The 72,089-nt window shown below is 43.9% G+C and overlaps 2 long non-coding RNA genes across 2 annotated transcripts; both read left to right on the top strand.

The window, feature by feature from the left end:
* Positions 1-16,985: 16,985 nt before the first annotated feature.
* LOC148148741 (uncharacterized) lies at positions 16,986-36,877 on the top strand. Its single transcript, XR_015758559.1, has 4 exons — positions 16,986-17,029; positions 25,837-25,878; positions 32,168-32,209; positions 36,836-36,877. It is a non-coding gene; the product is annotated as an uncharacterized LOC148148741 (long non-coding RNA).
* Positions 36,878-59,908: 23,031 nt separating this feature from the next.
* On the top strand, positions 59,909-71,807 carry LOC148148740 (uncharacterized). Its single transcript, XR_015758558.1, has 3 exons — positions 59,909-59,952; positions 68,129-68,170; positions 71,769-71,807. It is a non-coding gene; the product is annotated as an uncharacterized LOC148148740 (long non-coding RNA).
* Positions 71,808-72,089: the final 282 nt, after the last annotated feature.

The following is a 72,089-nucleotide window of genomic DNA, read 5'->3' as shown; positions in this document are numbered from 1 at the left end:
TGCAGTGAAATTTGGCACAGGGTGTGGAGATGATGAATGGATTCACGGAAAGTAAGTGGAACGGAGGAAATGTTGTGGAAGAAGTGAGATGTTTGGTGAGTAGAGTAGTGGTGGGGTTAGAACATAGAACGTAGAAGAATACAGCGTAGTACAGGCCCTTTGGCCCTCGATGTTGCGCCGATCCAAGCCCACCTAACCTACACTAGCCCACTATCCTCCATATGCCTATCCAATGCCCGTTTAAATGCCCATAAAGAGGGAGAGTCCACCACTGCCACTGGCAGGGCATTCCATGAACTCACGACTCGCTGAGTAAAGAACCTACCCCTAACATCTGTCCTATACCTACCACCCCTTAATTTAAAGCTATGCCCCCTCGTAATAGCTGACTCCATACATGGAAAAAGGTTCTCACGGTCAACCCTATCTAAACCCCTAATCATCTTGTACACCTCTATCAAGTCACCCCTAAACCTTCTTTTCTCCAATGAAAACAACCCCAAGTGCCTCAGCCTTTCCTCATACGATCTTCCTACCATACCAGGCAACATCCTGGTAAACCTCCTCTGCACCCGTTCCAGTGCCTCCACATCCTTCCTATAGTATGGTGACCAAAACTGCACACAATACTCCAGATGCGGCCGCACCAGAGTCTTATACAACTGCAACATGATCTCAGGACTCCGGAACTCAATTCCTCTACCAATAAAAGCCAGTACGCCATATGCCTTCTTCACCGCACTATTTACCTAGGTGGCAACTTTCAAAGATCTGTGTACATGGACACCAAGATCCCTCTGCTCATCCACACTACCAAGTATCCGACCATTAGCCCAGTACCCCATCTTTTTGTTACTCTTACCAAAGTGAATCACCTCACACTTAGCTACATTGAACTCCATGTGGGGGACCTTTTTATTTCTCTTGTTAGTCTGCATGAAACATTCTCTCATATTGCCAGATCACGTTATCCTGTTAAATATGGAGCTGTGCTGAAGGAAATATTCCTGATTTCAGGCTTGGAATTTCTGCTGAGTGGGGAAAGTGGGGAATATTTGTTCCTGAGGAGGTCAATTGTCCAGTTATGTTGGGAGAATTTAAATGGGGCAGTATGATTGGGGTTGCAGTTTCTGTCTGGACTTCATGTTTGGAATTTTGCGGAGATATTTTTGAGATTCAGCTTTCTTCGGCTGAATGGAGGTAGAGAGGATAGTGAATAAGGCATTTGGTATGCTTTCTTTTATTGGTCAGAGTATTGAGTATTGGAGTTGGGAGGTCATATTGCAGCTGTACAGGACATTGGTTTGGCCACTGTTGGGAAATTGCATGCAATTCTGGTCTCCTTTATCAGAATGATTTTGTGAAACTTGAAAGGGTTCAGAAAAGATTTACAAGGATGCAGCCAGGGTTGGAGAATTTGAGTAAATGTTAGAGGTTGAATAGTCTAGGGCCATTTTTCCTGAAGTGACGGAGGCTGAGGAGTGACCTTATAAAGGGTTATAAAATCATGAGGGGCATGGATCGGATAAATAGACAAAGACTTTTGCCTGTGGTGGTGAAGCCAAGAAATAGAGGGCATAGCTTTAGGGTGAGAGGGGAAAGATATAAAAGACACCTAAGGGGCAACATTTTCATGCAGAGGATGGTACGTGCATGGAATGAGCTGCCAGAGGAAGTGGTGGAGGCTAGTACAATTGCAACATTTAAAAGTCATTTGGATGGGTATATGAATAGGAAAGGTTTGGAGGGATTAGATTAGATTAGATTAGATTAGATTAGATTACTTACAGTGTGGAAACAGGCCCTTCAGCCCAACAAGTCCACACCGACCCGCCAAAGCATATACCACCCAGACCCATACTCCTACATTTACCCCTTCACCTAACACTACGGGCAATTTAGCATGGCCAATTCACCTAACCTGCACATTTTTGGATTGTGGGGAGAATGTGCAAACTCCACACAGAGAGTCGCCTGAGGCGGGAGTTGAACCCGGGTCTCTGGCGCTGTGAGGCAGCAGTGCTAACCAAGCAGTGGGCCAAGTGCTGGCAGGTGGGACTAGATTGCATTGAAATGTCTGGTTGGCATGGATGAGTTGGACCTAAGGGTCTGTTTCCATGCTGTCCATCTCTATGACTCTGTGAAAGGGAGTATTCATCTCTGCTGGGAAATATGCAGTTCATTGTATCAGTAATAGTTAATGGAATTAGATTGGGTCAGTGGCTAAAAACCTGCAAAGAGTAACCCAGCTACTAACTCAACAATGTCTGTCCACACTGGAGAAGGCATGAATTAAAAGCATGATGGAATATAACCCAGTTCCCTGGTTGAGAGCATACCCCAGAAAACTCAAGAATTTTGACGGCTTACAGCACAAAGTAGCCGATTAGACTGGCTCCCCATGTGCTATCTTTATCATTCATTTAAGATTACCTACAGTGTGAAAACAGGCCCTTCGGTCCTACCAGTCTACCCAGACCCATTTCCCTCTGACCAATGCACCTAAAGCTATGGGCAATTTAGCATTACCAATTCACCTGACCTGCACATCTTTGGACTGTGGGAGGAAACCCACTCAGACACAGGAAGAATGTGCAAACTCCACACAGACAGTCGCCTGAGGCTGGAATCAAACCTGGGACTCTGGTGCTGTGAGGCAGTAGTGCTAACCACTGAGCCACCATGCCACCTGTGATGTATAGTAGCAGCGGTACTTTCCAAATCTGTGAAGCCTATCACCTGAAATGACAAAGCAGACAGGATACTTGGGATTGCCATCACCTGCAATTTTCCTCCTGGGTGACACATCATTCTGACTTGGAACTCTAGTTGTCATGCTTTGCTGTCATTGAATTCACATACTGCAGCTCCTTTTAAAGTGGTACGCTGGGTGTATCTATACCCCAAGAATTACAGCAGTTCAAGAAGGTGACTTGCCACCATCTTTTCAGTGTCAATTAAGAAGGGGCCATAATTGCTGAGCTGAAAATGTGTTGCTGAAAAAGCGCAGCAGGTCAGGCAGCATCCAAGGAGCAGGAGAATCGATATTTTGGGCATGAGCCCTTTTTCACGAAGGCAGCACTGGCTGAGTCAGCCATAATTGCTGACTCAGCCAGTGCTGCCCAAACCCCAAAACAAATTTTAAAACGTTTCTGTGAGAAAATGCTACTGAACATTGTACAACATCAGAGAACATCCTTGCCTGTGACATTCTGTTTGAAATTCATTGTGGATGCAGCTGTGAGGCGTGTTTGCTGGTAAGACTTGAGCCCACTAATCCCCACCACACACACACACACACACACACACACACAGATATATGCAAAGATTAGCCAAAAGGTATGAAGGTATGACCTCTTTATCATATAGGACTTCTCTCTCTCTCTCCACCACCCCACTCTGTCCTACACACATAATGTCACTCATAAAAGTGTGATGGTGGAAAGGAAACCATAATTTTCCACCCCACAATTCCCTCGCCATGTTGCAGCATATTTTCTACATTCTCCTATCCCCAATAGTTCCTCACTTCTGGAAACATCTAACCCAGTATTTCTGATTTGCAAAAGACTATTATAACAGCTGACGTTTTTGGTAACTGAGATATTTTTGTTTTGCCTATGTAGAATTCTTTGCAGTAAAAACCTCAACAGACGAATCAGTACCAGGTAAATATACAGCATGACATTGTTGGTTTTGGCGATAGTCTGTCTCGGAATGTGTAATGACTTATTGATTTGTTTGTTTCTTATTTTTAATGTTTAACTGAAATTGAGTTGATGCGTAGTTGAAAGTGAGTTGCAGAGTGACTATAAAGTCTCCAGGATCAGAAGATGAAGACGTCATTGGATCCAGATGAAAACTTAAGTGGCAAGGGGGAAATGTTGTGGAGTGAGTGGGCATGTTTCATGGTTTGGGGTTTCTGAAGGACGTTTTGATTCTCTTATTTTTCTGCATGAAATAGACTTCATACTCCAATTTCCTCTATATTAGGGAGGTGGGGATCAGGGAAATACTCTTGATTTCAGGGCTTGGAATTTCTAAAGTGTGAGGAGAGTGGGGAATCTTTGATTCCAAGGAGTCAATTGTCTGGTTGTGTTGGAGGAATTGGAATTAGATTAGATTAGATTACTTAGATTAGATTAGATTTTTAAATTAGATTAGATTAAATTAGATTACTTACAGTGTGGAAACAGGCCCTTCGGCCCAACAAGTCCACACTGACCCGCCGAAGCACAACCCACCCATCCCCTACGTTTACCTCTTTACCTAACACTACAGGCAATTTAGCATGGCCAATTCACCTATCTGCACATCTTTGGACTGTGGGAGGAAATCGGAGCACCCGGAAGAAACCCACGCAGACATGGGGAGAACATGCAAACTCCACACAGTCAGTCGCCTGAGTCAGGAAATGAACCCCGGTCTCATGAATGGAAAGAGTATGATTGGAAATTCAGTTTACGGACTTTTGAGGGGATGATTTTGGGATCAGTTATCTTTGGCTGGATGAAGAGGGAGTATTCCTCTATGCTGGGAAATACATGGTTTAATGTATCAGAAGTAGTATACGGAATTTGGAGCTTGGTCAGAGGCTAGGAATCCTGCAATGGGTAACCCAGCTCCTAATTCAACAATGTCTACCCACACATTATAACACACAAACTAAAAGTGCGATACAAACGATTTGCCTGGATAAGTACTATCCCAAAATACTCAAGAATTTTGACTGCATGCAGCACAAAGTAGCCAACTAGACTGGCATCCACTCTTTTATCTTTCACTCAATCCACACACAATATAGAGTGGATGCAGTATGTTCCAAACCTGTGAAACCTACCACCTGAAATATCAAAGCGGGCATCACCTGCAATTTTCCTCCTAGGTCACACATCATTCTGTCTTGGAAGTATCATTGTTACCCTTCACTATAATGGATGAAAATTCTGGAGCTCCTTTTAAAGCAGTGCTTTGGGACTATCTATACCTCAAGAACTACAGCGGTTCAGGAAGCTTACTCGCCCCCACCTTTTCAATGTCAATTAAGAATGGGCCATAATTGCTGGGGATCCTGCCATTGCCGCCTGTATCAGACAATTTTAAACAGTGTTTGCGAGCAAATGCTACTGAACATTGCACAGCATCAGTGAACATCTACACCTCTGATACTCTGTCAGAAATTAATTGAGAAAGCAGCTGTAAGATGTGTCTCTCAGGCTTGAGGATGTACAACATTTCACTATCTCACCTGCAAGGATAACCACCAGGATTCGCCAAAAGGCATCATCTCTTTATGAATCAGGACACCTCACTCCTCCCCCTCCCCCACCTCCCCACTCCTGCCCCGACATTGTGGCTCATAAAACACAATGATGGAAAGAAATCCATTTTTCTCCATTTGTAATCCCTTTGTCATTTTGCAGCACACTCTCTTCAGTTCTCTTGTCCCCATCTGTTCCTGAATTCTGGAAACATTTGGTCCAATATTTGTGATTTCTAATAGACTATTATAAGAGTTAACTGTTTTGTTAACAAAGCTATTTTCCTTCTGCCCATGTAGAAGTTTTTGCAATAAAAGAGACACCAGACAAAGCAATACCAGGTAAATATCCAGCAGAATGTTGCTGGTTTTGATGATCTTCAGTTTCAGAGTGTATATTGACTTATTTTGATTTGGTGGTTTCTTATCATTAATATTTAACTGGTGTTGAGTTCATGCATAGTGAAAAGAAAGTTACAGAGCAGGAGTGACTGTGCAAACTCTCGGTGAGGCAGGATGAGGAGATGAAGGAATAAGTCAGCCAGGTGAGAAGGGAGAAAGGGATTCAGGCACAGAATGGAATAAATGCAAGGAGAATAATGAGAAGGGAGAAGATGAAGGAATAGAAAGATAAAGGTCAAAGAGAGGGACCACAAACATTGGAATACTGATTGGTTCAGTTCAGCAGTCCAAGTCCCCTTGAAATCTGTGGCATCCTCTTCATCACTTATGCAGTTTTGTGTCATCAGCTGATTGAGAAAAATTGCCATGTTTATGGAGTTGATCACCTAAGATCAAGAATGCCACTGGGGTAGTGTTTTAAGCCCAGCCATCTTCAGCTGCTCCATTATTGATATTCACCTCAGCATAATATCAGTCATGTGGATGTGCGCTGATGTCTACACTATTTTCAGCAGCATTCAAAACTCCATTTCCAAATATAGCAAGACCGGGTCAATATCCAGCCATAGGCTGGAACTCTAAAATAAAATAACCTAATCTCTGCACCCCTCAATTTACTGCTGTCATGAGCATGTCCAGCAGTCGCTTAAATGTCCCTGATGACTTTGCTTCTACCAACACCGCCAGCAAAGCACTCAATGCGTTCACAACTCTCTGCCTACAGAACCTAACTCTGATGTCTCCTCTATACCTTCCTCCTCACACCTTAAAATTATGACCCCTGGGGTCATAATCTTGCCCTGGGGAAAAGCCTCTGGCTATCAACTCTATCCATGCCTCTCATTACCTTATATACTTCGATCACGTCACCTCTCTTCTCTCTGGAAAGAAGCTTAGTGCCGCTCTTCGTAAAACAAGCCCTCCAGTCCAGGCAGCATCCTGGTAAACCTTCTTTGCAACCTCTCCAAAGCCTTCACATCTTTCCTATAATAAGGCAACCAGAACTGGACACAATTCGAGATTAGATTACTTACAGTATGGAAACAGGCCCTTCGGCCCAACAAGTCCACACCGACCCGCCGAAGCGCAACCCACCCAGACCCATTCCCCTACATTTACCCCTTCATCTAACACTACAGGCAATTTAACTTGGCCAATTCACCTAACCTGCACATTTTTGGACTGTGGGAGGAAACTGGAGCACCCGGAGGAAACCCAAGCAGACACAGGGAGAACGTGCAAACTCCACACAGAGAGTCGTCTGAGGCGGGAATTGAACCCGGGTCTCTGGTGCTGTGAGGCAGCAGTGCTAACCACTGTGCCACCGTGCCGCCCAAAATTGCAAGTGTGGTCTCACCAGGGTCTTGTAGAACTGCAGCAAAACCTTGAGGCTCTTAAACTCGATCCCCCTGTTAATGAAAGTCAAAACTCCAGATACTTTCTTAACAACCCTATCCACTTGGGTGGCACCTTTGAGGGATCTATGCACTTGAACACCAAGATCCCGCTGTTCCTCCACACTGCCAAGAATCCTGTCTTTAATCCTATATTCAGCATTCAGGTTTGACCTTCCAAAATGCATCACTTTGCATTTATCCAAGTTGAATTCCATCTGCCATTTCGCAGCCCAGTTCTGCATCCTATCAATGTTGCACTGCAGTCTGCAACAGCCCTCAATACTATTAACAGCACCCCCAACCTTTGTATAATTGGCAAATTTACTAACACACTCATCAACCTCCTCAACCAAATCATTTATAAAAACTACAAAGAGCAGAGGCCCAAGAACAGAGCCCTGTGGGACATCACTCACCACTGACCTCCAGGCAGAATACTTTCCATTTACAACCACTCCCTGTCTTCTCTCAGTCAACCAATTCTGAATCCAGATAGCCAAATCTCCCTGTATCCCATACCTCCTGACTTTACGAATGAGCCTACCATGGGGAACCTTATCAAATGCCTTGCTGAAGACCATATACACCACATCGACTGCTCAACCCTCGTCGACCTGTCTCATCACCACCTCAAAGAACTCAATACAATTTGTGAGGCATGACCTGCCCCGCACAAAGCCATGGTGACTGCCTTTAATCAAGCCATGCTTTTGCAAATAGTCATAAATCCTATCCCTCAGAATTCTTTCCAAAACCTTGCTGACCACAGACATAAGACTGACTGGTCTGTAATTGCCAGGGATTTCCCTATTACTCTTCTAGAAAAGAGGAACAACATTTGTCTTTCTCCAGTCCTCTGGTATGTCTCCCGTGGAGAGTGAGGAAGCAAAGATCTTCGCCAGCAGCTTAGCAACCTCCTCTCTCACTTCCTAGAGCAACCTAGGATAAATCAGGTCTGGCCCTGGGGACTTATCAACTTAATGTTTGCCAAAATTACCATCACATCAACTCCCTCAATCTCGATCTGTTTCCCAGCTCCTCAAAGTTCTCATTCACAACAAGGTCCCTTTCCTGAGTGAAAACCGAAGCAAAAAACTCATTTAGGGCTTCCCCAATCTACTCGGATTCTACGCTCTAGTTCCCTACACTATCCCTGACCAGCCCTACCTTCTCCGTGATTATTCTCTTATTCCTCACATATGAGTAAAATATATTTGGGTTCTCCCTATTACTTCCAGCCAAACCTTTCTCGTGCCCCCTCCTGGCTCTCCTCAGTCCATTTCTGAGCTCCTTTCTAGTAAGCTTGTTATCCACTAAAGCTGTGCTAGATCCTTGCTTCCTCCACCTTACGTAAGATGCCTTCTTCCTTTTGACGAATAGCTCCTCTGTCCTTGTCATCCAAGACTCCTTAATCTTACCCCTTCTTGCCTGTCTCAGATGTACAAATTTATGCATCACTCGCAACAACTGCTCCTTAAATAGTCTCCACATGTCTGTTGTGCCTTTTCTGCGGAACAATTGCTCCCAATCTGTATTTCCCAACTCCTGTCTGTTAGTGTCATAATTTCCTTTTCCCCAATTAAATATCTTCCCTTGGTACCTGTTCCTTTCCCTCTCCAAGGCTACAGTTAATGTGAGTCAGTTGTGGTCACTGTCACCAAAGTGTTCTCCCACTGCGAGATCTGACACCTGTCCTGGCTAATTCCGAGCACTAAATCCAAAATGGCCTCTCCCCTCGTAGGACTGTCCACATACTGAGTAAGGAAATCCTCCTGAACACAGCTGACAAAAACAGTTCCATCCAAACCATCTGCACTAAGAAGGTTCCAGTCAATATTGGGAAAGTTAAAATCACCCACAACAACAACCCTGCTCCATCTGCATTTTTACAAAATCTGCCTGTGAGTTCTTCGATCTCCCTACTGCTATTAGGGGGTGTGTAGAAAACCCCCAATAAGGTGGCTGTTCCCTTGCTGTTCCTAACTCCCACCCCATACTGACTCAGTAGACAAACCTTCCTCGACAACCTTTATTTCTGCAGCTGTGACGCATTCTCTTATTAGCAATGCTACACCCCCTCCTCTTTTAACCCCCACCTCCCCATTCTTTTTCAATGTTCTAAGCCCTGGAACATCTAGCAACCATTTCTACCACTGTGAAACCCACATCTCCGTTATGGCCACAACATCATAGTCTCAAGTACTGATCCATGCTCTAAGTTCATCACTCTTATTTCTGACACTCCATGCATTAAAGCAGACGCACTTTAACCAATCCCGTTGTTTCATCACATGAAAAACGTCCTTGATAGATTCACTACATCCTGTCACTGCCCCATCTATAACTATCCCCCTCTCAGATATGTAGCTCTAGTTCCCATCCCTCTGCCAAACTAGTTTAAATCCTCTCAAACCACACGAGCAAATCACTGACCCAGGACGTTTGTGCCCCTCTAGTTCAGATGCAACCCATCCTTCATGTACAGGTCCCACTTTCCCCAGAAGGCATCCCAATGGTCTAAGTATCTGAAGCCCTCCCTCCTGCACCAGCCTCGCAGCCACGTGTTAAGCTGCAGTCGCTGTCTGTTCCTCACCTCACTGTCTCGTGGCACCGGTAGCAAATCTGAGAACACTACTCTACTCGTCCTGCTCTTCAGCTTCCAACCTAGCTTTCCATTGTGACTTTTCAGATCCTCAATCCCTTTCCTGGCTATATCATTGGTGCCAATATGTACTGCGATTTCTGGATGCGCACTCTCCCCCTTCAGAATCTTGTAAACCCGATCGGCCACATCCTGGACTCTGGCACCAGGGAGGCAACATACCTTCCGGGAGTCCTGTTCCTGACCACATAATCTCCAGTCAATTCATCTAGCTATTGAGTCCCCTACCACTAGTGCTTTTCTATTCTCCCCCCTTCCCTTCTGAGCCACAGTGCCAGGCTCAGTGCCAGAGACCTGACAAATATGGCTTCCCCCTGGTAGGCCATCCCCACCAGCAGTATCCAAAACAGTATATGTATTGCTGAGGGGAACGGCCACGGGGGATCCCTGCTCTGTCTGTTGGTTCCCTTTCCTCCCCCTGACTGTAATCCAGCTGTTCTTATCCTGTGCCTGAGGAATGACCACCTCCCTGTACATTTTCTCAATTTCTCCCTCAGCCTCCCAGATGATCTGCAGTTCATCCAGCTCCAGCTCCAGTTCCCTAACTCGGTTTTCGAGGAGCTGGAGTTTGGTGCACTTCCTACCGATATGGCCAGCGGAGACTTGTGTCGTGTCTCTCAGCTGCCACATTCTGCAGGAGGAATATGCAATTGCCCTATCAGCCATACCCTGCTAATGTGAAAGCTCACACTGAACGAAACAAGGAAGATAAAAGAAAGAAAACCTGAAGAACTTACTGAGTTTACAGACTCTTATTAAGGTAGGAAGGAGGCCTGAGGTGTAGAACAATCACTTACATTCCCAGCAGCCCTCACTTCTCTCCGTCCTCTCTGCTTGCCACTCTGTAAAAAATTAAGGCCCCACTCCCAAGATAACTCCCTTTTCAAGTGGAAAAACTTGCCTTCACGTCCACACTCTCTTGTCACCGCTCTGTAAGAAATGAAGGCCTGACTCCCGAGGTAAGTCTCTTTTTAAGTGGGGAAACTTATCCACCTGGCAGACCTCGCTTCTCTCCACCCTCACCTTGCCGCTCTGTAAAAACAATTTGTGTCACATAAGTGCCAGCCAATGATCACCTTCATTGAGGAAAAAATCTAACCATCAGGCCTTGATGTTCAGAGGCATTGCTAAATCCCATACTCTCAAAATCTCAGAAACTACACTGGAGCACCTTTACTGTTTCTAAACAAATCAGCTAGAGGCTAGGAATTTAGTAATAAGTAACTCACTTCCCAATCTCCTGTGCTTGTTTTTCAATCAGTGGACACAATACAGGTGTGGTGAAATGCTCTCCACTTACCTGATATGGACAACTCAACAACATTGAAGAAGCTCAACAGCATCCAGGACAAAGCAACTTGCTTGGTTAGCGGTTCCTCCACAGTCTTTAACATTCACTTTCATCACCACCAATACTCAGTAGCAACAGAGTGTACCATCTACAAGCTGTACTGCAGTAACTCTCAATGTTTCCTTGAACAGCACCTTCCAAAACCCACAAACTCTAACATCCTGAAGAACAATGGCACAGATGCCTGCAAATTCCCTTTCAAGTCACACACCAGCCTGACTGAGAATTATATAATCATTCCTTCACTGTTGGTGGGTCAAAATCACAAAACTCTGATTTCAGGTCTTGAAATTCCTTTTGAGTGGGGAATGTTTGATTCCAAGGAGGTCAATTGTCTGGTTATGTTTGAGGATTTTTAATGGGACAGTATCATTGGGAATGCAATTTCTGTGCAGGTTTAAAGTTTAAAATTTTGATGAGATTACATTTGGTATCAGTTTTCTTCACCTAGATGGAGAGGGAGTATTCCTGTCTGCTGGGAAATACAACATTCAGTGTATCAGGAATGATGGATGGAATTTAGAGTTGGGTCAGACAGTAGGAATCTTGCAATGAGTAATTCAGCTCCTAAATCAACAAAGTCTACCCACACTGTACAAGACACAAATTGAAAGTGTGGTGGAATACTATTCATTTGCCTGGATGAATGCAGATCCCACAATAGTCAATAATTTTGACTGCACACAGAACAAAGTTGGCAACTAGTCTGGCATCCCATCTGATACTTTTATCATTCACTCAATCCACCCCCAACATATAGAGGGAGCAGTACTTACCAAATCTGTGACCCCTACCAACAGAAATGACAAAGGCTTGGGACAGACAGCACCAGCAAGTTTGCTTCTGAGTCACCCATCATTTTGATTTGGAACTATAATTCTCATCCTTGACTGTAATTGCATCAACAATCGGCAGCTCCTTTTAACACAGCACTCTGTGTTTATCTATACTCCCAAATGACAGCAGTTCAAGACATTGACTTGCCATCAGCTTCTCAAAGTCAAATAAGAAAGGCTATAATTGCTGACTCAGCCAGTCTGCCCAAATCTTACAAAGAGATTTTAAAAGATCTGCTAGCAAACACTTCTGAACATTGCACAGCATCAGAAAACATCCACACCTCTGAAATTCTGTTAGGAATTTATTGAGGAAACAGCTGTAAGGGGTGTCAGTAAGGCTTGAGAAAGAGCAGGAGACTATTCCAACCCACAAGAATACCTTTCAATAGACAATAGACAATAGGTGCAGGAGTAGACCATTCAGCCCTTCGAGCCTTCACTGCCATTCAACATGATCATGGCTGATCATTCCTAATCAGTATCCTGTTCCTGCCTTATCTCCATAACCCTTGATTCCACTATCTTTGAGAGCTCTATCCAACTCTTTCTTAAATGAATCCAGAGACTGGGCCTCCACTGCCCTCTGGGGCAGAGCATTCCGCACAGCCACCACTCTCTGGGTAAAGAAGTTTCTCCTCATCTCTGTCCTAAATGGTCTACCCCGTATTTTAAGCTGTGTCCTCTGGTTCGGCACTCACCCATCAGCGGAAACATGTTTCCAGCTGCCAGAGTGTCCAATCCTTTCATAATCTTATATGTCTCAATCAGATCCCCTCTCAGTCTTCTAAACTCAAGGGTATACAAGCCCAGTCGCTTCAGTCTTTCTGTGTAAGGTAGTCCCGCCATTCCAGGAATTGACCTCATGAACCTACACTGCACTCCCTCAATAGCCAGAATGTCTTTCCTCAAATTTGGAGACCAGAACTGCACACAGTGTGGTCTCACCAGGGCCCTGTACAGCTGCAGAAGCACCTCTTTGCTTCTATACTCAATTCCTCTTGTTATGAAGGCCAGCATGCTATTAGCCTTCTTCACTACCTGCTGTACCTGCATGCTTGCCTTCATTGACTGGTGTACAAGAAAACCCAGATCTCTCTGTACTGCCCCTTTACCTAAACTGATTCCATTGAGGTAGTAATCTGCCTTCCTGTTCTTGCCACCAAAGTGGATAACCATACATTTATCCACATTAAACTGCATCTGCCATGCATCTGCCCACTCACCTAACTTGTCCAGGTCACCCTGTAATCTCCGAACATCCTCATCACATTTCACCCTGCCACCCAGCTTTGTATCATCAGCAAATTTGCTAATGTTATTGCTGATACCATCTTCTATATCATTAACATATATTGTAAAAAGCTGCGGTCCCAGCATGGATCCCTGCGGTACCCACTGGTCACTGCCTGCCATTCCGAAATGGAGCCGTTTATCACTACCCTTTGTTTCCTATCAGCCAACCAATTTTCAATCCAATCTAGTACTTTGCCCCCAATACCATGCACCCTAATTTTACTCACTTAACCTCCTGTGTGGGGCTTTATCAAAATATATCACCTCTTTATGACCCAGAACACAACTCTTGCGGTCTCTCTCAACCCCCTCCCCTTACTCGTGCACACAAACACACATCATTTGTCATGAAATATAATGGTTGAAACAAAACTGTAAATTACCACCACTCTTCCCTTGTCATTTTCCAGTACACTATTTTCAGATCCTTATGTCCAACTGTTCTCGAATTCTGAAACATACAGCCCCATATTTGTGATTTCTAATAGACTGTTATAACAGCTGATGTTTTTGTGAACTAAGCTTTTTTATGGCCATGTAGAAGTTATTGCAGTAAAAAAGTCAACAGACAACCAGGTAAATATCCAACACAATGTTGTTGGCTTTCTGATCTTCTGTTTCAGAATGATTTGTTTGTTTTTTCTTCTTCATGTTTAACTGCAGTTATGTTAAAACATAGTGAAAAGTAAGCAGCAGTGACTGCACAGTCTCTATGTGAGGCAGGAGAAAAGGTGAAGAGATCACTGGGCCCAGATGAAAGGTTCGGGGGACACGAGGTTGTGCAGTGAGATTTGGCACAGGGTGTGGAGGTGGTGATTGGATTCACGGAAAGTAAGTGTAAAGGAGGAAATGTTGTGGAGGGAGTGAGATGTTTGGAGGGTGGAATGGGTGACGGGGTTGTGGGGGACTTTTTTTTCTCATGTTAGTCTGCATGAAATATGATCTTATATTGCCACATTTTTATTTTTCTTGCTAGTCTGCATGGAATATGATCTTGTATTGCCAGATCCCATTATCCTGTTTAATATGGAGAAGGGCTGAGGGAAATGTTCCAGATTTCAGGCTTGGAAGTTCTGCTGAGTGGGGAAAGTGGGGAATATTTGTTCCTGAGGAGCTCAATTGTCCAGTTATGTTGGGAGAATTTAAATAGGGCAGTATGACTGGAGTTGTATTTTCTGTCTGGATATCATATTTGGAATTTTGAGGAGATATTTTTGAGACTCCGCTTTCTTTGACTGGATGGAGAGGGAGTGTTCCATTCTGCTGGGAAATATGAGGTTCAGTGTGTCACGAATAGTTAGTGGAATTTAGAGTTGGGTCAGTGGCTAGAATTCTGCAAAGAATAACCCAGCTCCTAACTCAACAAAATCTGTCCACACTGGAGAAGACATGAATTAGACACATGATGGAACGTAGCCCAGTTTCGTGGTTGAGAGCATATCCCACAAAACTCAAGAGTTTTGACTGCATGCAGCACAAAGTAGCTGGCTAGACTGGCACCCGATCTGCTATCTTCGTCATTCATTCAATCCACCTGTGATACATAGTAGCAGCAGTACCTTCCAAATCTGTAAAGCCTGGATGTAAGTTTGCTCACTGAGGTGGAAGGTTCATTTCCAGAAGTTTTGTCACCATATTAGGTGACATCTTCAGTGGGCCTCAGGCGAAGCACTGCTGAAAATTCCTCTCTCTATTCATATTCTTGAGTTTCTTTGAGTTGGTGATGTCAATTCCTGTGGTGATGTTATTTCCCGTGGTGAAGTCACTTCCTATTCGTTTTCTCAGGAGGTGGTAGATGGGGTCTAACTTGATAAAGTGAAGCCTATCACCTGAAATGACAAAGCAGACAGGATACTTAGAATTCCTGTCATCTGAAATTTTCCTCCTGGGTCACACATCATTCTGACTTGGAACTATAGTTGTCATGTTTCAATGTCATAGCGTTCACATACTGCAGCTCCTTTTAAAGTGGTACGCTGGGTGTATCTATACCCCAAGAATTACAGCAGTTCAAGAAGGTGACTTGCCACAACCTTCTCAATGTCAATTAAAAGTGTGGCCATAATTGCTGACTCAGCCAGTGCTGCCCAAACCCCAAAACAAATTTTAAAAAAGTATCTGTGAGCAAATGCTACTTAACATTGCACAGCATCAGAGAACATCCTTTCCTGCGACATTTTGTTTGAAATTCATTGAGGATGCAGCTGTGAGGTGTGCTTGCTGATAAGACTTGGAAAAGAACCGGAACCCACTACCTCACCCAAAAGAATGTCTGCAAAGAATCGCCAAAAGGTATGACCTCTTTATCACATAGGATATCTCTCTTGCACTCTCTCTCTCTCTCTGTCACCATCCCCTCTGCCCCCAAACACACACGCTCATAGAGGTGTGATAGTGGAAAGGAAACCATAATTCTCCACTCCACAATTCCCTCGTCATGTTGCAGCATATTTTCTGCAACTCTCCTATCCCCAATAGTTCCGCACTTCTGGAAATGTCTAACCCAGTATTTCTGATTTGCAAAAGACTATTATAACAGCTGATGTTTTTGGTAACAGATATTTTTGTTTTGCCTATGTAGAATTCTTTGCAGTAAAAACCTCAACAGACAAATCAGTACCAGGTAAATATACAGCACAACATTGTTGGTTTTGGCGATAGTCTGTCTTGGAATGTGTAATGACTTATTGATTTGTTCGTTTCTTATTTTTCATGTTTAACTGAAATTGAGTTAATGTATAGTTAAAAGTGAGTTTCAGAGCGGCAGTGATTGTATAGTCTCCAGGATCAGAAGATGAAGAGATCATTGGATTCAGATGAAAACTGATGTGGGCAGAAAGACATGCAGGGAAATGGGTCAACATACTCAAGAATTTTGATTGCATGCAGCACAAAGTAGTCAACTAGACTGGCACCCACTCCTTTATCTTTCACTCAATCCATACATGACATAGAGTGGATACAGTATGTTCCAACCTGTGAAACCTACCACCTGAAATAACAAAGCGGGCATCACCTGCAATTTTCCTCCTAGGTCACACATCGTTTTGTCTTGGAAGTATCATTGTTACCCTTCACTATCAATGGATGAAAATTCTGGAGCTCCTTTTAAAGCAGTGCTTTAGGAGTATCTATACCTCAAGAACAACAGCAGTTCAGGGAGCTTACTTGCCCCCACCTTTTCAATGTCAATTAAGAATGGGCCATAATTGCTGGGGACACCACCAGTGTTGCTTGTATCCCATAAACATATTTTAAAAAGTGCCTGCTTTGGTTCAACTCATCCATGCTGACCAGATGTTCCAAACTAAGCTTGTCCAGTTGCTAGCCCTTAGCCCATATCCCTCCAAAGTCTTCCTATTCATATACCCATCCAGATGCCTTTTGCACAGCATCAGTGAACATCCACATCTCTGATATTCTGTCAGAAATTAATTGAGAAAGCAGCTGTAAGACGTGGCTGTAAGGCTTGAGGATGTACAAGCTCACCCGCAGGGATGTCCACCAGGATTTGGCAAAAGGTATCATCTCTATGACTTAGGACACCTCACTCCTCCTCCCCACGCCCTGACATTGTGGTTCATGAAATACGATGGTGGAAAGAAAACCATAATTCTTCATTCATAATCCCTTTGTGATTTTGCAGCACACTGTCTTCAGTTCTCTTGTTCCCACCTGTTCCTGAATTCTGGAAACATTTGGTCCAATATTAGTGATTTCTAAAAGACTATTATAAGAGTTAACGTTTATGTTAACAAAGCTACTTTCCTTCTGCCCATGTAGAATTTTTTGAAGTAAAAGAGCCACCAGATAAAGCAATACCAGGTAAATATCCAGCAGAATGTTGTTGGTTTTGCTGATCATCTGTTTTGGAATGTGTAATGACTTATTTTGATTTGGTAGTTTCTTAAATTTAATGTTTAACTGCTGCTGAGTCCATCCAAAGTGAAAAGTAAATTGCAGAGCAGGAGTGACTGTGCAGACTCTAGGTGAGGCAGGATCAGGAGATGTAGGAATAATTCACCCAGGTGAGAACGGAGAAAGGCATTCGGGTGCGGAATGGATTGAACACAAGGAGAATATTGAGAAGGGAGAGTGTGAAGGAACGTAAAGATAGAGGGGCCACAAAGTTTGAAATAGTGATTAGTTCAGTTCAGCAGTCCAAACCACCTTGAAACCTTATTACAACCTCCTCATCACTTAGACAGTTTTGTGTCATCATCAGATTTAGAAATATTACATTTGATTGCCACATCCAAATCCATCTAATCCCTCGACTATCACTAAGCCCAGCCATCTTCAGCTGCTTCATCAATGATATTGTTCCTCTGATGAGATCAGGCAATGAGATTCTGCAGTCATCAGCGAGCAATGTTTTGCACCACTCACTGCTACTAAATACTGAAACAATCAATTTCCAAATGTAGCAAGAGTGGGTCAGTATGCAGGCATGGGCTGATAAGTGACAAGTGACATGTCTGCTCCTTGAGTGGCAGGCAATAACCATCTTCATCAAGTGAAAATCTAACTTTCAGCTCATGATGTTCAGAGGCATAGCATTGCTAAATGGCACACTTCCAACATCTCGGGGGTCACGATTGATCAGAAACTGTACTGAACCAGTATTACTGTGGCTAGAAGAGTAAGTTAGATGCTACGAATTTGATAATAAGTAACACAACTTTGATTATCCAATACCTGTTTCCCAACTATTGGACCCAAGACATTCGTGACAGAATGCTCTCCATTTGCCTGGATCAGGGCAGCTGCAACAACAGTCAAAAAGCTCAATACTATCCAGGACAAAGCAATTCACTTGACTGGTAGGCCAGTGACAACCTTTAACATTCACCTCTTCACCACCAATGCTCAGATGCAGCAGAGTCCATCATCGAAAAGATACACTGCAGTAACGGGCAAACTCACTCTCATTCAACAGCACTTTCCAAACCTGTATTATCTGGGAAAACAAGGGCACAGATGCTTGTGTCATCATTGCTTGCAAAGTCCCTTTGAAGTCACATATCATCCTGACTCAGAATTAGATTATCATTCCTTCACTGTTGCTGGGTCAAAATCATGGAACTCTGTTCCCAACATCGTTGTGCATATCCGACATCCCAAAAATTATAGTTGTTCATAAAATTAATCAAAGTAACTCTCCACCAGCTTCTCCTGAGCAATTAAGAATAGACAATAAATGCTGTCTGAGCCCATATTCCATGATTTCTTTCCCCAAAAGTTGTGAACAGTTGTGATTGTAGCACTGATCACTTTGGAACCCCACTAATGACAACCTGTCATCATGAGATAATAATCCTTTATTTTCCTTTGATTTCTGTCAACCAATTTTAATTCCAAATTAGTATAGCTCCCCCAATATGATGTGCTTGATTTTTATTTACTAATTTAAGTGTGACCTTTACAAAAGCCTTCGGAATATCCATATATTTCAGTCCAAAGATGTGCAAGTTAGGTGGATTGGCCATGCTAAATTGTCTGGATTAGTGGTGCTGGAAGAGCACAGCAGTTCAGGCAGCGGATGCTGCCTGAACTGCTGTGCTCTTCCAGCACCACTAATCCAGAATCTGGTTTCCAGCATCTGCAGGCATTGTTTTTACCATGCTAAATTGTCTGTTGTGTCCAGGGATCTGTAAGCTTTGTGGGTTAACCATGGGAAATGTAGGGTTACAGTGACAGGATAGGGGGGTGGGTTTGGATGGAATGCTTTCTGAGGGTTGGTGTGGACTCAATGGATGAATGGCTTGCTTCCACACTGTAGGAATTCTTAGTTCTAATTTGAATTTAATAATCCTGCAAATAAAATCCTCAAAACAGGTTGTCAAACATGGTTTCCCTGTCAGAAATCCATGGTGACACTTCCAATCAAAGCATTTCTCTGCAAGTGTTTAGTTATGACATAGTTTCTAATAGGTTCCAACATTTTCCCTACTATTGACATGAAACAACTATGATTTAATGATTTCCATTTTCTCTCACACTTCTCTTTTTAACAGTGAAATTATGAGTGGTATTTTCACTAAACTATTAATCCAGAAGCTCATAGAATCCCTACAGTATAGAAACAGACCTATGGCCCAACAAGTCCACATCGACCCCCCCCAAAGAGTAACACACCCAGACCCATTCCCCTACCCTATAATGTTACATTTTCCTGACTAATGCACCTAACCCACACATCCCTGAACACTAAGGGCAATTTGGCACAGCCAATTGACTTTACCTGCACATCTTTGGATTGTGGAAGGAAACCGGAGCAAACCCACGCAGACACAGGGAGAATATGCAAACTCCACACAGACAGTCACTCAAGGCTGGAATCGGACCTGGATCCCTGATGCCACAAGGCAGCAGTGCTAACCACTGAGCCACTGTACCGCTACTCAGCTAATAGTCAGGTCCAATTGCTGCTATGGCAGACAGTGAAATTTCAATTTGATTATCAACCTGGAATTAAGAGTCTAATAATGACAATCAAGCCATCATCAATTGTCAGGAAAAAAAACAACTGTTTCAATAATGCCATTCAGGGAAGGAAACTGTCATCCTTACCTGGTCTGGCCTACATGTGATTCCAGACCTACAGTATTGTGGTTGACTCTTAACTGCCCTTTGGGCAATTAGGCATGGGAAATAAATGCTGGACTAGCCAGAGATGCCCATATTCTGAGAGTGAATGAAAAAAAACCTACGCTACTTTCCAGTCTGCAGGAATCTTTATAGAATCCATGGAACTTTCAAAATAGCCACTAATTCCAAAGCCAAATTCTTTGACACTCTGGAAACGAATCAGTGAGCCTTGTTGAATCCAGTTAATTTTTCAAGTTCCATCTCACGGATTAGTATCAATCCATTTCATAAGTGAATTTGTGCATTAATGTTTTGAAATTGTGACCATTTATGGATTTACCACATTTTTTCTGGAAACCCTCTGATCAACTTGCTTTGATTAATCTTGTCTTTAACTTCATGGCCAGAAACAGACATTGCTGGAGAATCTCAGCTTGTCTGGCAACAGGTCTAGAAAGAAAGCAGAGTTAACATTTCAAGTCCAGTGACGCTTCATCAGACTCAAAACACTAACTCTGCTTTTTATCCACAGATGCTGCTTGACCCGCTGAGTTTCTCCAGCAATTTCTGTTCTTGTTTCAGATCGCCAGGCATCCGCATTTCTTCATTTTACCTTAACTTCTTTCGTTAGCCATGGTCAATTCAGCTTTCCTGCTGTATTTGTGTGTAAGACCATAAGACCATAAGACATAGGAACAGAAATTAAGCCATTCAGCCCATTGAGTCTGCTCCACCATTCAATCATGACTGATATGGTCTCAACCCCATTCTTCCACTTTCTCCCCGTATCCTTTGATGCCCTTGACACTCAAGAACCTATCTATCTCTGTCATAAATATACTCAATGACCTGGCCTCCACAGCCTTCTGTGGCACTGAATTCCATATATTCACCAATCTCTCACTGAAGACATTTCTACTTATTTCCATTCTAAATAGTCTTCCCTTTACTCTAAGGGTCCTAGCCTCTTCTATTGATGGAAACATCATCCCAATGTCCACTCTATCCAGGCCATTCAGTATTCTGTAGGTTTCAATTAAATCCCCCCATCCTTCTAAATTCCACTGTGAATTGACCCAGAGTCCTTAAACGTTCCTCACATGTTAAGTCTTTCATTCCAGGGATCATTCTCGTGAACCTCCTCTGGACCCACTCCAGGGCTAGTACATTTTTCCTGACGTATTGGGCCCAAAATTGCTCAAAATACTCAATGTAATCTGACCAGTACTTTATAAAGCCTTAAATGTACATCCCTGCATTCATATTCTAGTCCTCTCGAATTAAGATTTCCTGAAGAAGGGCTTATGCCCAAAACATCGATTCTCCTGCTCCTCGGATGCTGCCTGGCCTGCTGTGTTTTTCCAGCACCACACTTTTCAACTCTCGAAATAAGTTTCAACATTGTCTTTTCCTTCTTAACTACTGGCTCAACCTGCAAGTTTATCTTAAGAGAATCCTGAACTAAAACTCCCAAGTTCCTTTGCACTTCAGGTTTCTAAATTTTCTCCCCATTTTGAAAATAGTTCGTGCCTCTATTCTACTTACCAAAGTGCATGACCTCGCACTTTCCCATATTGTATTCAATCTGCCAGTTCTTTGCCCACTCTCCTAACCTGTCAAAGTCCTTCTGCAGCCTCTCTGCCTCCTCAACGCTATCTACCCCCCACCTACTTTTGTATCATCTGCTCACTTAGTCAGAATGCCCTCAGTTACTTCATCCAGATCTGTGAAGTGAAAAGTTATGGTCCCAACACTCAGCCTTATGAACACCATTTATCACTGGCTGCCATTTTGAGAAGGACCCTTTTATCCCCACGTTCTGCTTTCTGCCAGACAGCCAAACTTCTAGCCATGTTTGGACCTTGCTCAGCAACCTCCTTGTCAAAGGCCTACTTGAAGTCCAGGTAGATAATATCCATTGGCATTCCTTGGTCTAACCTGCTTGTTACCCCATCAAAGAATTCTAACATATTTGTTCGGCATGACCTCTCTTTGATGAAACCATGCTGACTTTGCCCTATTTTACCATGCACTTGCAAGTATTTAGAAATGTCATCCTTTGCAAAGAACTCCACAATCATATCAAAGATTGAGGTCAGGCTAATCATCCTATAGTTTCCTGTCTTTTGCCTTACTCCTTTTTCTTAGGGAGGTTATGTTAGCGATTTTCCAGTCCTCAGGGACTGTCCCTGACTCCAGTGATTCTGGAAAGGTCACCAGCAACACCTCCACTCTCTCTTCAGCTATCTCCTTAAGAACACTGGGATGTTGTCCATCTGGTCCAGGTGACTTATCCACCTTTCTAGCACCTTCTCCTTGGTGATATTCATCTCTGCCACAGACTCTCTTGAAGTTTTGGGATATTACTTATTTCTTCTCCCGTGAAGACTGACACACAGTATTTATTCAGTTCCTAGGCCATTTCTTTGCTCCCCACTATTACTTCTCCAGTATCATTTTCCAGTAGTTCAATGTTCACTCCTCTTTTGCCCTTCATATATATAAAGAAACTCTTGCAGTCTTCTTTTATATTACTGGCTAGTTTATCCTCAAATTTCATCTTCTCCCTCTTTATTTTTTTTCTCATTGTCCTGTGCTAGTCTTTGTAAGCTTCCCAATCCTCTGACTTCCCATTGCCCTTCTCCACATTATAATTCTCCACATTACTTTTAAGCTTCCCTGAATTCCTTTGTTTACCATGGTTGCATCATTCTTTCTTTAGTATGCTTCTTTTCCTTTGGGATAAATCTCTGCTAGGTCTCCCGAATTACTCCCAGAAGCTCCTGTCATTGTTGTTCCATTGCCTATCCTGTGAGGTTCCTCTCCCATCAATTCTGGCCAGCTCCTCCCTCATGCCTCTGTAGTTGTATTTATTCAAATATAAGACACTTCCATCTGATTCCACCTTGTTCCTCTTAAATTGCAGAGTAAATTCAATCATATTATGGTCACTGCCTCCTAAGGGTTCCTTCACCTTTTTCTCCCTTATCAGTTCTGCCTCATTGCACAACACTAAATCCAGAATTGTCTGTTCCCCAGTGGTCTCCACCACAAATTGGTCCAAAAAGCCAATAGACATTCCACAAATTCCTTTTCTTGCAATCCATTACCAACCTGATTTTTCCAGTACACCTGCATGTTGAAATTCTCCATGATCACCGTAACCTTATCTTTCTTACATACCTTTTCTATCTTCTGGTGTATCTTGTGCCCCAAATCCTGACTAATGTTAGGACGCCTGTACATAACTCCCACTATGTTTTTTTTTCACCTTTATGGTTTCTCAATTCAGATTCTACACCATCTGACCCTACTTCATTTCTTACTATTGATTTAGTTTCATTTCTTACTAACAAGGCAACCGCACCTCCTCTGCCCACCTGCCTGTCTTTTCAATAGGGTGGCTATCCTTGGGATGTTTAGCTTCCAGTCCTCATCCACTTGCGGCCACATCTCTGTGATGTCCACCACATTATACCTGCCAATGTAAATCTATGCCACAAGCTCATTTACCTTATTCTGTATACTGTGTGCATTCAGAAATAACATCATTTTGACTTGGGGCTATAAGTGTTGAGAGTATGGTGCTGGAAATGCACAGCTGGTCTGGCAACATCCGAGGAGTAGAAGAATCGATGTTTTAAGCATACGCCCTGCATCAGGAATGAGGCTTGTGTCCCAAGGGGTTTGAGAGATAAATGGGAAGGGGTTGGAGCTGGGGGGGAACTAGCTGAGAATGTGATAGGTAAATGAAGGTGGGGGTGAAGGTGATAGGTGATCAGAAAGGAATGTGGAGCAGATAGATGGGAAGGAAGGTGGACAGGTAGGACAAGTCAAGAGGTTGGTGCCAAGTTGGAAGGTTAAATCTGGGATAAGGTGGCGGGAGGGAAATGAGTAAACTGGTGAAATCCACATTGATCCCATGTGGTCGGAGGGTCCCAAGGTGGAAGATGAGGTGTTCTTCCTCCAGGCATCGAGTGATAAGGGTTTGATGATGGAAGAGGCCTAGGACCTGCATGTCCTTGGGGGAGTAGTAGGGGGAGTTAAAGTGTTCGGCTACGGGGTGGTGGGGTGGTTTCGTGTGTGTGTGTCCCAGATGTTCGGGCATCATCAACCATGTGGGAGGGGAAATTGTGATCTTTGAAGAAGGAGGCCATCTGGTATGATCTGGGTGGTATTGGTCCTCCTGGGAGCAGATGCAGCAGAGGCAGAGAAATTGGGAATAAGGGATAGTGTTGGAGCTTTTGGAGCCTTGGACAGAGTAAGGGGGAAGGTGTGGGCACATGTTTTGCAATTCTTGCTGTGGTAGGGATGGGTGCCGGGAGGAGAGGGGACGGTGGTCAATTATGCCCTCCAGCACATCTCATCCACTTTCCACACTACTGCCCTCGAACCCCACCAGGGCAACTACAACCATGACAGAACTCCCCCGGTCCTCATCTTTCTGCCCACCTACCTCCAGATACATTGCATCATCCTCTGCCATTTCCACCACCTACAAACAGATCCCACCACCAAGGATATATATTTCACTCCCCACACCTATCCACATTCTGTAAAGACCATTCCCTCCGCAATTCTCTTGTCAGGTCCACGACCCCCACCAACCCACCCTCTCATTCCGGCACCTTCCACTGCCACCACAAAAATTGCAAAACTTGCACCCACTGCTCCCCCATGAACTCCATCGAAGGCCCCAAAGAAGCCTTCTACATCTGACAGAGTTTTACCTGCACTTCTACTCACATCATTTACTGTATCCATTGCTCCCAATGTGATCTCCTCTACATTTGGGAAACAGGATGCCTACTTGTGGAACGCTTTAGAGAACATCTCTAGGACACACGCACGAGTAAACCCCAATACCCGGTGGCTGAACACTTTAACTCCCCCTCCCACTCCTCCATGGATATGCAGGTCCTGGGTTTCCTCCATTGCCACACCCTTATGCTCGATGTCTGGAGGAAGAACGCCTCATCTTCCACCTTAGGATCCAACTACATGGGATCAATGTGGATTTCACCAGCTTCCTCATTTCCCCTCCAGCCACCTTATCCCAGATCCAACCTTCCAACGCAGCCCCGCCCTCATGACCTGTCCTACCTGTCCATCTTCATTTCCACCTATCCGCTCCACCCTCTTCTCTGACCCATCACCTTCATCCCCATCTTCATCTACCTATCACATTCTCAGCTACCTTCCTCCTAGCCCCATCCCACCTCCCATTTATCTGTCAGCCTCCTTTTAGCCACAAGCCTCATTCCTGATGAAGAGCTTATGCTTGAAATGTTGATTCTCCTGCTCTTCGGATGCTGCATGACTGCCTGTGCTTTTCCATCACCCCACACTCGACTCTGATCTCCAGCAGCTGCAGTCCTCACCTTCTCCCAGTTGGAAGTCTAAGTGTTATCCTTCACTATCGTTGGGTCAACATTCTGCAGTTCCTTTCAAAACAATACTCTGCGTGTAGCTACACACCAACAACCACAGCAATTCAACAAGGCTACTCACCACCACATTCTCAAGGTAAATTAAATATTGGCCATAATTGCTGAACCTATATCCTACAAACAAATTTTAAAAAGTAATTCAAACAAATGCTACTGAAGAGTGCACAGCATTGGAGAACATCCTCACCTCTGATATTCTGACAGAAATTCATTGAGAAAGCATTGTGTGGTGTGTTGTAAGGCTTGAGGCTGCACAGGATCCCACTACCCCACCTGCAAAGATGCTCACCAAGATTTGTGAAAAGGTATCACCTCTTTATGACTAATGACATCTCCTTGTCTACCCCCTCCTCCTTCCCACCACCCCCCCACCTCCAACAAACACCACACCATGCTTGTAAAATGTAATGGTGGAATGAAAATTATAATTCTCCATTCCCCTTGTCATTTTGCAGCACACTGTCTTCAACTTTCTAGTCCCTGCCTGTTCTTGAATTTTGCAAACATAGAGCAAATATTTATGATTTCTAATAAACTACTATAACATTTGATGTTTTTGGTACCTAAGATATTTTCCTTCTGCCCATTTAGAATTTTTTGAAGTAAAAGAGACACCAGACCAAGGAGTACCAGGTAAATATCCAGCAGAATGTTGTTGATTTTGCTGATCATCTGTTTTGGAATGTGTAATGACTTATTTTGATTTGTTTGTTTCTTATTTTTAATGTTTAACTGCATCTGAGCTCATACATAATGAAAATTAGGTTGCCAAGCTGCACTGACTCTGCAGTATCAAGGTGAGGCAGTTGAGAAGGTGAAGGTGTAATTGGGCCGAGGGGGGAAAGGGTAAGGGAGCAGAATCAATTAACAACAAGCAGGATAGGAGAGAAAGGGTGGGAACAAGGAGTAGAAAGACGATAGCCAAAGAGAGAGCATCAAGTTCAGAATTGCGATTAATTTGGTCCAGCAGTCCAAGCCCCCTTTGAAGCCTTGTTGCATCCTCCTCTTTATCAAATTCACAAATATTGTATTTGGGTGCCAACATCCAAATCACATTTATGGATTTGATCACCTAAGCCCTAGAATATCACTGGGTAGTATCTTAAGCCCAGCCATCTTCAGCTGCTTGATCACAAGATCAGACAATGAGATTGTGTAGTCAGCAGTGAGCACTGTTCAGCATTGCCCCTCCTAAATACTGAAACAATCCATTTCTAAATGTAGCAAGGCCGGATCAGTAAGCAGGCATGTGCTGATAATTGACAAGTGACATTTGTGCTACATGAATCACAGAGTTATAGAAACGGACCCTTCAATCCAACTTGTCCATGCCGACCAGATATCCTTAACTAATCTAGTCCTATTTGCCAGCACTTGATGCATATCCCTTCAAACTCTTCCTATTCATATAATCAATCAGATACCTTTATAACTGTACCAGCCTTCACCACCTTCTGGCAGCTCATTCCATACACGCACCACCCTCTGTGTGAAAAAGTTGCCCCTGAGGTCCCTTTTAAATTTTTCACATCCATCCCAAAACTATGTCCTCCAGTTGTGGACTCCCCCACCCCAGGGAAAAGATTTTCTCTATTTATCCTGTCCATGCCCCTTATGAATTTATAAACCTCTATAAGATCCCCCCTCAGCCTCCGATGCTTCAGGGAAAACAGCCCCAGCCTATTCAGCCTCTCCCTATCGCTCAAACCCTCAAACCCTAGTAGCACCTTTATAAATCTTTCTGAACCCTTTCAAATTTCAAAACATTCTTCCAATAAGAGGGAGACTAGAATTGAACACAGTATTCCAAAAGTGGCCTAACCAATGTCCTGTACAGCAACAACATGATCGCCCAACTCCTAACCCCGAAACTCAACCTCTGATCAATTAAAGGAAAGCATATCAAAGACCTTCTTCACTACCCCTATCTACCGTGACTCCACTTTCAAGGTCTTTGTTTAGCAACACTCCCCAGGACCTTACCATTAAGTGTATAAGTCCTGTCCTGATTTGCCTTTCCAAAACGCAGCAACTCACATTCATCTAAATTAAACTCCATCTGCCACTGCTCGGCCCACTGGCCCATTTGATCAAGATCCCATTGTACTCTGAGGTCACCTTCTTCACTGTCCACTACACTTCGAATTTTGGTGTCATCTGTAAACTTACTAACTATACTGCCTTTGTTCACATCTAAGTCATTTATATAACTGACAAAAAGCAGTGGATCCAGCATCAATCCTTGTGGCATTCCACTGGTCACAGGCCTCCTGCCTGAAAAGCAAACCACCACCCTCTGTCTTCTACCTTGAGCCAGTTTTGTATCCAAATGGCCAGTTCTCCCTGTATTCCATGAGACCTAACGTTGCTAGCCAGTCTATCATGAGAAACGTTGTCAAGCATCTTACTGAAGTTCTTATAGATCAGGTCCACTGCACTGCCTTCATCAATCCTCTTCCTTACTACTTCAAAAAGCTCAATCGAGTTAGTGAGACATGATTTCCCACGCACAAAGCCAAGTTGACTATCCCTAATCAGTCCTTGCCTTTCTAAATATATGTAAGTCCTGTCCCTTAAATCTTAAATGAGGAATCAAGTGGGCTAAAAGGGGTCATGAAATAGCTTTAGCGAGCAGAATTAAGGAAAATCCCAAAGCATTTTATTCTTATATGAGGAGCAAGCAGGTAACTAGAGAAAGGATTGGTCCACTAAAGAATAACGAAGGAAGGCTGTGTGTCGAACCTGAGAGAATGGGTGAGATTCTGAATGATTACTTTGCATCAGTGATTCCTGATGAAGGGCTTTTGCCCAAAACATCGATTTTCCTGCTCCTTGAATGCTGCCTGACCTCCTGTGCTTTTCCAGCACCACTCTAATCCCTACTTTGCATCAGTGTTCACTGAGGAGAGGAACATGATGAATGTTGAGATTAGAGATAGAAGTTTGATTAGTCTGGATCACATTGACATAAGTAGGGAAGATGTGTTGGGTAGGCTAGAGGTTATTAAGGTGGACAAATCCCCAGGACTGGATGGGATCTATCCCAGGTTGCTGAGGGAGGCGAGAGAGAAAATAGCTGGGGCCCTAACAGATATCTTTGTGGCATCCTTAAATACAGGTGAAGTACCAGAGGACTGGAGGGTTGCTCATGTTGTCCCCCTGTACAAAAAGGGCAGTAGGGATATTCCGGGTAACTACAGACCAGTGAGCCTGACGTCTGTGGTGGGAAAGTTGCTGGAAAAGGTACTGAGGGATAGGATCTATTAATATTTAGAAAATAATGGGCTTATCAGTGATAGGTAACATGGTTTTGTGCGGAGGAGATCGTGCCTTACCAACTTAATAGAGTTATTCGAGGAAGTGATCAAGTTGATAGATGAAGGAAGGGCTGTTGATGTCATATATGTGAACTTTAGTAAGGCATGCAATAAGGTTCCCCATGGTAGACTAATGGAGAAAGTGAAGTTATATGGTGTGCAGGGTGTTCTAGCTAGGTGGATAAAGAACTGGTTGAGCAGCAGGAGACAGAGAGTAGTAGTTGAAGGGAGTTTCTCGAAATGGAGAAAGGTGACCAGTGGTGTTCCACAGAGGTCAGGGTTGGGGCCACTGTTGTTTGTAATATACATAAATGGAAGAGGGCACTGTTGGTATGATCAGCAAGTTTGCAGATGACACGAAGATTGGTGGAGTAGCAGAAAGCATAAGGGACTGTCAGAGAATGCAGGAGGATATAGATAGACTGGAGAGTTAGGCGGAAAAGTGGCAGATGGATTTCAATCCAGATAAATATGAGGTGATGCATTTAGGCAAGACTAATTCTAGAGCGAATTATACAATGAATGGAAGAGCCTTGGGAAAAGTTGATGGGCGGAGAGATCTGGGAGTGCAGGTCCATTGTATCCCAAAATTTGCTGAACATGTGGATAGAGTGGTCAAGAAGGCATATACTATGCTTGCCTTCATTGGACGGGGTATTGAGTATAAGAGCTGGCAAGTCATGTTAATATTGTACAAGACATTGGTTCGACAGCATTTAGAATACTGTGTACAGTTCTGGTCGCCACATTACCAAAAGGATGTGGATGCTTTGGAGAGGGTGCAGAGAAGGCTTACAAGGATGTTGCCTGGTATGGTAGGTGCTAGCTATGAAGAAATGTTGAGTAGGTTAGGTTTATTTTCATTAGAAAAAAGGAGATTGTGGGGGGGCCTGATTGAGGTTTATAAAATCATGAAGGGTATACACAGGGTGGATACAGACAAGCTTTTTCCCAGATTCAATAACGAGATATTGCACTTTCAAGGTGGGAGGTGGAAAGTTTAAGGGGGATACACGCGGCAAGTACTTCACACAGAAGGTGGTGGGCGTTTGCTACGCGTTGCCAGCAGAGGTGGTAGAGGCAGGCACAGTAGATTCATTTAAGATGCGTCTGGATAAATGCATGAGTAGGTGGGGAATAGAGGGATACAGATGCTTAGGAATTGGGCGACAGGTTTAAACAGTAGATTTGGATCAGCTTATGCTTGGAGGGCCGAAGGACCTGTTTCTGGGCTGTAAATTTTCTTTGTTCTTTGTATTCCCTCTAATAACTTGCCCACCATTGATGTCAGGCTCACAGGTCTATAGTTCCCTGGCTTTTCCTTTTTTACTTTTCTTAAATAGTAGCACTATGTTAGCCAGCCTCAAGTCTTCTGGCACCTCACCTGTGACTATTGATCATACAAACATGTCAGTAAGGCATCCAGCAAGCACTTCCCTATCTTCCCACCGAATTCTATGGTACATCTAATCAGGTCCTGGGGCTTTATTCACCCTTATCTGTTTTAAGACATTCAACACCTCCTTCTCTGTAATATGGACATTTTTCAAGATGTCACCATCTATTTCCCCACATTCTATATCTTCCATGTCCTTCTCCTCAGTAAAAACTGATGCAAAATACTTGTTTAGTATCTCCCCATCTCCTGCAGTTCCACACATAGGCTGCCTTGCTGACTTTTGAGGGGCCCCAAAGTGCTCCTCCACTGACACCTTAGTCACTTTCCCTGCCTTACTTTGCAAGAGTAGATCAGGTTTTGAACCTTGGGGTCAAAACGTGTGGTGTTGGAAAAGCACAGCCAGTCAGGCAGCATCTGAGAAGCAGGAGAGTTGACATTTCGAGCATAAGTTCTTCATCAGATTTTGCACCTTCTCTAGTAGGTACATCCACATACTGAATCAGAAATTTTTCTTGTACCCACCCAACAACTCCTCTCCATCTAAACCTGTAACACTATGGCAGTCCCAGTCTATGTTTGGAAAGTTGAATCTCTTACCATAACCACCCTATTATTCTTACAGTTAACTGAGATCTCCTCACAAATTTGTTTCTTAATTTCCCACTGACCTTTGGAGGGTGGACCTATAGTACAATCCCAATAAGGTAATCATCCCTTTCTTATTTCTCAGTTCCAGCCAAATAACTTCCCTCGATGTATTCCTGTGGATATCCTCCTTTAGTACAGCTGTAAAGCTATCCCGAATCAAAAACATCACTTTCCCTCCTCTCTCACAACCCTTTCAATCTTTCCTACAGAACTTGTACCCAAAAATTAAGCGGCCAGTTCTGTCCATCCCGGTCCCTTTCCTAACCATATCCTGAGTTCATCTGCCCTCCCTGTTGGGCCTCTTGCATTGAAATAAATGCAGTTTAATTTATCAGTCTGACCTCGTTCTCTGCTTTGTTCCTACCTGATTTGACTGTTTGACTTATTGCTCCTTTTCCAAATTGTAGTCTCAGATGGATCTCTTTCCTCACTAACTCCCTGGGTCCCACCCCAACCCTGCCTACTCTGGTGCCCCAAACTTTATTAGTTTAATTCCTCCCGAGCAGCTCTAGCAAATCTCCCTGCCGGTATATTAGTCCCTTTCCAAGTCAAGTGTAATCTATCCTCCTAATATAGGTCACTTGCACTCCAGAAGCGATACCAATGATCCAAATAATTTGAACCCCTTTCCCCTGCATCATCTCCTCAACCATGTATTCGTCTGCTCAAGTGGCAGGCAATGACCATCTTCATCAAGTGAAAACCTAACCATCAACCCTTGATGATCAGTTATTAGCCTTCCTGAATCCAACACTGTCAACATCTCAGGAGATACTATTGACATGATACTGCACTGGGTGAACCTTACAGTGGTAAAAGAATAAGTTAGATGCTAGGAATTTAGGAATAAGTAACTCACATCCCATTCCCCAATGCCTGTTCCCCACCATTGGACACAAAACATGTGTGATAGAATGCTCTGCACTTGTCTAATAAAGGCAGCTCCAACAACATTCAAAAAGCTCAACACCATTCAGGACAAAGCAATCCACTTGATTAGCAGTCCATCTACAACCTTTAACATTCACTGCCTTCACCACCTGCAAAGGAGCAGCAGAGTGCACCATTTACAAGGTGCCTGCACTAACTCACAAATTCACTTTTCTTCAACCGTGCCTTCCAAACCCATAAACTCTGCCAACTTGGAGAACACAGACACAGACACTTGGCATTATCACTGCCTGAAAATTCCCTTTCAAGTCACACATCATCTTGCACTCAGAATTACATGATTGTTCCTTCATTGCTGGTGGGTCAAAATCCTGAAACTCTGCTGTATTTGTATATGGTCGAAGAATGTATATTTGTTCAGGAATATGTTATCCTTCATTAAGTATAACCCATTGCCTGACTACTTTCAAATCTTTAAAGGTATTTCCTAATCCACCCAAGCCAACTATTTTGCAACACCAACCCCATCTTCCAGTAAAGCACCACTCACCACCTGTGTCTATCTCCAATCACTGGTAACTTCATTCACAAAGTTTGCATTTTGTCATAGATTATCATGACCACAGATGACACTGTTCACCAAGATGTTTTTCTTATGCCCATACAGAATTGATAAAGATACAAAAGCCAACAGAAAATTCAGGACCAGGTAAACACCCAGTATAAAGTTAATAATTTTATTCACCTGATATTTAGGTATGTCTACTGACTTCTTTTGATTCTTTATTAAAACTTTTTAATGCTTGACGACAACTACATTAAGACAGAATGAAAAATAAGTTGCAGAGAGGCAGTGACAGCACAGTCCCGAGGTAAGGCAGGATAAAAATGTAAAGAGATCATTGGGTCCAGGTGAAAAGTTAAATGTGCAAGAGGATGTGCAGTGAGCTGGGTCCTTGGGCAAGCAGGTGGTGATTCAGACTGGGAAGTGTAAGTGATAAGGGGAACATGTTCTGGAGACTGTGGGAATTAGACATGGTTCGGCAGGATGTTTGTGTTTCCCTTGTGTCTCTGCATGAAATCGTTTCTCGTATCCTGATTTCCTGTGTAATAGGGAAGTGCTGATGAGGGAAATATTCCTGATTTCACGGTTTGGAATTTCTGCAGCCTGGGAATCATTTGATTCCAACAAGGTCCAGCAAGTAGGTTAGCTGTTTGTCAGGATGTCCAAGAATGTAGGGAGGCTGTGGAGAAGGTAGCACTGACAGGGAATACTTGCGGACACAGAGATGGGTTCAAGTGTATATACTTTAACGCAAGGAGTATCAGAAATAAGGTGGGTGAACTTAAGGCGTGTGTCAGTACCTGGGACTACGATGTTGTGGCCATCACGGTAACGTGGATAGAAGAGGGACAGGAATGGTTGTTGGAGGTTCCTGGTTACAGATGTTTCAGTAAGATTAGGGAGGGTGGTAAAAAAGGAGGGGGGGGGGCGGCGTTGCTAATTAGAAATGGTATAACAGCTGCAGAAAGGCAGTTCGAGGGGGATCTGCCTTTGGAGGTAGTATGGGCTGAAGTCAGAAATAGGAAAGGTGCAGTCACCTTGTTGGGTGTTTACTATAGGCCCCCCAATAACAGCAGAGATGTGGAGAAACAGATTGGGAAACAGATTTTGGAAAGGTGCAGAAGCCACAGGGTAGTAGTCATGGGCGATTTCAACTTCCCAAATATTGATTGGAAGCTCTTTAGATTAAGTAGATTGGATGGGGCGGTGTTTGTGCAGTGTGTCCAGGAAGCTTTTCTAACTCAGTATGTAGATTGCCCAACCAGAGGGGAGGCCATATTGGATTTGGTACTTGGTAATGAACCGGGACAAGTGATGGGCTTGTTAGTGGGTGAACATTTTGGTGATGGTGACCACAATTCTGTGACTTTCACCTTGGTTATGGAGAGAGATAGGTGCGTGCAACAGGGTAGGTTTTACAATTGGGGGAAGGGTAAATACGATGCTGTAAGACAGGATCTGAGGAGCATAAGTTGGGAGCATAGGCTGTCAGGGAAGGATGTCGTGGAAATGTGGAACTTTTTCAAGGAACAGATACGACGTGTCCTTGATATGTATGCACCTGTCAGGCAGGAAAGAGATGGTCGTGTGAGGGAACCTTGGTTGACGAGGGAGGTTGAATGTCTTGTAAAGAGGAAGAAGGAGGCTTACATAAGGTTGAGGAAACAAGGTTCAGACAGAGCATTGGAGGGATACAGGATAGCCAGAAGGGAGCTGAAGAAAGGGATTAGGAGAGCTAAGAGAGGGCATGAAAAATCTTTGGCGGATAGGATCAAGGATAACCCCAAGGCCTTTTACAAGAGGGACTGTATTGTTGAAGAGGAGAGTGTGAAACGGACTGGTAAGCTAGAGGAGATACTTGTTAGGAAGGAAGATGTGTTGGACATTTTGAATAACTTGAAGATAGACAAGTCCGCCGGGCCTGACGGAATATATCCTAGGATTATGTGGGAAGCAAGAGAGGAAATTGCAGAACTGTTGGCAATGATCTTTTCGTCTTCACTGTCAACGGGGGTGGTACCAGGGGACTGGAGAGTGGCGAATGTTGTGCCCCTGTTCAAAAAAGGGAATAGGGATAACCCTGGGAATTACAGGCCAGTTAGTCTTACTTCGGTGGTAGGCAAAGTAATGGAAAGGGTACTGAGGGATAGGATTTATGAGTATCTGGAAAGACACTGCTTGATTAGGGACAGCCAGCACGGATTTGTGAGGGGTAGGTCTTGCCTTACAAGTTTTATTGAATTCTTTGAGGAGGTGACCAAGCATGTGGATGAGGGTAAAGCAGTGGATGTAGTATACATGGATTTTAGTAAGGCATTTGATAAGTTCCCCATGGTAGGCTTATGCGGAAAGTCAGGAGGCATGGGATAAAGGGAAATTTGGCCAGTTGGATAGAAAACTGGCTAACCGGTCGAAGTCAGAGAGTGGTGGTAGATGGTAAATATTCAGCCTGGAGCCCAGTTGCAAGTGGAGTTCCGCAGGGATCAGTTCTGGGTCCTCTGCTGTTTGTAATTTTTATTAATGACTTGGAAGAGGGAGTCGAAGGGTGGGTCAGTAAATTTGCAGATGATACGAAGATTGGTGGAGTTGTGGATAGTGAGGAGGGCTGTTGTCGGCTGCAAAGGGACTTAGATATGATGCAGAGCTGGGCTGAGGAATGGCAGATGGAGTTCAACCCTGTCAAGTGTGAGGTTGTCCATTTTGGAAGGACAAATAAGAATGCGGAATACAGGGTTAACGGTAGGGTTCTTAGTAAGGTGGAGGAGCAGAGGGATCTTGGGGTCTATGTTCATAGATCTTTGAAAGTTGCCACTCAGGTGGATAGAGCTTGTAAGAAGGCCTATGGTGTATTAGCGTTCATTAGCAGAGGGGATTGAATTCAAGAGTCGTGAGGTGATGTTGCAGCTGTACAGGACTTTGGTTAAGCCACATTTGGAAGACTGTGTACAGTTCTGGTCACCTCACTTTAGGAAAGATGTGGAAGCTTTGGAGAGGGTGCAGAGGAGATTTACCAGGATGTTGCCTGGAATGGAGAATAGGTTGTACAAGGATAGATTGAGAGTGCTAGGCCTTTTCTCATTGGAACGGCGAAGGATGAGGGGTGACTTGATAGAGGTTTATAAGATGATCAGAGGAATAGATAGAGTAGACAGTCAGAAACTTTATCCCCAGGTACAACAGAGTGTTACAAGGGGACATAAATTTAAGGTGAAGGGTGGAAAGTATAGGGGAGATGACAGGGGTAGGTTCTTTACCCAGAGAGTGGTGGGGGCATGGAATGCGCTGCCTTTGGGAATGGCAGAGTCAGAATCATTGGTGACCTTTAAGCGGAAATTGGATAGGTACATGGATGGGTGCTTAAGCTCGGACAAATGTTCGGCACAACATCGTGGGCCGAAGGGCCTGTTCTGTGCTGTATTGCTCTACGTTCTATCTATGTTCTAAGGTCAATTGTCTGGTTACTTTGCTGGAATTTGAATGGGACAGTATGATTGGGGATACAGTTTCTGTAAAGGCTTAATGTTAGGAATTTTGAGGAGATATTTTTGAGATCAGCTTTCATCATCTGGATGGAGGGCAGTATCCCTCTCTGCTGGAAAATACAACATTCACTATGTCAGGAATAGGAGACAGACCTTTGATCTGGGTCAGATCCTGCAATGAGTAACCCCCACCAGCTCCTAAATCAACAAAGCCTGTCCACACTGTACAAGACACAAATTCAAATTGTGATGGAATATGCCCCATTTGCCTGGAACAAGTGCAGATCCCACAATATTCAAGAATTTTGATTGCATCCCTCACAAAGTAGCCAACTGAACTGGCACCCAATCTAGTCAGGCAGCATCCAAGGAACAGCAGAGCCGACTCTCCTGCTCCTCGGATGCTGCCTAACCTGCTGTGCTTTTCCAACATCACGCTCTCAACTCGAACCTCCAGCATCTGCAGTCCTCACTTTCAACTGGCATCAGTTCTAGGATCTTTATAATTCATTTAATCCATCCCCAACATATAGTGGCAGTAGCATTTTCCAAACCTGTAGCCGTACCATCTGAAACAACAAAGTGGGCAGATACTTGGGATTGACATCACCTCCAATTTTCCTACTGAGTCACACATTGTTCTGACTTGAAACTGTAATTGTCATCTTTACTGTCTACATCCTGCAGCTCCTTTTCAAATCAGCCTTCTTGGTGTATCTACACTGCATTAATTACGGCAGTTCTGGAAGCTTACTTGTCACCATCCTCTCACAGTAAATTAAGAAAGGGCCATAATTGCTGACCCAGCCAATATCACCCAAATACCACAAACAAATTTTAAAAATCAATGTTACTGAACATTGCATAGTATAAGAGAACATCTGATATTCTTTTTGAATTTCATTGAGGAAGCAGCTGTGAGGTGTAATAAGGTGGTAGATCTTGTGGAAGGACAGGAGTCCACCACCCCACCCACAAGGATACCCACCAAGATTCGCCAAAATGTATGACCTCTTTCATACACATGACAGCTCAGTCCCTGTCTCTCCACCACCCTACTCCACCCCACACATGCACCATCGCATGTAAAAATATGATGGTGGAAAGAAAATCATAATTCTCCACTCCGCAATCCCCTTATCACTTTGCAGCACACTGTCTCCAGATCTATTATTTCCACCTGTTCCGGAATTTCGGAAATACATAGCCCAGTGTTTGTGATTTCTAATAGACTAAGTTAACAGCTGATTTTTTTGTTAACTAAGATATTTTCCTTATGCCCATGTAGAAATTTTTGCAGTAAAAGAGACGCCAAACAAAGCAGCACCAGGTAAATATCCAGGACAATGTTGTTGGTTTAGCCAAACCTCTGTTTCAGAATCTGTAATGGCTTATTTTGATTTGTTTGTCTCTTACCTTTAATGTTTAACTGCAGTTGAGTTAATACATAGTAAATCTGCTAATCTGCAGAATGGCAGTAAGTGTGCAGTATCCAGGTGAGGTGGAATGAGGAGGTGAAGGAATAATAGGACCAGGTGAGGAGGGGGGAAGGGTTAAGGAGCAGAAGGATAGGAGAGAAGAAGAAGGAAGAAGTAGTAGAAAGACTATGATTGAAGAAAGAGAAACACAATATTTGGAGTGGGGATTAGTTTGGTTCAGCGGTCCAAGCTCCCTGAAGCTTTGTTGCATCCTCTACGTTCCTTGTGCAGTCCTATGTCATCAGCAGTTGCAGAAATAATGCATTTAGTTTGCACATCAAAATCACAATTGTAGACTTGATCATCTAAGCCCTAGGAAATAATTACGGTAGTGTCATAAGCCCAGCCATCTTCAACTGTTTTATCAATAACATTCCCCCCATCATAAGGTCAGACTTGAGGATCCTCACTGATGACGATACAATCTTCCGAAGTATTCACAACTCCAAAATAGTCCATTTCCTAATGTAGCAAGACCAGAACACTATCCTGGCATGGGCTAGTAAGTAGGTGAAAGTGAGGACTGCAGATGCTGGAGATCAGTCAAGGGTGTGTTGCTGGAAAAGCCCAGCAGGTCAGGCAGTAATTGAGGATAGGTGACAAGTGACATTTATGCCACATGAGTGCCCAATAATGGACATTTTCATCCAGAGAAAATCTAACCATCAACCCTTGATGTTCACAGTCATTAATTAGCATTGCTAAATCCCACACTATCAACATCTCAGGGGTTACTATTGACCTGAAACTGCACTGGGGATGCCTTAGAGTGGCAAAAATAATAAATTAGATGCTAAGAATTTAGGAATAAGTAACTCACATCCCATTCCCCAATGCTTGATCCGCAAACACTGGACACAAGATGTGTGATAAGATGCTCTCCACTTGTCTGATAAAGGCAGCTCTAACAACATTCAAGAAGCTCAACACCATCCAGGACAAAGCAATCCACTTGGTTCGCAGTCCATCTACAACCTTTAACACTCCCTGCCTTGACCACCGACGCAAAGGAGCAGCAGAGTGCACCATTTACAAGGTGCCTGCACGAACTCACAAATTCACTTTTCTTCAGCTGCGCCTTCCAAACCCACAAACTCTGCCATCTTGGAGAACACAGGCACAGATGCTTGGCATTATCACTGCCTGCAAATTCCCTTTCAAGTCACACATCATCGTACACTCAGAATTACATCATCACTCCTTCACTGTTGGTGGGTCGAAATCCTGGAACTCTGTTCCTAACATCATTGTGGTACCCCTACATCCCAAGAACTGCAGCTATTCAAGAAATTCACAAAGTAACTCACCACCTGCTTCTCCAAAGCAATTAAGGATAGGAAATAAATGCCATTTGAACCAACATGGCACAATGATTCTTTTAAAAAAGTTTGAACAATTGTGATTGTATGACTGATCATTATGGTACCGCACTAATGACAGTTTGCCATCATGAATATAATCCTTGCTTTACCTTTGATTTCTATCTTTTCTATTTTAAACCAGTAAAGTAACCCAAATCTGATATGCTCGAATTTAGTTGACATACCTAAGTGTGACCCTTACAAAAGTATTTGGAATATTCACATATTGGAATTTAACAATCCTTCAAGTAAAATACTCAAAACAGGTTGTCAAACATAGTTTCCCTATCATAAATCCATGTTGACACTTCACAATCATACTGTTACTTTGCAAGTGTCTAGCTATGACATAGTTTATCATCGTTTATAACACTTTTTGTCTTGCTCAGTTATCAAACCCTGAAAGTGTGGAAGCAGGCCATTTGGCCCATCAAGTCCAAACCGACCCATTGAAGAGCATTTAACTCAGACCCACACCCCTAGCCTATCCCAGTAACCCAGCATTCCCCATGGCTAATCCACCCAGCTTGTACACTATAGACAAATTAAGTCTTGCCAATCCATCTCACCTGCACTTCTCTGGATTGTGGGAGGATACCCACACAGACATGGGGAGAATGTGCAAACTCGAAACAGGCAGTCACCCAAAGTTTGAATCAAACCCAAGTCCCTGGTGGTGTGAGGCAGAAGAACTAACTACTGAGCAACTGTGTCATCCCTATGCTGATATTAAAGGACTACGGCTTAATGGTTTCCCTTTTCTCTGACACTTGCTTCTCTAACCATGGAATTACTAGTGGTATTATTGCCACATTCATCATCCAAAAACTCAACTAGTTTTCTTGGCAAACGCTGCTGTGGCAAATGGTGAAATTTGAATTCAATAAAGAATCTGGAATTAATCATGACCATAAAACCATTGTTGATTGTTGGAAAAACCACATATGTCCTTTGCTAATGTCCTTTAGGAAAAGAAACTACCATCCTTACCTGGTCTGGCTGACATGTGACTCCTGACCCACAGCAATGTGGTTGACTTTAAACTGCCCGCTGGACAATTAGGCACGGGAAATAAATGTTCGCCTCGCCAGACATGCTGAAATTCTGAAAGTGGAAGAAAAAGAAAATCCTGTTATATCTGAATCTGAGGGAACCTTTACAGAATCCATGGAACTTTCAAAATAACCACTAATTCCAAAACCACATTCTTTGACACACTGGAAATGAATCAATCAGCCTTAAATCCACATAATTTTTCAAGTTCCATCTCAGGAATTAATACTAATTCCTAATTTTCACAAGTGCCTTTGTGCATTACTGTTTTGAAATTGTTCCCAATTTTGCATTTACCGAATTTATTTTCAGGAAACCCTCTTATCAACTTTCTTTGTTAAACGATTTGGAGATGCTGGTGTTGGACTGGGACGTACAAAGTTTAAAATCAGGCAACACCAGGCTATAGTCCAACAGGTTTAATTGGTAGCTCACTAGTTTTTGGAGCACCGCTCCTTCATCAGGTGATTGTGGAGGACACAATTGTAAGGCTCAGAATTTATTGCAAAAATTTAGTGTGATGTAACTGAAATTATGCATTGAAAAATACCTTGATTGTCTGTTGAGTCTTTCATCTGTTCGAATACCATCACAGTTTCAGTTCTTTCATGTGAAAATCACAAAGTCTTTTTAAAAAAGTTGTATTCTCAGGTTAGCTGTAACAATTGGTGTTAGCTAGCCAATATGTTAAAGGTGTTAGCCCCCTGTGTTCTCTGTCTATGCCATGATGTTCAGATCAATTCTAATCTAAAAAGTGAGATAACAGAGTTTTATATGAATTCATGCAGTTTTTGAGCAAAGTACAATGTAACTCTGCAAGTACAAATTCCCCCCACAAAATACATGTGCATGTGGGTCTTTGTGTCAGTTTGTGTGTGTGTCTGTCTGGGTTGGGGTTGTGAGTGTGAGAGAGAGTGTATATGTGTGTGTAGTGAGTGTAGCCTGTCTTATGTCTGTGAGGGGTGTAAGTATGTGAGTGTATGTGTGTCATAGAGTCATAGAGATGTACAGCATGGAAACAGACCCTTCGGTCCAACCTGTCCATGCCGACCAGATAGCCCAACCCAATCTAGTCCCACTTGCCAGCACCCGGCCCATATCCCTCCAAACCCTTCCTATGCATATACCCATCCAAATGCCTCTTAAATGTTGCAATTGTACTAGCCTCTACCACATCCTCTGGGAGCTCATTCCATACATGTACCACCCTCTGCATGAAAAAGTTGCCCCTTAGGTCTCTTTTATATCTTTCCCCTCTCACCCTAAACCTATGCCCTCTAGTTCTGGACTTTCTGACCCCAGGGAAAAGACTTTGCCAATTTATCCTATCCATGTCCCTCATAATTTTGTAAACCTCTATAACATCACCCCTCAGGCTCCGATGCTCCAGGGAAAACAGCCCCAGCCTGTTCAGACTCTCCCTGTAGCTCAGATCCTCCAACCCTGGCAACATCCTTGTAAAGCTTTTCTGAACACTTTCAAGTTTCATAACATCTTTCCGATAGGAAGGAGACCAGAATTGCACGCAATATTCCAACAGTGGCCTAACCAATGTCCTGTACAGCCGCAACATGACCTCCCAACTCCTGTACTCAATACTCTGACCAATAAAGGAAAGCATGCCAAACACCTTCTTCACTAGCCTATCTACCTGCGAGTCCACTGTCAAGGAGCTATGAACCTGCACACCAAGGTCTCTTTGTTCAGCAACACACCCTAGGACCTTACCATTAAGTGTATAAGTCCTGCTAAGATTTGCTTTCCCAAAATGCAGCACCTCGCATTTATCTGAATAAAACTCCATCTGCCACTTCTCAGCACATTCTCTGCTCCCAGGAGGACCAGTTCCAAAAACGTACAACCCAGATGGCCTCCTTCTTCAAGGACCGCAATTTCCCCCCCGACGTGGTCGACGATGCCCTCCACCGCATCTCTTCCACTTCCCGCTCCTCCGCCCTTGAGCCCCGCTCCTCCAACCGCCACCAGGACAGAACCTGATTGGTCCTCACCTACCACCCCACCAATCTCCATGTACAGCGCATCATCCGCCGTCATGTCCGCCACCTCCAAACGGACCCCACCACCAGGGATATATTTCCCTCCCCTCCCGTATCAGCGTTCCGAAAAGACCACTCCCTCCATGACTCCCTTGTCAGATCCACACCCCCCACCAACCCAACCTCCACTCCCGGCACCTTCCCCTGCAACCGCAGGAGGTGCAAGACTTGCGCCCACACCTCCCCCCTCACCTCCCTCCAAGGCCCCAAAGGAAACTTCCGTCTCCTCCACAGATTCACCTGCACCTCCACACACATCATCTATTGCATCCTCTGCACCCGATGTGGCCGCCTCTATATTGGGGAGACAGGCCGCTTACTTGCAGAGCATTTCAGAGAACACCTCTGGGACACCCGGACCAACCAACCCAACCACCCTGTGGCTCAACACTTCAACTCCCCCTCCCACTCCACCAAGGATATGAAGGTCTTTGGACTCCTCCATCGCCAGACCACAACAACACGACGGTTGGAGGAAGAGATCCTCATCTTCCGCCTAGGAACCCTCCAACCACAAGGGATGAACTCGGATATCACCAATTTCCTCATTTCCCCTCCCCCCACCTTGTCTCAGTCAAATCCATCGAACTCAGCACCACCTTCCTAACCTGCAATCTTCTTCCTGACCTCTCCGCCCCCACCCCAGTCTGACCTATCACCCTCACCTTGACCTCTTTCCACCTATCACATTTCCGATGCCCCTCCCCCAAGTCCCTCCTCCCTACCTTTTATCCTAGCCTGCTGGACAAACTTTCCTCATTCCTGAAGAAGGGCTTATGCCCGAAATGTCAAATCTCCTGTTCCCTGGATGCCGCCTGACCTGCTGCGCTTTTCCAGCAACACATTTTCAGCTCAGCACATTGGCCCATCTGGTCCAGATCCTGTTGTAATCTGAGTTAACCCTCTTCGCTGTCCACTACACCTCCACTTTTGGTGTCGTCTGCAAACTTACTAACTGTACCTCTTATGCTCACATCCAAATCATTTATGTAAATGTCAAAAAGTAGAGGACCCAGCATCGATCCTTGTGGCACTCCACCGGTCACAGACCTCCAGTCTGAAAAACAACCGCCCACCACCATCCTCTGTCTTCTACCTTTGAGCCAGTTCTGTATCCAAATGGCTAGTTCTCCCTGTATTCTATGAGATATAACCTTGCTAACCAGTCTCCCGTGGGGAACCTTGTCGAATGCCTTACTGAGGTCCATATAGATCACATCTCCTGCTCTGCCCTCATCAATCCTCTTTGTTACTTCTTCAAAAAATTCAATCAAGTTTGTGAGACATGATTTCCTATGCACAAAGTCATGTTAACTATCCCTAATCAGTCCTTGCCTTTCCAAATACATGTACATCCTGTCCCTCAGGATTCCCTCCAACAACTTGCCCACCACCGAGGTCAGGCTCACTGATCTATAGTTCCCTGGCTTGTCTTTACCGCCCTTCTTAAACAGTGGCACCACGTTTACCAACCTCCAGTCTTCCGGCACCTCACCCTTGACTATTGATGATACAAATATCTCAGCAAGAGGCCCAGCAATCACTTCTCTAGCTTCCCACAGAGTTCTTGGGTGCACCTGATCAGGTCCTGGGGATTTATCCACTTTTAACCATTTCAAGACAGCCAGCACTTCCTCCTCTGTAATCTGGACATTTTGCAAGATGTCACCATCTATTTCGCTACAGTCAATATTTTCCATATCCTTTTCCACTTTAAATACTGATGCAAAATATACATTTAGTATCTCCCCCATTTTGTGGCTCCACACAAAGGCCACCTTGCTGATCTTTGAGGGGCCCTATTCTCTCCCTATTTACCCTTTTGTCCTTAATATATTTGTAAAACCCCTTTGGATTCTCCTTAATTCTATTTGCCAAAGCTATCTCATGTCCCCATTTTGCCCTCCTGATTTCTCTCTTAAGTGTACTCCTACTTCCTTTATACTCTTCTAAGGATTCACTCGATCTATCCTGTCTATACTTGACATATGCTTCCTTCTTTTTCTGAACCAAACCCTCAATTTCTTTAGTCATCAATCATTTCCTATACCTACCAGCCTTCCCTTTCACCCTGACAGGAATATACTTTCTCTGGATTCTTGTTATCTCATTTCTGAAGGCTTCCCATTTTCCAACCATCCCTTTACCTGCAAACATCTGCCTCCAATCAGCTTTCGAAAGTTCTTGCCTAATACCGTCAAAATTGGCCTTTCTCCAACTTAGAACTTCAACTTTTAGATCTGGTCTATCCTTTTCCATCATTATTTTAAAACGAATAGAATTGTAGTCGCTCCCCCAAAGTGCTCCCCCACTGACACCTCAGTCACCTGGCCTGCCTTATTTACCAAGAGTAGGTCAAGTTTTGCACCTTCTCTTGTAGATACATCCACATACTGAATCTGAAAATTGTCTTCTACATGGGATGGGGTTGTGAGTGTGTGAGAGAGATTGTATATGTGTGTGCATAAGTGTAGAGTGGTCTAAGTCTCTGAGAGGATGCCAGTGTGACTGTGAGAGTATGTGTGTCTGTAAAGGTGTGTGTGACTGTGTGACTGTGTGTATGTATAGGAGTGTGTGTGTGTGTCTGTGTGTGTGTATTGTGCAATGGTGGTCACCTGTAGTGTGACATGAACCCTAGGTCCCGTTTGAGGCCCTCCCTATGGGTATGGAACTTAGCTGTCAGCCTCTGCTTGGCCACTTTTCGCGGCTGCCTGTCCCGAAGTCCGCCCTGGAGGATGATCACCTGAAGGTCCAAAGTCGAATGTCTTGGACTGCTGAAATGTTCCCCAACTGGGAGGGAACATTCCTGTCTGTTGATTGGTGTACGGTGCGCATTCGTCCGTTGCCGTAGCCTTTGCTCGGTTTCCCCAATGTACCATGCCTCAGGGCAATCCTTCCCTGCCACGTATAATATAGACAATGTTGGCTGAGTCACATGAGTACCTGCCATGTATATGGTGGGAGATGTCCCGACGTGTAATGGTGGTATCCATTGATTAATCTTGTCTTTAACTTCATGATCAGAAACAGACTTTGTTGGAGATTCTCTGCAGGTCTGGCAACAGGTCTAGAAAGAAAGCAGAGTTAACACTTCACGTCCAGTCACACTTCATCAGACTCAAACCATTGCTTTTTATCCACAGATGCTGCCTGACATGTTGAGTTTCTTCAGCAATTTCTGGGTTTGTTTCAGATCTGCAGTCATCTGCAGTTCTTCACTTAACATTCACTTCTTTTGTTAGCCAGGGTTGATTCACATTTCCTGCTGTATTTGTGTGTGGTAGAAGAATGTACGTTTGTTCAGGAATATGTTATCCTTCATTAAATATAACCCATTGCCTGTCTACTTCCAAATGTTTAGATGTATTTGCTAAACCACCCACCCAACCATTTTACAACTCCAACCCCCATTTCCCAATAAAACACTACTCACTACCTGTGCCTGTCCCTGATCCCTAATAACTGCAGTCAGTAAGTTTGCATTTTGTCATAGATTATCATGATCATAGATGACATTGTTCACCAAGATGTTTTTCTTATGCCCATACAGAATTGATTAAGATACAAAAGCCAGCAGATAATCCAGGACCAGGTAAACACCCAAGAAAAAGTTAATCATTTTATTCACTTGATATTTAGGAATGTGTACTGACTTGTTTCGATACGTTATTAAAAACAATGAATGTTTGACGACAACTACGTTAAGACAGAATGAAAAATAAGTTGCAGAGCGGCAGTGACTGCACAGTCTCCAGGTGAGGCAGGATAAAATTGTGAAGTGATCATTGGGTCCAGATGGAAAGTTAAATGGGCAAGAGGATGGGCAGTGGGATGGATCACTGGGTATGGAAGTGGTGAGGGGGAAATGTGCAGAGCGTGGGGTGATAGATGGTTCAGCAGGAAGTTTGTATGTCCCTTGCTTCGCTGCATGAAATAGTTTCTCGTATCCTGATTTCTTGTGTAATAGGGAGGTGCTGATGAGGGAAGTATTCCTGATTTCATGGTTTGGAATTTCTGCAGCCTGGGAATCATTTGGTTCCAACAAGGTCAATTGTCTGGTTACTTTGCTGGAATTTGAATGGGACAGTATGATTGGGGATACAGTTTCTGTAAAGGCTTAATGTTAGGAATTTTGAGGAGATATTTTTGAGATCAGCTTTCGTCATCTGGATGGAGAGGCAGTATCCCTCTCTGCTGGGAAATACAACATTCACTGTAACAGGAATAGAACATAGAACATAGAACATTACAGCACAGTATAGGCCCTTCGGCCCTCGATGTTGCGCCGCCCTGTCATACTAATCTGAAGCCCATCCCACCTACACTATTCCATGTGCGTCCATACGCTTGTCCAATGACGACTTAAATGCACTTAAACTTGGCGAATCTACTACTGATGCAGGCAAAGCATTCCATACCCTTACTACTCTCTGAGTAAAGAAACTACCGCTGACATCTGTCTTATACCTATCTCCCCTCACTTTAAAGTTGTGTCCCCTCGTGTTTGCCGTCTCCATACTTGGAAAAAGGCTCTCCCTGTCCACTCTATCGAACCCTCTGATTATCTTGTATGTCTCTATTAAGTCACCTCTCAACCTTCTTCTCTTGAACGAGAACAGCCTCAAGGCCCTCAGTCTTTCCTCATAAGACATTATTTCCATACCAGGCAACATCCTAGTAAATCTCCTCTGCACCCTTTCCAAAGCTTCCACATCCTTCTTATAATGCGGTGACCAGAACTGTACACAATACTCCAAGTTTGGCTTTACAAGAGCTTTGTACAGCTGTAGCATAACCTCCTGGTTCCAGAACTCAATCCCTCTATTAATAAAGGCCAAAACACTGTACGCCTTCTTAACAACCCTGTCAATCTGGGTGGCAACTTTCAGGGATCTGTGTACATAGACACCAAGATCTCTCTGCTCATCTGCACTCCCAAGAATCTTACCATTAGCCCAGTACTTTGCATTCCGATTACTCCGGCGAAACTGTATTACCTCACACTAGTCCAAATTAAACTCCATTTGCCACCTCTCAGCCCAGCTCTGCATCCTATCTATGTCTCTCTGCAAACTACTACATCCTTCGTCACTATCCATAACTCCACCAACCTTAGTGTTGATCGCAAATTTACTAACCCACCCTTCTAAGCCCTCATCCAGGTCATTCATAAAAATGACGAACAGCAGTGGGCCCAACACTGACCCTTGCGGTACGCCACTAGTAACTGGACACTAAGATGAACATGTTCCATCAACTACAACCCTCTGTTTTCTTTCAGCAAGCCAATTACTGATCCAAACTGCTATGTCTCCCACAATCCCATTCCTCCACATTTTGTATAATAGCCTACTGTGGGGAACCTTATCGAAGGCCTTGCTGAAATCCATATACACCACATCAATTGGTTTACTCTCATCTACCTGTTTTGTCACTTTGTCAAAAAACTCAATAAGATTCGTTGGGCACGACCTTCCCTTCACAAAACCGTGCTGACTGTCCCTGATCAGATTATTCTTTTCTAGATGGTTATAAATCCTATCTCTTATAACCTTTTTCAACACTTTACCAACAACTGAAGTGAGACTCACTGGTCTGTAATTACCAGGGTTGTCTCTACTACCCTTTTTGAACAAGGGAACCACATTTGCTATCCTCCAGACCTCAGGCACTATTCCTGTAGACAATGACGACTTAAAGATCAATGCCAAAGGAGACAGAACTTTAAGCTGGATCAGAGGGTAGGGATCCTGCAATGAGTAACCCCCACCAGCTCCTAAATCAACAAAGCCTGTCCACACTGTACAAGACACAAATTCAAATTGTGATGGAATACGCCCCATTTGCCTGGAAGGAGTGCAGATCCCACAATATTCAAGAATTTTGACTGCATCCCTCACAAAGTAGCCAACTGAACTGGCACCCAATCTAGTCAGGCAGCATCCAAGGAACAGTAGAGCCAACTCTCCTGCTCCTCGGATGCTGCCTAACCTGCTGTGCTTTTCCAACACTTCGCTCTCGACTCGAACCTCCAGCATCTGCAGTCCTCACTTTTACCTGGCATTAATTCTAGGATCTTTATCATTCATTCAATCCATCCCCAATCTATAGTGGCAGCAGCACTTTCCAAACCTGTAGCCGTACCATCTGAAACAACAAAGTGGGCAGATACTTGGGATTGACATCACCTCCAAGTTTCCTACTGAGTCACACATTGTTCTGACTTGAAACTGTAATTGTCATCTTTACTGTCTACATCCTGCAGCTCCTTTTCAAATCAGCCTTCTTGGTGTATCTACACTGCATTAATTACGGCAGGTCTGGAAGCTTACTTGTCACCATACTCTCACAGTAAATTAAGAAAGGGCCGTAATTGCTGACCCAGCCAATATCACCCAAATACCACAAACAAATTTTAAAAATCAATGTTACTGAACATTGCATAGTATAAGAGAACATCTGATATTCTTTTTGAATTTCATTGAGGAAGCAGCTGTGAGGTGTGATAAGGTGGTAGATCTTGTGGAAGGACAGGAGTCCACCACCCCACCCACAAGGATACCCACCAAGATTCGCCAAAATGTATGACCTCTTCCATACACATGACAGCTCAGTCCCTGTCTCTCCACCACCCTACTCCACCCCACACATGCACCATCGCACGTGAAAATGTGATGGTGGAAAGAAAATCATAATTCTCCACTCCGCAATCCCCTTATCACTTTGCAGCGCACTGTCTCCAGATCTCTTATTTCCACCAGTTCCGGAATTTCGGAAATACATAGCCCAGTGTTTGTGATTTCTAATAGACTAAGTTAACAGCTGATGTTTTTGTTAACTAAGATATTTTCCTTATGCCCATGTAGAAATTTTTGCAGTAAAAGAGACGCCAAACAAAGCAGCACCAGGTAAATAACCAGGACAATGTTGTTGGTTTAGCCAAACCTCTGTTTCAGAATCTGTAATGGCTTATTTTGATTTGTTTGTCTCTTACCTTTAATGTTTAACTGCAGTTGAGTTAATACATAGTAAATCTGCTAATCTGCAGAATGGCAGTAAGTGTGCAGTAACCAGGTGAGGTGGAATGAGGAGGTGAAGGAATAATAGGACCAGGTGAGGAGGGGGGAAGGGTTAAGGAGCAGAAGGATAGGAGAGAAGAAGAAGGAAGAAGTAGTAGAAAGATTATGGTTGAAGAAAGAGAAACACAATATTTGGAGTGGGGATTAGTTTGGTTCAGCGGTCCAAGCCCCCTGAAGCTTTGTTGCATCCTCTACGTTCCTTGTGCAGTCCTATGTCATCAGCAGTTGCAGAAATAATGCATTTAGTTTGCACATCAAAATCACAATTGTAGACTTGATCATCTAAGCCCTAGGAAATAATTACGGTAGTGTCATAAGCCCAGCCATCTTCAACTGTTTTATCAATAACATTCCCTCCATCATAAGGTCAGACTTGGGGATCCTCACTGATGACGATACAATCTTCCGAAGTATTCACAACTCCAAAATAGTCCATTTCCTAATGTAGCAAGACCAGAACAATATCCTGGCATGGGCTAGTAAGTAGGTGAAAGTGAGGACTGCAGATGCTGGAGATCAGTCAAGGGTGTGTTGCTGGAAAAGCCCAGCAGGTCAGGCAGTAATTGAGGATAGGTGACAAGTGAGATTTGTGCCACATGAGTGCCCAATAATGGACATTTTCATCCAGAGAAAATCTAACCATCAACCCTTGATGTTAACAGTCATTAATTAGCATTGCTAAATCCCACACTATCAACATCTCAGGGGTTACTATTGACCTGAAACTGCACTGGGGATGCCTTAGAGTGGCAAAAATAATAAATTAGATGCTAAGAATTTAGGAATAAGTAACTCACATCCCATTCCCCAATGCTTGATCCGCAAACACTGGACACAAGATGTGTGATAAGATGCTCTCCACTTGTCTGATAAAGGCAGCTCTAACAGCATTCAAGAAGCTCAACACCATCCAGGACAAAGCAATCCACTTGGTTCGCAGTCCATCTACAACCTTTAACACTCCCTGCCTTGACCACCGACGCAAAGGAGCAGCAGAGTGCACCATTTACAAGGTGCCTGCACTAACTCACAAATTCACTTTTCTTCAACTGCGCCTTCCAAACCCACAAACTCTGCCACCTTGGAGAACACAGGCACAGATGCTTGGCATTATCACTGCCTGCAAATTCCCTTTCAAGTCACACATCATCGTACACTCAGAATTACATCAGCACTCCTTCACTGTTGGTGGGTCAAAATCCTGGAACTCTGTTCCTAACATCATTGTGGTACCCCTACATCCCAAGAACTGCAGCTATTCAAGAAATTCACAAAGTAACTCACCACCTGCTTCTCCAAAGCAATTAAGGATAGGAAATAAATGCCATTTGAACCAACATGGCACAATGATTCTTTTAAAAAAGTTTGAACAATTGTGATTGTATGACTGATCATTATGGTACCGCACTAATGACAGTTTGCCATCATGAATATAATCCTTGCTTTACCTTTGATTTCTACCTTTTCTATTTTAAACTAGTAAAGTAACCCAAATCTGATATGCTCGAATTTAGTTGACATACCTAAGTGTGACCCTTACAAAAGTATTTGGAATATTCACATATTGGAATTTAACAATCCTTCAAGTAAAATACTCAAAACAGATTGTCAAACATAGTTTCCCTGTCATAAATCCATGTTGACACTTCACAATCATACTGTTACTTTGCAAGTGTCTAGCTATGACATAGTTTATCATCGTTTATAACACTTTTTGTCTTGCTCAGTTATCAAACCCTGAAAGTGTGGAAGCAGGCCATTTGGCCCATCAAGTCCAAACCGACCCATTGAAGAGCATTTAACTCAGACCCACACCCCTAGCCTATCCCAGTAACCCAGCATTCCCCATGGCTAATCCACCCAGCTTGTACACTATAGACAAATTAAGTCTTGCCAATCCATCTCACCTGCACTTCTCTGGATTGTGGGAGGATACCCACACAGACATGGGGAGAATGTGCAAACTCGAAACAGGCAGTCACCCAAAGTTTGAATCAAACCCAAGTCCCTGGTGGTGTGAGGCAGAAGAACTAACTACTGAGCAACTGTGTCATCCCTATGCTGATATTAAAGGACTACGGCTTAATGGTTTCCCTTTTCTCTGACACTTGCTTCTCTAACCATGGAATTACTAGTGGTATTATTGCCACATTCATCATCCAAAAACTCAACTAGTTTTCTTGGCAAACGCTGCTGTGGCAAATGGTGAAATTTGAATTCAATAAAGAATCTGGAATTAATCATGACCATAAAACCATTGTTGATTGTTGGAAAAACCACATATGTCCTTTGCTAATGTCCTTTAGGAAAAGAAACTACCATCCTTACCTGGTCTGGCTGACATGTGACTCCAGACCCACAGCAATGTGGTTTACCTTAAACTGCCCGCTGGACAATTAGGCACGGGAAATAAATGTTCGCCTCGCCAGACATGCTGAAATTCTGAAAGTGGAAGAAAAAGAAAATCCTGTTATATCTGAATCTGAGGGAACCTTTACAGAATCCATGGAACTTTCAAAATAACCACTAATTCCAAAACCACATTCTTTGACACACTGGAAATGAATCAATCAGCCTTAAATCCACCTAACTTTTCAAGTTCCATCTCAGTAATTAATACTAATTCCTAATTTTCACAAGTGCCTTTGTGCATTACTGTTTTGAAATTGTTCCCAATTTTGCATTTACCGAATTTATTTTCAGGAAACCCTCTTATCAACTTTCTTTGTTAAACGATTTGGAGATGCTGGTGTTGGACTGGGATGTACAAAGTTTAAAATCATGCAACACCAGGCTACAGTCCAACAGGTTTAATTGGTAGCTCACTAGTTTTTGGAGCACCGCTCCTTCATCAGGTGATTGTGGAGGACACAATTGTAAGGCTCAGAATTTATTGCAAATATTTAGTGTGATGTAACTGAAATTATGCATTGAAAAATACCTTGATTGTCTGTTGAGTCTTTCATCTGTTCGAATACCATGACAGTTTCAGTTCTTTCATGTGAAAATCACAAAGTCTTTTTAAAAAAGTTGTATTCTCAGGTTAGCTGTAACAATTGGTGTTAGCTAGCCAATATGTTAAAGGTGTTAGCCCCCTGTGTTCTCTGTCTATGCCATGATGTTTAGATCAATTCTAATCTAAAAAGTGAGATAACAGAGTTTTATATGAATTCATGCAGTTTTTGAGCAAAGTACAATGTAACTCTGCAAGTACAAATTCACTCCACAAAATACATGTGCATGTGGGTCTTTGTGTCAGTTTGTGTGTGTGTCTGTCTGGGTTGGGGTTGTGAGTGTGAGAGAGAGTGTATATGTGTGTGTAGTGAGTGTAGCCTGTCTTAAGTCTGTGAGGGGGTGTAAGTGTGTGAGTGTATGTGTGTCAGAGAGTCATAGAGATGTACAGCATGGAAACAGACCCTTCGGTCCAACCCGTCCATGCCGACCAGATAGCCCAACCCAATCTAGTCCCACCTGCCAGCACCCGGCCCATATCCCTCCAAACCCTTCCTATGCATATACCCATCCAAATGCCTCTTAAATGTTGCAATTGTACTCGCCTCCACCACATCCTCTGGGAGCTCATTCCATACACGTACCACCCTCTGCATGAAAACGTTGCCCCTTAGGTCTCTTTTATATCTTTCCCCTCTCACCCTAAACCTATGCCCTCTAGTTCTGGACTTTCTGACCCCAGGGAAAAGACTTTGCCTATTTATCCTATCCATGTCCCTCATAATTTTGTAAACCTCTATAACATCACCCCTCAGCCTCCGATGCTCCAGGGAAAACAGCCCCAGCCTGTTCAGACTCTCCCTGTAGCTCAGATCCTCCAACCCTGGCAACATCCTTGTAAATCTTTTCTGAACCCTTTCAAGTTTCACAACATCTTTCCGATAGGAAGGAGACCAGAATTGCACGCAATATTCCAACAGTGGCCTAACCAATGTCCTGTACAGCCGCAACATGACCTCCCAACTCCTGTACTCAATACTCTGACCAATAAAGGAAAGCATGCCAAACACCTTCTTCACTATCCTATCTACCTGCGACTCCACTTTCAAGGAGCTATGAACCTGCACACCAAGGTGTCTTTGTTCAGCAACACACCCTAGGACCTTACCATTATGTGTATAAGTCCTGCTAAGATTTGCTTTCCCAAAATGCAGCACCTCGCATTTATCGGAATTAAACTCCATCTGCCACTTCTTAGCACATTCTCTGCTCCCAGGAGGACCAGTTCCAAAAACGTACAACCCAGATGGCCTCCTTCTTCAAGGACCGCAACTTCCCCCCCTGACGTGGTCGACGATTTCCTCCACCGCATCTCTTCCACTTCCCGCTCCTCCGCCCTTGAGCCCCGCTCCTCCAACCGCCACCAGGACAGAACCCCACTGGCCCTCACCTACCACCCCACCAATCTCCATGTACAGCGCATCATCCGCCGTCATTTCCGCCACCTCCAAACGGACCCCACCACCAGGGATATATTTCCCTCCCCTCCCCTATCAGCGTTCCGAAAAGACCACTCCCTCCATGACTCCCTCGTCAGATCCACACCCCCCACCAACCCAACCTCCACTCCCGGCACCTTCCCCTGCAACCGCAGGAGGTGCAAGACTTGCGCCCACACCTCCCCCCTCACCTCCCTCCAAGGCCCCAAAGGAAACTTCCATCTCCGCCACAGATTCACCTGCACCTCCACACACATCATCTATTGCATCCTCTGCACCCGATGTGGCCTCCTCTATATTGAGGAGACAGGCCGTCTACTTGCGGAGCATTTCAGAGAACACCTCTGGGACACCCGAACCAACCAACCCAACCACCCTGTGGCTCAACACTTCAACTCCCCCTCCCACTCCACCAAGGATATGCAGGTCTTTGGACTCCTCCATCGCCAGACCACAACAACACGACCGTTGGAGGAAGAGCGCCTCATCATCCGCCTAGGAACCTCCTCAAACCACGAGGGATGAACTCGGATTTCACCAATTTCCTCATTTCCCCTCCCCCCACCTTGTCTCAGTCAAATCCATCAAACTCAGCACCACCTTCCTAACCTGCAATCTTCTTCCTGACCTCTCCGCCCCCACCCCAGTCTGACCTATCACCCTCACCTTGACCTCTTTCCACCTATCACATTTCCGATGCCCCTCCCCCAAGTCCCTCCTCCCTACCTTTTATCCTAGCCTGCTGGACAAACTTTCCTCATTCCTGAAGAAGGGCTTATGCCCGAAATGTCAAATCTCCTGTTCCCAGGATGCCGCCTGACCTGCTGCGCTTTTCCAGCAACACATTTTCAGCTCAGCACATTGGCCCATCTGGTCCAGATCCTGTTGTAATCTGAGTTAACCCTCTTCGCTGTCCACTACACCTCCACTTTTGGTGTCGTCTGCAAACTTACTAACTGTACCTCTTATGCTCACGTCCAAATCATTTATGTAAATGTCAAAAGGTAGAGGACCCAGCATCGATCCTTGTGGCACTCCACCGGTCACAGACCTCCAGTCTGAAAAACAACCCCCCACCACCATCCTCTGTCTTCTACCTTTGAGCCAGTTCTGTATCCAAATGGCTAGTTCTCCCTGTATTCTATGAGATATAACCTTGCTAATCAGTCTCCCGGGGGGAACCTTGTCGAATGCCTTACTGAGGTCCATATAGATCTCATCTACTGCTCTGCCCTCATCAATCCTCTTTGTTACTTCTTCAAAATATTCAATCAAGTTTGTGAGACATGATTTCCTATGCACAAAGTCATGTTAACTATCCCTAATCAGCCCTTGCCTTTCCAAATACATGTACATCCTGTCCCTCAGGATTCCCTCCAACAACTTGCCCACCACCGAGGTCAGGCTCACTGATCTATAGTTACCTGGCTTGTCTTTACTGCCCTTCTTAAACAGTGGCACCACGTTTACCAACCTCCAGTCCTCCGGCACCTCACCCTTGACTATTGATGATAGAAATATCTCAGCAAGAGGCCCAGCAATCACTTATCTTGCTTCCCACAGAGTTCTCGGGTGCACCTGATCAGGTCCTGGGGATTTATCCACTTTTAACCATTTCAAGACAGCCAGCACTTCCTCCTCTGTAATCTGGACATTTTGCAAGATGTCACCATCTATTTCCCTACAGTCAATATTTTCCATATCCTTTTCCACTGTAAATACTGATGCAAAATATACATTTAGTATCTCCCCCATTTTGTGGCTCTACACAAAGGCCACCTTGCTGATCTTTGAGGGGCCCTATTCTCTCCCTAGTTACCCTTTTGTCCTTAATATATTTGTAAAACCCCTTTGGATTCTCCTTAATTCTATTTGCCAAAGCTATCTCATGTCCCCATTTTGCCCTCCTGATTTCTCTCATAAGTGTACTCCTACTTCCTTTCTACTCTTCTAAGGATTCACTCGATCTATCCTGTCTATACTTGACATATGCTTCCTTCTTTTTCTTAACCAAACCCTCAATTTCTTTAGTCATCAATCATTTCTTATACCTACCAGCCTTCCCTTTCACCCTGACAGGAATATACTTTCTCTGGATTCTTGTTATCTCATTTCTGAAGGCTTCCCATTTTCCAACCATCCCTTTACCTGCAAACATCTGCCTCCAATCAGCTTTCAAAAGTTCTTGCCTAATACCGTCAAAATTGGCCTTTCTCCAACTTAGAACTTCAACTTTTAGACCTGGTCTATCCTTTTCCATCATTATTTTAAAACGAATAGAATTGTAGTCGCTCACCCCAAAGTGCTCCCCCACTGACACCTCAGTCACCTGCCCTGCCATATTTACCAAGAGTAGGTCAGATTTTGCACCTTCTCTTGTAGATACATCCACATACTGAATCAGAAAATTGTCTTGTACATGTGTCTGGGTTGGGGTTGTGAGTGTGTGAGAGAGATTGTATATGTGTGTGCATAAGTGTAGAGTGGTCTAAGTCTGTGAGAGGATGCCTGTGTGAGTGTGAGAGTATGTGTGTCTGTAAAGGTGTGTGTGACTGTGTATGTATAAGAGTGTGTGTGTCTGTGTGTGTGTGTGTGTGTGTCTGTGTGTGTGTGTTTCGTGCAATGGTGGTCACCTGTAGTGTGACATGAACCCTAGGTCCCGTTTGAGGCCCTCCCTATGGGTATGGAACTTAGCTGTCAGCCTCTGCTTGGCCACTTTTCGCGGCTGCCTGTCCCGAAGTCCGCCCTGGAGGATGGTCACCTGAAGGTCCAAAGTCGAATGTCTTGGACCGCTGAAATGTTCCCCAACTGGGAGGGAACATTCCTGTCTGTTGATTGGTGTACAGTGTGCATTCGTCCTTTGCCGTAGCCTTTGCTCGGTTTCCCCAATGTACCATGCCTCAGGGCATCCTTCCCTGCCACGTATAAGATAGACAATGTTGGCTGAGTCACATGAGTACCTGCCATGTACATGGTGGGAGATGTCCCGACGTGTAATGGTGGTATCCATTGATTAATCTTGTCTTTAACTTCATGATCAGAAACAGACTTTGTTGGAGATTCTCTGCAGGTCTGGCAACAGGTCTAGAAAGAAAGCAGAGTTAACACTTCACGTGCAGTCACACTTCATCAGACTCAAACCATTGCTTTTTATCCACAGATGCTGCCTGACCTGCCGAGTTTCTTCAGCAATTTCTGGGTTTTTTTCAGATCTGCAGGCATCTGCAGTTCTTCATTTTACTTTCACTTCTTTTGTTAGCCAGGGTTGATTCACATTTCCTGTTGTATTTGTGTGTGGTAGAAGAATGTATGTTTGTTCAGGAATATGTTATCCTTCATTAAATATAACCCATTGCCTGTCCACTTCCAAATGTTTAAACGTATTTGCTAAACCACCCACCCAACCATTTTACAACTCCAACCCCCATTTCCCAATAAAGCAGTACCCACTACCTGTGCCTGTCCCTGATCCCTAATAACTGCAGTCAGTAAGTTTGCATTTTGTCATAGATTATCATGATCATAGATGACATTGTTCACCAAGATGTTTTTCTTATGCCCATACAGAATTGATTAAGATACAAAAGCCAGCAGATAATCCAGGACCAGGTAAACACCCAAGAAAAAGTTAATCATTTTATTCACTTGATATTTAGGAATGTGTACTGACTTGTTTCAATACGTTATTAAAAACAATGAATGTTTGACGACAACTACGTTAAGACAGAATGAAAAATAAGTTGCAGAGCGGCAGTGACTGCACAGTCTCCAGGTGAGGCAGGATAAAATTGTGAAGTGATCATTGGGTCCAGATGGAAAGTTAAATGGGCAAGAGGATGGGCAGTGGGATGGATCACTGGGTATGGAAGTGGTGAGGGGGAAATGTGCAGAGCGTGGGGTGATAGATGGTTCAGTAGGAAGTTTGTATGTCCCTTGCTTCGCTGCATGAAATAGTTTCTTGTATCCTGATTTCTTGTGTAATAGGGAGGTGCTGATGAGGGAAGTATTCCTGATTTCATGGTTTGGAATTTCTGCAGCCTGGGAATCATTTGATTCCAACAAGGTCAATTGTCTGGTTACTTTGCTGGAATTTGAATGGGACAGTATGATTGGGGATACAGTTTCTGTAAAGGCTTAATGTTAGGAATTTTGAGGAGATATTTTTGAGATCAGCTTTCGTCATCTGGATGGAGAGGCAGTATTCCTCTCTGCTGGGAAATACAACATTCACTGTAACAGGAATAGAACATAGAACATAGAACATTTCAGCGCAGTATAGGCCCTTCGGCCCTCGATGTTGCGCCGCCCGGTCATACTAATCTGAAGCCCATCCCACCTACACTATTCCATGTGCGTCCATACGCTTGTCCAATGACGACTTAAATGCACTTAAACTTGGCGAATCTACTACTGATGCAGGCAAAGCATTCCATACCCTTACTACTCTCTGAGTAAAGAAACTACTGCTGACATCTGTCTTATACCTATCTCCCCTCACTTTAAAGTTGTGTCCCCTCGTGTTTGCCGTCTCCATACTTGGAAAAAGGCTCTCCCTGTCCACTCGATCGAACCCTCTGATTATCTTGTATGTCTCTATTAAGTCACCTCTCAACCTTCTTCTCTCGAACGAGAACAGCCTCAAGGCCCTTAGTCTTTCCTCATAAGACATTCTTTCCATACCAGGCAACATCCTAGTAAATCTCCTCTGCACCCTTTCCAAAGCTTCCACATCCTTCTTATAATGCGGTGACCAGAACTGTACACAATACTCCAAGTTTGGCAGTACCAGAGCTTTGTACAGCTGTAGCATAACCTCCTGGTTCCAGAACTCAATCCCTTTATTAATAAAGGCCAAAACACTGTATGCCTTCTTAACAACCCTGTCAATCTGGGTGGCAACTTTCAGGGATCTGTGTACATAGACACCAAGATCTCTCTGCTCATCTGCACTCCCAAGAATCTTACCATTAGCCCAGTACTTTGCATTCCGATTACTCCGGCCAAAGTGTATTACCTCACACTTGTCCAAATTAAACTCCATTTGCCACCTCTCAACCCAGCTCTGCATTCTATCTATGTCTCTCTGCAAACTACTACATCCTTCGTCACTATCCATAACTCCACCAACCTTAGTGTTGACCGCAAATTTACTAACCTACCCTTCTAAGCCCTCATCCAGGTCATTCATAAAAATGACGAACAGCAGTGGGCCCAACACTGACCCTTGCGGTACGCCGCTAGTAACTGGACACCAAGATGAACATGTTCCATCAACTACAACCTCTGTTTTCTTTCAGCAAGCCAATTACTGATCCAAACTGCTATGTCTCCCACAATCCCATTCCTCCACATTTTGTATAATAGCCTACTGTGGGGAACCTTATCGAACGCCTTGCTGAAATCCATATACACCAAATCAATTGGTTTACTCTCATCTACCTGTTTTGTCACTTTGTCAAAAAACTCAATAAGATTCATTAGGCACGACCTACCCTTCACAAAACCGTGCTGACTGTCCCTGATCAGATTATTCTTTTCTAGATGGTTATAAATCCTATCTCTTATAACCTTTTTCAACACTTTACCAACAACTGAAGTGAGACTCACTGGTCTGTAATTACCAGGGTCGTCTCTACTACCCTTTTTGAACAAGGGAACCACATTTGCTATCCTCCAGTCCTCAGGCACTATTCCTGTAGACAATGATGATTTGAAGATCAATGCCAAAGGAGACAGAACTTTAAGCTGGATCAGAGGGTAGGGATCCTGCAATGAGTAACCCCCACCAGCTCCTAAATCAACAAAGCCTGTCCACACTGTACAAGGCACAAATTCAAATTGTGATGGAATACGCCCCATTTGCCTGGAATGAGTGCAGATCCCACAATATTCAAGAATTTTGACTGCATCCCTCACAAAGTAGCCAACTGAACTGGCACCCAATCTAGTCAGGCAGCATCCAAGGAACAATAGAGCCGACTCTCCTGCTCCTCGGATGCTGCCTAACCTGCTGTGCTTTTCCAACACTACGCTCTCGACTCGAACCTCCAGCATCTGCAGTCCTCACTTTTACCTGGCATCAGTTCTAGGATCTTTATCATTCATTCAATCCATCCCCAACATATAGTGGCAGCAGCACTTTCCAAACCTGTAGCCGTACCATCTGAAACAACAAAGTGGGCAGATACTTGGGATTGACATCACCTCCAAGTTTCCTACTGAGTCACACATTGTTCTGACTTGGAACTGTAATTGTCATCTTTACTGTCTACATCCTGCAGCTCCTTTTCAAATCAGCCTTCTTGGTGTATCTATACTGCATTAATTACGGCAGGTCTGGAAGCTTACTTGTCACCATCCTCTCACAGTAAACTAAGAAAGGGCCATAATTGCTGACCCAGCCAATATCACCCAAATACCACAAACAAATTTTAAAAATCAATGTTACTGAACATTGCATAGTATAAGAGAACATCTGATATTCTTTTTGAATTTCATTGAGGAAGCAGCTGTGAGGTGTGATAAGGTGGTAGATCTTGTGGAAGGACAGGAGTCCACCACCCCACCCACAAGGATGCCCACCAAGATTCGCCAAAATGTATGACCTCTTTCATAGACATGACAGCTCAGTCCCTGTCTCTCCACCACCCAACTCTGTCCCCCACACATGCACCATTGCACGTGAAAATGTGATGGTGGAAAGAAAATCATAATTCTCCACTCCGCAATCCCCTTATCACTTTGCAGCGCACTGTCTCCAGATCTCTTATTTCCACCAGTTCCGGAATTTCGGAAATACCTAGCCCAGTGTTTGTGATTTCTAAAGGACTAAGTTAACAGCTGATGTTTTTGTTAACTAAGATATTTTCCTTATGCCCATGTAGAAATTTTTGCAGTAAAAGAGACGCCAAACAAAGCAGCACCAGGTAAATATCCAGGACAATGTTGTTGGTTTAGCCAAACCTCTGTTTCAGAATCTGTAATGGCTTACTTTAATTTGTTTGTCTCTTACCTTTAATGTTTAACTGCAGTTGAGTTAATACATAGTAAATCTGCTAATCTGCAGAATGGCAGTACGTGTGCAGTAACCAGGTGAGGTGGAATGAGGAGGTGAAGGAATAATAGGACCAGGTGAGGAGGGGGGAAGGGTTAAGGAGCAGAAGGATAGGAGAGAAGAAGAAGGAAGAAGTAGTAGAAAGACTATGGTTGAAGAAAGAGAAACACAATATTTGGAGTGGGGATTAGTTTGGTTCAGCGGTCCAAGCCCCCTGAAGCTTTGTTGCATCCTCTACGTTCCTTGTGCAGTCCTATGTCATCAGCAGTTGCAGAAATAATGCATTTAGTTTGCACATCAAAATCACAATTGTAGACTTGATCATCTAAGCCCTAGGAAATAATTACGGTAGTGTCATAAGCCCAGCCATCTTCAACTGTTTTATCAATAACATTCCCTCCATCATAAGGTCAGACTTGGGGATCCTCACTGATGACGATACAATCTTCCGAAGTATTCACAACTCCAAAATAGTCCATTTCCTAATGTAGCAAGACCAGAACAATATCCTGGCATGGGCTAGTAAGTAGGTGAAAGTGAGGACTGCAGATGCTGGAGATCAGTCAAGGGTGTGTTGCTGGAAAAGCCCAGCAGGTCAGGCAGTAATTGAGGATAGGTGACAAGTGACATTTGTGCCACATGAGTGCCCAATAATGGACATTTTCATCCAGAGAAAATCTAACCATCAACCCTTGATGTTAACAGTCATTAATTAGCATTGCTAAATCCCACACTATCAACATCTCAGGGGTTACTATTGACCTGAAACTGCACTGGGGATGCCTTAGAGTGGCAAAAAGAATAAATTAGATGCTAAGAATTTAGGAATAAGTAACTCACATCCCATTCCCCAATGCTTGATCCGCAAACACTGGACACAAGATGTGTGATAAGATGCTCTCCACTTGTCTGATAAAGGCAGCTCTAACAGCATTCAAGAAGCTCAACACCATCCAGGACAAAGCAATCCACTTGGTTCGCAGTCCATCTACAACCTTTAACACTCCCTGCCTTGACCACCGACGCAAAGGAGCAGCGGAGTGCACCATTTACAAGGTGCCTGCACTAACTCACAAATTCACTTTTCTTCAACTGCGCCTTCCACACCCACAAACTCTGCCACCTTGGAGAACACAGGCACAGATGCTTGGCATTATCACTGCCTGCAAATTCCCTTTCAAGTCACACATCATCTTACACTCAGAATTACATCATCACTCCTTCACTGTTGGTGGGTCAAAATCCTGGAACTCTGTTCCTAACATCATTGTGGTACCCCTACATCCCAAGAACTGCAGCTATTCAAGAAATTCACAAAGTAACTCACCACCTGCTTCTCCAAAGCAATTAAGGATAGGAAATAAATGCCATTTGAACCAACATGGCACAATGATTCTTTTAAAAAAGTTTGAACAATTGTGATTGTATGACTGATCATTATGGTACCGCACTAATGACAGTTTGCCATCATGAATATAATCCTTGCTTTACCTTTGATTTCTACCTTTTCTATTTAAACTAGTAAAGTAACCCAAATCTGATATGCTCGAATTTAGTTGACATACCTAAGTGTGACCCTTACAAAAGTATTTGGAATATTCACATATTGGAATTTAACAATCCTTCAAGTAAAATACTCAAAACAGGTTGTCAAACATAGTTTCCCTGTCATAAATCCATGTTGACACTTCACAATCATACTGTTACTTTGCAAGTGTCTAGCTATGACATAGTTTATCATCATTTATAACACTTTTTGTCTTGCTCAGTTATCAAACCCTGAAAGTGTGGAAGCAGGCCATTTGGCCCATCAAGTCCAAACCGACCCATTGAAGAGCATTTAACTCAGACCCACACCCTTAGCCTATCCCAGTAACCCAGCATTCCCCATGGCTAATCCACCCAGCTTGTATACTATAGACAAATTAAGTCTTGCCAATCCATCTCACCTGCACTTCTCTGGATTGTGGGAGGATACCCACACAGACATGGGGAGAATGTGCAAACTCGAAACAGGCAGTCACCCAAAGTTTGAATCAAACCCAAGTCCCTGGTGGTGTGAGGCAGAAGAACTAACTACTGAGCAACTGTGTCATCCCTATGCTGATATTAAAGGACTACGGCTTAATGGTTTCCCTTTTCTCTGACACTTGCTTCTCTAACCATGGAATTACTAGTGGTATTATTGCCACATTCATCATCCAAAAACTCAACTAGTTTTCTTGGCAAACGCTGCTGTGGCAAATGGTGAAATTTGAATTCAATAAAGAATCTGGAATTAATCATGACCATAAAACCATTGTTGATTGTTGGAAAAACCACATATGTCCTTTGCTAATGTCCTTTAGGAAAAGAAACTACCATCCTTACCTGGTCTGGCTGACATGTGACTCCAGACCCACAGCAATGTGGTTTACCTTAAACTGCCCGCTGGACAATTAGGCACGGGAAATAAATGTTCGCCTCGCCAGACATGCTGAAATTCTGAAAGTGGAAGAAAAAGAAAATCCTGTTATATCTGAATCTGAGGGAACCTTTACAGAATCCATGGAACTTTCAAAATAACCACTAATTCCAAAACCACATTCTTTGACACACTGGAAATGAATCAATCAGCCTTAAATCCACATAATTTTTCAAGATCCATCTCAGGAATTAATACTAATTCCTAATTTTCACAAGTGCCTTTGTGCATTACTGTTTTGAAATTGTTCCCAATTTTGCATTTACCGAATTTATTTTCAGGAAACCCTCTTATCAACTTTCTTTGTTAAACGATTTGGAGATGCTGGTGTTGGACTGGGACGTACAAAGTTTAAAATCAGGCAACACCAGGCTACAGTCCAACAGGTTTAATTGGTAGCTCACTAGTTTTTGGAGCACCGCTCCTTCATCAGGTGATTGTGGAGGACACAATTGTAAGGCTCAGAATTTATTGCAAATATTTAGTGTGATGTAACTGAAATTATGCATTGAAAAATACCTTGATTGTCTGTTGAGTCTTTCATCTGTTCGAATACCAAACAGTTTCACTTCTTTCATGTGTAAATCACAAAGTCTTTTTAAAAAAGTTGTATTCTCAGGTTAGCTGTAACAATTGGTGTTAGCTAGCCAATATGTTAAAGGTGTTAGCCCCCTGTGTTCTCTGTCTATGCCATGATGTTTAGATCAATTCTAATCTAAAAAGTGAGATAACAGAGTTTTATATGAATTCATGCAGTTTTTGAGCAAAGTACAATGTAACTCTGCAAGTACAAATTCACTCCACAAAATACATGTGCATGTGGGTCTTTGTGTCAGTTTGTGTGTGTGTCTGTCTGGGTTGGGGTTGTGAGTGTGAGAGAGAGTGTATATGTGTGTGTAGTGAGTGTAGCCTGTCTTAAGTCTGTGAGGGGGTGTAAGTGTGTGAGTGTATGTGTGTCATAGAGTCATAGAGATGTACAGCATGGAAACAGACCCTTCGGTCCAACCCGTCCATGCCGACCAGATAGCCCAACCCAATCTAGTCCCACCTGCCAGCACCCGGCCCATATCCCTCCAAACCCTTCCTATGCATATACCCATCCAAATGCCTCTTAAATGTTGCAATTGTACTAGCCTCCACCACATCCTCTGGGAGCTCATTCCATACACGTACCACCCTCTGCATGAAAAAGTTGCCCCTTAGGTCTCTTTTATATCTTTCCCCTCTCACCCTAAACCTATGCCCTCTAGTTCTGGACTTTCTGACCCCAGGGAAAAGACTTTGCCTATTTATCCTATCCATGTCCCTCATAATTTTGTAAACCTCTATAACATCACCCCTCAGCCTCCGATGCTCCAGGGAAAACAGCCCCAGCCTGTTCAGACTCTCCCTGTAGCTCAGATCCTCCAACCCTGGCAACATCCTAGTAAAGCTTTTCTGAACCCTTTCAAGTTTCATAACATCTTTCCAATAGGAAGGAGACCAGAATTGCACGCAATATTCCAACAGTGGCCTAACCAATGTCCTGTACAGCCGCAACATGACCTCCCAACTCCTGTACTCAATACTCTGACCAATAAAGGAAAGCATGCCAAACACCTTCTTCACTATCCTATCTACCTGCGAGTCCACTGTCAAGGAGCTATGAACCTGCACACCAAGGTCTCTTTGTTCAGCAACACACCCTAGGACCTTACCATTAAGTGTAAAAGTCCTGCTAAGATTTGCTTTCCCAAAATGCAGCACCTCGCATTTATCTGAATTAAACTCCATCTGCCACTTCTCAGCACATTCTCTGCTCCCAGGAGGACCAGTTCCAAAAACGTACAACCCAGATGGCCTCCTTCCTCAAGGACCACACTTTCCCCCCCCCCCCCCCCCCCGACGTGGTCGACGATGCCCTCCACCACATCTCTTCCACTTCCCGCTCCTCCACCCTTGAGCCCCGCTCCTCTAACCGCCACCAGGACAGAACCCCACTGGTCCTCACCTACCACCCCACCAATCTCCATGTACAGCGCATCATCCGCCGTCATTTCTGCCACCTCCAAACGGACCCCACCACCAGGGATATATTTCCCTCCCCTCCCCTATCAGCGTTCCGAAAAGACCACTCCCTCCGTGACTCCCTCGTTAGATCCACACCCCCACCAACCCAACCTCCACTCCCGGCACCTTCCCCTGCAACCGCAGGAGGTGCAAGACTTGCGCCCACACCTCCCCCCTCACCTCCCTCCAAGGCCCCAAAGGAAACTTCCATCTGCACCACAGATTCACCTGCACCTCCACACACATCATCTATTGCATCCTCTGCACCCGATGTGGCCTCCTCTATATTGGGGAGTCAGGCCGCCTACTTGCGGAGCATTTCAGAGAACACCTCTGGGACACCTGGACCAACCAACACAACCACCCTGTGGCTCAACATTTCAACTCCCCCTCCCACTCCACCAAGGATATGCAGGTCTTTGGACTCCTCCATCGCCAGACCACAACAACACGACGGTTGGAGGAAGAGCGCCTCATCTTCCGCCTAGGAACCCTCCAACCACAAGGGATGAACTCGGATTTCACCAATTTCCTCATTTCCCCTCCCCCCACCTTGTCTCAGTCAAATCCATCGAACTCAGCACCACCTTCCTAACCTGCAATCTTCTTCCTGACCTCTCCGCCCCCACCCCAGTCTGACCTATCACCCTCACCTTGACCTCTTCCCACCTATCACATTTCCGACGACCCTCCCCCAAGTCCTTCCTCCCTACCTTTTATCTTAGCCTGCTGGACAAACTTTCCTCATTCCTGAAGAAGGGTTTATGCCCGAAATGTCGAATCTCCTGTTCCCTGGATGCCGCCTGACCTGCTGCGCTTTTGCAGCAACACATTTTCAGCTCAGCACATTGGCCCATCTGGTCCAGATCCTGTTGTAATCTGAGTTAACCCCCTTCGCTGTCCACTACACCTCCACTTTTGGTGTCGTCTGCAAACTTACTAACTGTACCTCTTATGCTCACATCCAAATCATTTATGTAAATGTCAAAAAGTAGAGGACCCAGCATCGATCCTTGTGGCACTCCACCGGTCACAGACCTCCAGTCTGAAAAACAACCCCCCACCACCATCCTCTGTCTTCTACCTTTGAGCCAGTTCTGTATCCAAATGGCTAGTTCTCCCTGTATTCTATGAGATATAACCTTGCTAATCAGTCTCCCGTGGGGAACCTTGTCGAATGCCTTACTGAGGTCCATATAGATCACATCTACTGCTCTGCCCTCATCAATCCTCTTTGTTACTTCTTCAAAAAATTCAATCAAGTTTGTGAGACATGATTTCCTATGCACAAAGTCATGTTAACGATCCCTTATCAGTCCTTGCCTTTCCAAATACATGTACATCCTGTCCCTCAGGATTCCCTCCAACAACTTGCCCACCACCGATGTCAGGCTCGCTGATCTATAGTTCCCTAGCTTGTCTTCTTAAACCCTTCTTAAACAGTGGCACCACATTTACCAACCTCCAGTCTTCCGGCACCTCACCCTTGACTATTGATGATACAAATATCTCAGCAAGAGGCCCAGCAATCACTTCTCTAGCTTCCCACAGAGTTCTCGGGTGCACCTGATCAGGTCCTGGGGATTTATCCACTTTTAACCATTTCAAGATAGCCAGCACTTCCTCCTCTGTAATCTGGACATTTTGCAAGATGTCACCATCTATTTCCCTACAGTCAATATTTTCCATATCCTTTTCCACTGTAAATACTGATGCAAAATATACATTTAGTATCTCCCCCATTTTGTGGCTCCACACAAAGGCCACCTTGCTGATCTTTGAGGGGCCCTATTCTCTCCCGAGTTACCCTTTTGTCCTTAATATATTTGTAAAACCCCCTTGGATTCTCCTTAATTCTATTTGCCAAAGCTATCTCATGTCCCCATTTTGCCCTCCTGATTTCTCTCTTAAGTATACTCCTACTTCCTTTATACTCTTCTAAGGATTCACTCGATCTATCCTGTCTATACTTGACATATGCTTCCTTCTTTTTCTGAACCAAACCCTCAATTTCTTTAGTCATCAATCATTCCCTATACCTATCAGCCTTCCCGTTCACCCTGACAGGAATATACTTTCTCTGGATTCTTGTTATCTCATTTCTGAAGGCTTCCCATTTTCCATCCATCCCTTTACCTGCAAACATCTGCCTCCAATCAGCTTTCAAAAGTTCTTGCCTAATACCGTCAAAATTGGCCTTTCTCCAACTTAGAACTTCAACTTTTAGATCTGGTCTATCCTTTTCCATCATTATTTTAAAACGAATAGAATTGTAGTCGCTCGCCCCAAAGTGTTCCCCCACTGACACCTCAGTCACCTGCCCTGCCATATTTACCAAGAGTAGGTCAAATTTTGCACCTTCTCTTGTAGATACATCCACATACTGAATCAGAAAATTGTCTTGTACATGTGTCTGGGTTGGGGTTGTGAGTGTGTGAGAGAGATTGTATATGTGTGTGCATAAGTGTAGAGTGGTCTAAGTCTGTGAGAGGATGCCTGTGTGAGTGTGAGAGTATGTGTGTCTGTAAAGGTGTGTGTGACTGTGTGTATGTATAGGAGTGTATGTGTCTGTGTGTGTGTGTATAGTGCAATGGTGGTCACCTGTAGTGTGACATGAACCCTAGGTCCCGTTTGAGGCCCTCTCTATGGGTATGGAACTTAGCTGTCAGCCTCTGCTTGGCCACTTTTCGCGGCTGCCTGTCCCGAAGTCCGCCCTGGAGGATGGTCACCTGAAGGTCCAAAGTCGAATGTCTTGGACCGCTGAAATGTTCCCCAACTGGGAGGGAACATTCCTGTCTGTTGATTGTTGTACGGTGCACATTCGTCCGTTGCCGTAGCCTTTGCTCGGTTTCCCCAATGTACCATGCCTCAGGGCATCCTTCCCTGCCACGTATAATATAGACAATGTTGGCTGAGTCACATGAGTACCTGCCATGTATATGGTGGGAGATGTCCCGACGTGTAATGGTGGTATCCAATGATTAATCTTGTCTTTAACTTCATGATCAGAAACAGACTTTGTTGGAGATTCTCTGCAGGTCTGGCAACAGGTCTAGAAAGAAAGCAGAGTTAACACTTCACGTGCAGTCACACTTCATCAGACTCAAACCATTGCTTTTTATCCACAGGTGCTGCCTGACCTGCCGAGTTTCTTCAGCAATTTCTGGGGTTTTTTCAGATCTGCAGGCATCCGCAGTTCTTCATTTTACTTTCACTTCTTTTGTTAGCCAGGGTGGATTCACATTTCCTGCTGTATTTGTGTGTGGTAGAAGAATGTATGTTTGTTCAGGAATATGTTATCCTTCATTAAATATAACCCATTGCCTGTCCACTTCCAAATGTTTAAACGTATTTGCTAAACCACCCACCCAACCATTTTACAACTCCAACCCCCATTTCCCAATAAAACACTACTCACTACCTGTGCCTATCCCTGATCCCTAATAACTGCAGTCAGTAAGTTTGCATTTTGTCATAGATTATCATGATCATAGATGACATTGTTCACCAAGATGTTTTTCTTATGCCCTTACAGAATTGATTAAGATACAAAAGCCAGCAGATAATCCAGGACCAGGTAAACACCCAAGAAAAAGTTAATCATTTTATTCACTTGATATTTAGGAAGTGTACTGACTTGTTTCGATACGTTATTGAAAACAATTAATGTTTGACGACAACTACGTGAAGACAGAATGAAAAATAAGTTGCAGAGCGGCAGTGACTGCACAGTCTCCAGGTGAGGCAGGATAAAATTGTGAAGTGATCATTGGGTCCAGATGGAAAGTTAAATGGGCAAGAGGATGGGCAGTGGGATGGGTCACTGGGTATGGAAGTGGTGAGGGGGAAATGTGCAGAGCGTGGGGTGATAGATGGTTCAGCAGGAAGTTTGTATGTCCCTTGCTTCGCTGCATGAAATAGTTTCTCGTATCCTGATTTCTTGTGTAATAGGGAGGTGCTGATGAGGGAAGTATTCCTGATTTCACGGTTTGGAATTTCTGCAGCCTGGGAATCATTTGGTTCCAACAAGGTCAATTGTCTGGTTACTTTGCTGGAATTTGAATGGGACAGTATGATTGGGGATACAGTTTCTGTAAAGGCTTAATGTTAGGAATTTTGAGGAGATATTTTTGAGATCAGCTTTCGTCATCTGGATGGAGAGGCAGTATCCCTCTCTGCTGGGAAATACAACATTCACTGTAACACGAATAGAACATAGAACATAGAACATTACAGCGCAGTATAGGCCCTTCGGCCCTCGATGTTGCGCCGCCCTGTCATACTAATCTGAAGCCCATCCCACCTACACTATTCCATGTGCGTCCATATGCTTGTCCAATGACGACTTAAATGCACTTAAACTTAGCGAATCTACTACTGATGCAGGCAAAGCATTCCATACCCTTACTACTCTCTGAGTAAAGAAACTACTGCTGACATCTGTCTTATACCTATCTCCCCTCACTTTAAAGTTGTGTCCCCTCGTGTTTGCCGTCCCCATACTTGGAAAAAGGCTCTCCCTGTCCACTCTATCGAACCCTCTGATTATCTTGTATGTCTCTATTAAGTCACCTCTCAACCTTCTCCTCTCGAACGAGAACAGCCTCAAGGCCCTCAGTCTTTCCTCATAAGACATTCTTTCCATACCAGGCAACATCCTAGTAAATCTCCTCTGCACCCTTTCCAAAGCTTCCACATCCTTCTTATAATGCGGTGACCAGAACTGTACACAATACTCCAAGTTTGGCTTTACCAGAGCTTTGTACAGCTGTAGCATAACCTCCTGGTTCCAGAACTCAATCCCTCTATTAATAAAGGCCAAAACACTGTACACCTTCTTAACAACCCTGTCAATCTGGGTGGCAACTTTCAGGGATCTGTGTCCATAGACACCAAGATCTCTCTGCTCATCTGCACTCCCAAGAATCTTACCATTAGCCCAGTACTTTGCATTCCGATTACTCCGGCGAAACTGTATTACCTCACACTTGTCCAAATTAAACTCTATTTGCCACCTCTCAGCCCAGCTCTGCATCCTATCTATGTCTCTCTGCAAACTACTACATCCTTCGTCACTATCCATAACTCCACCAACCTTAGTGTTGACCGCAAATTTACTAACCCACCCTTCTAAGCCCTCATCCAGGTCATTCATAAAAATGACGAACAGCAGTGGGCTCATCACTGACCCTTGCGGTACGCCGCTAGTAACTGGACACTAAGATGAACATGTTCCATCAACTACAACCCTCTGTTTTCTTTCAGCAAGCCAATTACTGATCCAAACTGCTATGTCTCCCACAATCCCATTCCTCCGCATTTTGTATAATAGCCTACTCTGGGGAACCTTATCGAACGCCTTGCTGAAATCCATATACACCACATCAATTGGTTTACTCTCATCTACCTGTTTTGTCACTTTGTCAAAAAACTCAATAAGATTCGTTAGGCACGACCTACCCTTCACAAAACCGTGCTGACTGTCCCTGATCAGATTATTCTTTTCTAGATGGTTATAAATCCTATCTCTTATAACCTTTTTCAACACTTTACCAACAACTGAAGTGAGACTCACTGGTCTGTAATTACCAGGGTTGTCTCTACTACCCTTTTTGAACAAGGGAACCACATTTGCTATCCTCCAGTCCTCAGGCACTATTCCTGTAGACAATGATGATTTGAAGATCAATGCCAAAGGAGACAGAACTTTAAGCTGGATCAGAGGGTAGGGATCCTGCAATGAGTAACCCCCACCAGCTCCTAAATCAACAAAGCCTGTCCACACTGTACAAGACACAAATTCAAATTGTGATGGAATACGCCCCATTTGCCTGGAATGATTAGATTAGATTACTTACAGTGTGGAAACAGGCCCTACGGCCCAACAAGTCCACACCGACCTGCCGAAGTGCAACCCACCCATACCCCTACATTTACCCCTTTAACCTAACACTACGGGCAATTTAGCATGGCCAATTCACCTGACCCGCACATCTTTGTGACTGTGGGAGGAAACTGGAGCACCCGGAGGAAACCCACGCAGACACGGGGAGAATGTGCAAACTCCACACAGTCAGTCACCTGAGTCAGGAATTGAACCCGGGTCTCTGGCGCTGTGAGGCAGCAGTGCTAACCACTGCGCCACTGTGCCGCCCACAAATGAGTGCAGATCCCACAATATTCAAGAATTTTGACTGCATCCCTCACAAAGTAGCCAACTGAACTGGCACCCAATCTAGTTAGGCAGCATCCAAGAAACAGTAGAGCCGACTCTCCTGCTCCTCGGATGCTGCCTAACCTGCTGTGCTTTTCCAACACTACGCTCTCGACTCGAACCTCCAGCATCTGCAGTCCTCACTTTTACCTGGCATTAATTCTAGGATCTTTATCATTCATTCAATCCATCCCCAATCTATAGTGGCAGCAGCACTTTCCAAACCTGTAGCCGTACCATCTGAAACAACAAAGTGGGCAGATACTTGGGATTGACATCACCTCCAATTTTCCTACTGAGTCACACATTGTTCTGACTTGGAACTGTAATTGTCATCTTTACTGTCTACATCCTGCAGCTCCTTTTCAAATCAGCCTTCTTGGTGTATCTACACTGCATTAATTACGGCAGTTCTGGAAGCTTACTTGTCACCATCCTCTCACAGTAAACTAAGAAAGGGCCATAATTGCTGACCCAGCCAATATCACCCAAATACCACAAACAAATTTTAAAAATCAATGTTACTGAACATTGCATAGTATAAGAGAACATCTGATATTCTTTTTGAATTTCATTGAGGAAGCAGCTGTGAGGTGTGATAAGGTGGTAGATCTTGTGGAAGGACAGGAGTCCACCACCCCACCCACAAGGATGCCCACCAAGATTCGCCAAAATGTACGACCTCTTTCATACACATGACAGCTCAGTCCCTGTCTCTCCACCACCCCACTCCGTCCCCCACACATGCACCATCGCATGTAAAAATGTGATGGTGGAAAGAAAATCATAATTCTCCACTCCACAATCCCCTTGTCACTTTGCAGCACACTGTCTCCAGATCTATTATTTCCACCTGTTCCGGAATTTCGGAAATACCTAGCCCAGTGTTTGTGATTTCTAATAGACTAAGTTAACAGCTGATGTTTTTGTTAACTAAGATATTTTCCTTATGCCCATGTAGAAATTTTTGCAGTAAAAGAGACGCCAAACAAAGCAGCACCAGGTAAATATCCAGGACAATGTTGTTGGTTTAGCCAAACGTCTGTTTCAGAATCTGTAATGGCTTATTTTGATTTGTTTGTCTCTTACCTTTAAAGTTTAACTGCAGTTGAGTTAATATATAGTGAAAGCTAATCTGTAGAATGGCCATAACTGTGCAGTATCCAGGTGAGGCAGAATGAGGAGATAAAGGGATAATAGGACCAGGTGAGGAGGGGGGAAGGGTTAAGGAGCAGAAGGATAGGAGAGAAGGAAAAGGAAGGAGTAGAGAAACAAGTGGTCA

The sequence above is a fragment of the Chiloscyllium plagiosum genome, unplaced genomic scaffold, assembly GCF_037043375.1.
Source record: "Chiloscyllium plagiosum isolate Xiang-an unplaced genomic scaffold, Cpla_swu_hap1 HiC_scaffold_11, whole genome shotgun sequence".
Taxonomy (NCBI): Eukaryota; Metazoa; Chordata; class Chondrichthyes; order Orectolobiformes; family Hemiscylliidae; genus Chiloscyllium; species Chiloscyllium plagiosum.
Note: the sequence above shows the minus strand (reverse complement) of the source record. Positions and strands in the feature narration are given on the sequence as shown.